Below are 72,089 nucleotides of genomic sequence, written 5' to 3' on the forward strand. Positions count from 1 at the left end.
GAAGCAGAAATAAAAGTGTGGGAGTTGTCCTGGGGAGTGCCCCAGGATTCTATTATTTCCAGTTTGGTGTAATGGTTAGGAATGTGGACTTCTAATCCGGTGAGCCGGGTTCAGTTCTGCACTCCCCCACATGCAGACAGCTGGGTGACCTTGGGCTCACCACGGCACTGATAAAACTGTTCTGACCAAGCAGTGATATCAAGGCTCTCTCAGCCTCACCCATCCCACAGACTGTAAGCTGCTTTGAGATTCCTTCGGGTAGAGAAAAGCAGCATATAAGAACCAAGATCTTCTTCTTCAGTAGTATCAGCTCTCTCAGCGTCACCTCCCTCACAGGGTGTCTGTTGTGGGGAGAGGAAAGCTGCTTTGAGCCTCCTTCGTGTAGAGAAAAAGCAGCATATAAGAACCAATTCTTCTTCTTCTTCTTCTTCTTCTTCTTCTTCTTCTTCTTCTTCTTCTTCTTCTTCTTCTTCTTCTTCTATGTCCTCCAGTATCTATATAATTGTCCAGAACTTTTGAGGTTGGATATCCTCAACATGAAGGTGACATCCAGTTTTATATTCTGTTATCTAAGCCAGGGGTAGTCAACCTGTGGTCCTCCAGATGTTCATGGACTACAATTCCCATGAGCCCCTGCCAGCATTTGCAAATGCTGGCAGGGGCTCATGGGAATTGTAGTCCATGAACATCTGGAGGACCACAGGTTGACTACGCCTGATCTAAGCCTCCTTATGTGTCCATCTCAAAACTCTGAATCAGTACTAGTAAGCCTTGGCCAGGTGGTTATGACAAGACAAACTGAATCCTGACAAGAAGGAGCTGATGCTGGCTGGGAGGCCTTGGAGGGGTTAGATCCACTGGTTTCAAACAGACTGGCATTTGTAGAGCAGATGAGAACTCTCACTGATGCAGCCTTGGGGTTTGGAAGGCCAGTTGCTGTGGCAGCCTAGAGTGCTTTTATCAGTGGAATCTATTTCACCAACGTTCTTCTTTGTTAGCTGCTCTGGCCATGTTAATCCATACTTTTGTAACCTCATGGCAGGACTGCTGTAATGTATTCTACACTGGGCTACCCTTAAATACTACCCAGAATCTGCAGAATGTGGAAAGTTGATGATTGTCGGGGACTAGCTGACTGGCTATGACTTTTGAAGATTTTTAAGGCTAAGGGCCCACAAGTATAGTCTCTTCTCAGATGCAATCGTAAGCCTACCACCTACTGTCTTTTCCAGCATTTAGGATGGCCAGCCTAGCAACAACTAGAGGCCATGCTTGTCCCATCGGGGATCACACTGTACAGAATGGGAAAGGGGGTGCTTGTTTTAAAGAGGTGTTTAGGGGCTATTGTAAGACTGTTTTATTCACTGTGGTTTCACTGAAAGCATATTGTTGAGGAGAGGGGATTTGTCACATTCCTTAGGGTCTTTGGGTTGACACTGCTTTTGGCCATTGTCTTCCAGAATGAGAAGAGGGAGGGGCCAGTTATGCCTGTCCGCCCTCTCTACGACCTCCAGACGCCTTGCCACAGCTAGCATTTCATCATCTTCCTGGGCTATAGCCCCACCTTCACCTCCTATTGGACTCTTTTAATCTTTTCCAGCCAATGACTGGCTCCCTGTCAGCTTTCTCAGCCTTCTGTCCTTCCTTCTGGGAATCCACATAAGGACCTAGGTTTTTGCTCACCCATATCTGCTGTGCTGATTTGACACAGCTTTTCCTTCTAAGGCCTGATTGTTTTATAAGCAGAGACAGTAGGTTCCTTCACTTTAAAACCAGCTACTTTAAAACCCTGTTCTAGACTCAGGGTTGTTCTAGAATCAGGGTTGTTCTAGACTACAATTCCCATGAGCTCCTGCAAACACTTGCTGTCAAGGAGATCATGGAAATTGTAGTCCATGGACATCTGGAGAGCCACAGTTCGGCCACCCCAGGCACCATTTCCTCTGTCTTCTGCTGTTTTTGGTATGCTGTTTCGCTCCTGACTGTGCTTGAATGAGCTTTGCTCTCACCAGAAGTCTGGGGTTCCAAATTTAGATGAGATTATTTGGTGAGAGGTTAGTGTATCATTTAAATTTGTGTTTGCAAGCTGCCTTGAAACCTTGAGAAAAAACAGAGCATAAATATATCATTAAAATATATAAGTAAGTGCAATCAGGCATAATAAGCTACCAAGGTGGTTTGCCAACCCACTTTGAAGCTAGGGAATATAGTTTGCTTTGACCAAAAAGCACAGATTGGAGATCCTTTCAGCTTTAGTCAATTGATTGACTTTTTCCTCAGGGGAAAAAAAGTTATTTGAGCCTCAAGGCATATATTTAGAGTCTGTTTGGGGCACTGAATTGATGTTCCCCTCCCATAAAGTTTTCATATGCTAGATTTCTGGACTCAAAACGTTTTCAAGGTGGGCTTTATAGAAAGCTACTTAAATAAAACATTACTATGATTGTTCACACTGTATTTGACACCTGTTTTCAACCCCAATATATTTTGGTGTTATTTTCAGCTTTTCTATCTTCACCACATGATTCCAGCCAATCAGGGATCACACTGACACTGTGACACTCCGTTGCTAATCTAATGCAGCAATCTAATGTTGGCAAATTAAGCTCTTATGTTTCCTTCCCTCTGAAAGAGAGGGGGAACCATACCTGGGTTGGTGGGGGCAGTATTCTATCTTTTCAATAGACGCTTAATATGTAGAGATGGGAAGTGGAAGCTGTTCATGGCATGGAGACAAATTACATTACTTGGTAAGTGGCATGTCATTAAGCAACCGTTAAAGAGGCAGGGAATTCTTTTTCTCGATGTTCTTTATTACTTCTTAATATTATTTATTTGGCTTTTATACCACCCCTCCCTGCAGGCAGGTGCAGAGTGATATACATAGTAGCAGTAAAGTGTTAAAATCAATATGTGAAATTAAAACCTTACAACATAATAAAAATTCAGTACAAACCCCATCCCCCAAATTTGTTCCAACCAGGCAGTAATATCAGGGCTCTCTCAGCCTCACCTCCCTCATAGGGTGTCTGTTGTGGGGAGAGGAAAGGGAAGCCGATTGTAAGCCGCTTTGAGACTCTTTCTGGTAAAGTGGCATATAAGAACCAACTCTCCTTCTTCATTTCCACAGCAGTACTCTTCTTGCCACCAATATATGCCCCTTTAGGAGGGGGAACATGGAGACAGGAAGCTATTTGGTATTTGGTCATCTTGGCCTCCATCACTGGTCTGATAGAAGGGTGTCATTTTACAAGCCCTGCAGAACTTTGACAGTTCCACCAGGGCCTGGATCTCAGTTGGCACCTTATTCCACTAGGCCAAGGCAAAAAGGCCCTGGCTCTAGTCAAGTCCAGACAAACATCTTTGGGGCTATGATCCTGTCTTGTTGTGCTCCATTGCTTGCCTATCCTACAAGGAAAGACCTTCATCATGGTTCACTTGTGGCTATGCATATTTATGTCATTGTTTATCCTTTATTCTTCTCCTCAGTGGGGACCTAGGATACAAAAGATCACACCATCATTCTCCCCATCTTAGAAGGAGAGGAGGTGTCTTGACCGTGATGACTCAGTGAGCTACCCTGGAAGAGTGGGGAGTCAAAACTAGGTTCTGTCTTGACACTAGAACCACTGCACTGCCTCTGAACATATGAACAATAGATAACTACTTACAGCACAAGATAGACAGAGGGGGGCAATCCACACCTACCTTGAAGGAGGTCTCATGTTATTTAATGGCGCTTACTCTGAAGAAGAAAGTAATGTTAGGATGGCAGCCAGTGGCAACCTCTATAGATGTCCCTTCATATGCAAATCTAATTGAAAGGAATCCAGTCCAGATGGGATGTCCTTCCAAATTCAGTTGTTGTTCATCTTCACTGAATCACTGCCCTTTGGGAAAGCCTTGAGAAGCTCTCATCCAGATATGTCCTTCTGTCTATTTGGTACAATGACACATGTCTGGATTGGGCTGAAGATGCACCAACCAGGCTGCCTTATGGATAGATACATATTCTCTTTCTTTCAGTTGCCCCACTGTGAACACCCTTTGGCAAATTCCTGAAAGGGGAGAGAGGTCAGGTGGTTATCCCAGAGATGAAAGAGCCCCTTGTTTCATCTGAGCATCACTCAGGGTGATTACAGCTCCCTGAATGAGAACTCTCACTAAGCAGTGAAAACAGAAGCATTTGAGCATTGAGCAAAATGCCAGGAGAGTTGCAACACTCAGGGATATTGCTAGAAGTCTGTCTCCCTCCTTATTGACTCACGTTAACTAGAACAAAGGCAAGGGCAGGTGCTGGATCCAGCTGCAAAGGAGATGGAGTTCCTTGGAGCAAACTGCCTCCTTTCCATTGATTAATTTGCACACACCTCCCACTTTCCCCAACAGTGACAACTTAGGGTGCTCCTAAGAAGTAGAAAGAAGCATGTGCCATCTGCATTCGCATGTGGACAGGGTGCCATCTACTGGCTAGTTGATAATACTATGAACAGGTCCAAGCTTTAATCAAGACTAAAAGAAACTGTAGGCCAGGCTTCTCAACAAGGATTTTATGAAACTCTAGGGTTTCTTGACAGCCCTGGAAGCATTTCAGAGTCTAAGAGAGCACTTAAAGACCTACCTCTAGAGAATGTCTGCATCATGTAGCCTTTTCATTGGATATATTCAAAGACAGTAAGCAGACCATCGCTGCTCTTTCAAAGTGAAAGAAAATGCATCATGTAGCCTTCCCAGTGGATATTAGGTAGGCAGACCATTACTACTCTTTCAAAGTGAGTCGTTGTTTACAAGCAGAACGTATGCACACCCAAAGCATGGGTTTCCCATTTCTTCAATGAGGTGACAATTTCGATTTTATTCAAATCCCTGACCACTGATGTCAAGGTTGGTAACCTCGGGGGGAAATTTTAGATTAAACTCCACGCATGAAGGAGAGTATTAATCATACCGTTGCCCTCAAACTCCTCCTATCATTTTTATTTATCCAAATGAAAGGTCATCAGGACATTCTCAGTCTGTTTAAAGCACAATTAACTAAACCTGAAAAAACTACCTGTATTCCATTTAGCCTGTGCAATTTGCCACCTGGCTTTAAACGTCTCACCTCCCCAGATGAACTTATCATGCTGCTCACATGAAACAGCCTTAGGAATTATTGCACGGATGTTTCCAAGCAAACAGCATAATTTTGGGGGAACATTCATTTTAACTGCATTCATGCAGGCCACAATAGAATGACTGAGAGATTCCTGAGTATGGATCAATAATGTCTGTAATTAATTTTCCAAATTTCAGAATTCCAAAATAATTAATTAACTTTAATTAACAATTTGATAATGCTATGTCAAAAGAGCTGAACTTAGGCAACAAATTTTCTTCATGTTAAGTTTGTACCTTGGGGAAAGTTGGAAAAAGTTGAAAATTGGTATAATGCCTAATGGTCCTCAAAGCCCCTAATTATGATACTACAAAGCTTCAAGTATCAGAGTGTCTGTGCCAATCAACATAAGAACATGCTGCAATGCATGTCTAGCAAACAATATGTTCGCCAAATGGAATGAGATGCTGAGAGATGGCACAACTGCCATCTTGAATTTCAATCCCAGACAGGCAAACAGCAACTTCAGGGGGTCTTCAACAAAGTCGTGGAAGGGATTATGTTATGTCTGTGAGCATTTGGCCACTGATGCAAATGAGGGCTTCTGCCAGTCAAGGAACTAACCAGTCAAAGGAACCTTTGCTCTGTTTAGAGCCAATCAGATTTCTCTGCTTAGAGCCAATCCGATTGCTCTGTTTAGAGCCAAGCTCTACTTAGAGACGACTGGATTGCTCTGCTTAGAGCCAATCAGAGGCAGCAATGGACTGCCTGAAAGGTGCATGACTTTGCCTGTTTTTCTCTGTTCAGTATTTGGAGTTTGTTGCTGGAGTTGCTAAATAAAAAGAGCTGTTCTAAAGAATTGGAGTCTGTGTTCACTGAACCCGCAGACTTAATAGATTAAACCTTGCCTCCCCTAGGATTGCCAGCCTCTGAGTGGTAACTGGAGCTCTCTTGAAATTACAGTTGGTTTCCAGACAACAGAGATCAGCTCCCCTGGATAAAATGACTGTTTCGGAGACTAGACAGCATTTTACCCTGCTGAAGGCCCTCCCCTCCCTGAACCGCACCCTCCCCAAGGCTCTACCCCCAAATCTTCTGGAATTTCCCAACCCTGAGTGGGCAACCCATGGCCTCAGTCCAAACCAGAGCACCTCCCCCTTCCCTCTTTCAATAAAAGAAAACTGATCAGGAGATTCCTTCCCATCTCTTGCTATTTCGTTCCAATCGTTTTGGGCACGCATGATGTTCCTCTCTGAATCCCTCCTCAGCACTCTTCATTTGGAGTTAACTTAAGAGGGAAGGTAGCTGCTCAATGCTGCCTTCACAATTTACATAGGCAAACTCTGCCCACCATAAACATTCCACTTCCTGCCAGAGTCCACTTGACAAGCAGTGGCCAAGAGGTGGCTGTTCTATATTTGTAAGCACATCTTTGCTTTTAGGACTCCTATGTTTGTATCCTTCCAAGGCAAGAAAACTGACTGCAGATGGAAATGACACAAGAATGTAAGGCCAAATATTATTAACGTTTGCTCGCATGAGTGGGGAAAGACCAGCATTCTCAAAGGGCTGGCATTAGAATATTGCTCAAAACAAACCACAAGGGCTTAAGCCATAACATCCGCCCAACAGAATCCAGATGTTGAAGTGAAAGGATGCTCCAGTTCTGCGCCTTTCTTTAAACACGGATCAAAGATTTCTGTCATTTGAGCCAGAAGGGGTGGTACAGGGGTGTGTGTAAGGAAAACATCCCCAGCCCAACCCATGTCCAAACTCTGCCACAGACTAGGAGGGATCAAAGGAGGGGACTGAGCAGTCAATTATAAACAAAACCTGAAATACATGTGTACATTGTACACACAGCAGCCTGCAAACACAGTACACTGACCACGTTTTCATCATTGGAAGAAAAATCCCGATTGTGAGTGGTTTGGGGGGAAAACTGGATACCGAGGCCAGCAATATGAATGGAGATGTGTTTCAAGTAAGTTGCAACCTAACACATTTTATTGTGTGGATGGGAGAATATAAATGTTTACAATAAATGTATCATGGTAAATAGCTTCCATAACTCTGTCTGTGTCATTGATCTATGTGCTTTTATATTTGAACAAGTCCATCATGGTTGCTTTTTTTTTTAAAGTACAGGATGTAAGTAGAACAGTTCTACTTACAGCTAAGTGGTATATTACCTGCTGCAGGTAGCTGAGGTGTGGTATAGGAGGGCTGAGGTTCCATGGCAAAACATGTTTTGCCTGCAAAAGGTCCCTTGTTCAGTCGATGGCATCTCCAGTTAAAAGGGGTCCAGTAGAAGGTGATAACATAAGACTTCTACTTGGAAACCCCAGAACCCCTCTGCTTGTCGTACTTATTTACCTCGTTTTTTCATGTGCTAGGTTTTACATTTTGTACATCTGAAAACATTTGAAAGTGTCTTGCACCCTTGCTGAGTGAACTGCTTATTCTTTGGATTGCATATTGTTTTGAACCAGCAAAACACTTTGTAACAACTCCAAAGCACATGCGTGCCCAGGCATACACACCTTCTGTTGGATAGATAATTCAAGCAAGATGGGTGTACACTTCAGTGCATCTGGTGAAGTGAGCTCTTATTCACAAAAGCTTGAGCTGGCATGAATTTTGTTCATCTTTTCAAGCTGCCACCAGACTCCTTCTTTGTTCTGCTGCTACAAGCGGACCCATCTGGAACTGTTCCTTTCTTTGGCCAGCTCAGAGCTTCTGTCTCTGTTGATTTCCAGACTCAGGCCTGTTATTGCTTTCCTCAGGGAGACTTTCTCCCTCACTCAGCTGGGGGTCTCACCTTCTCCAAACTCTGAGGAATTCTTCAACCACAGCCATTAAGAAGCCATCTCCTAACTATCATCCCACTGAGGAATGTTAACATGAATTCCCCCGTGGGCATCAGAGGTGGCCTCCATCTTAAGGGGCTTCTGCATGCATGTACCAAAATGATGTATTGCATTACAAGACTGTAACTACACTGGCCTCTCAGGGATGAACTTCTTGTCTTTTCTGAGGACTAAATGAATTGGTGTAGAAAAGAGAAAAGTCTTGTGTGGTACTCGAAGGAAGTTATTTTGTTGATTGATTCAAGTTTGTCCTGGTCAAATTGTGCAACCTCCCAGTATTTTGATGTCATGGCTGTTCTTCATTAGCAAGGTTATTCGTAGTGTATGGCTTTCATTAGCTTGACTACAGCCTAGACTTAACTACAATGTAGAGTTTTTGAAATAAAGAGTTCTTTCCAAGATTTGAGTTCTCCCTGAGCATTAAGCATATTCTCAATAATCCTTCCCTCTAGCATTGCAACCATGCAAACTGATAGGTTATTACATTGGCAGCCCTCCTCATCAAGAAACCTTCCTTGTACCGGGAAAATAGAAACTCCACCAATGAATCCAAATACAGAATCATTCACCTTTTAGAGAGGTGATTTGTCCTGATTCATTCCTGCAGCTAAGTTTCTCAGTGGAACAGGCTTCCTTGGGAGGTGGTAGGCTCTCCATCTTTAGAAATTTTTAAATGGAGGCTGGATAGCCATCTGATGGAGAGGCTGATTCTGTGAAGGTTCAAGGGGGTGGCGGGTTATACTGTCAGCGATAGGGTTGTGGGTGTCCTGCATGGTGCAGGGGGTTGGACTAGATGACCCAGGAGTTCCCTTCCAACTCTATGATTCTATGATTCTAAGTTTACAAGGTCTTGAGCCTGAGAAAGGTTGCCTTTCTGCCCTTTGTACAGAGCCCACCCCCAGCAAAGTTTATATGTGAAAACACGGGGAAGATGAGGCTTGTATTTCATCAGACATGCTTTGTGATTTTTTTCAGTTGCTTCTCATATTATTTACTCACGTTAAAACTGCTCTCGAGTCCTCTTGATGGAGGCCTTGAATCGGCTTCTCATAGAGAGGGGAGGCTATTAGCTGGTTGCCATCAGATATAAACATGATCCTGATTTTATTGCAGTGATTCCAGTGCATTGAGGGCTTACCTCAGACCTCACTGGTGGTTATTCAGCTCTGGGAAGTCACAGTGGACATCAGCCATGCTGGCCCCATCCCCTCCCTCTCAATGTTGACACCATCTGAGAGCAAGAGTAACTCCAGCAGTTCTTCAGGAGTTCACCTTTGCCCAGGCAGAGAACTAGCCTTGTGGGCAACATGCAAAATGGATGCCTGGGACTCCCTAGAGAACCCTATTCCCCTCCACTGGTCTTCTCGTGGGAAAAGAAATGTTGTGCCAGATCTGTTCCCATGATGAGATTTGGAGCTAATGTGTAGACCAAGGGTAGTCAAACTGCGGCCCTCTGGACATCTGGAGGGCCGCAGTTTGACTACCCCTGGTGTAGACTGAAAAGAACGAGGAGATGTCATTGGAGCATTAGTACAAGTCTCTCAAGTATTGATTGTCTTGTAAGGCGTTTGCTACATTGGTCATTTCCAGGCATGGAAAACTCAGCTAACTCCACTTACTGCATATTTTGTTTTTGAAGGAATCTATGTACATTGAAGAAAACATTTTCAAGAAGAATGCAATATCTTTGATCTTCTCTCTCAAGGAAGAAGTTGGCGCTTTGGCGAAAGTTCTACGCATATTTGAGGTATGTATTGTACTAGATTTATGGGGAGAGGGGATTCAGTTGTCAGAAATGCAATTCTGAGGCATTCTACTGTGCTGTCAATTGATACCTGAATTATTCCAGAGAAATGAAAACCAGATACAGCAAATGTGTATGGAAAATACAGCAATCAATATGTATTAAGCATGAATTGATCCATGCATGTGTGCATGCTCACTAGAGCATCAAGTGGCTGGCTATAGGCTGGGTGCTTCAGGCTGATCCTGCGTTGAACAGGGGGTTGGACTAGGGGGTTGTACTAGTTATGGCCCCTTCCAACTCAATGGTTCTAGGACTAGAATGTTTGAATGAACCAATGCATATCAGACACCAGTGAGCATTTCATGCCTAGTGCCACTAAAAATGGCTGATGACATCACACCATTCATATTCAAATGTAGGATGTCATCATGACATGGAAGATTCTATTAAATGTTGCGCACACAGGAACAAGATCTACAGTTGCTGCTTTCAGTGGTTAGGTGCGCCTTTAGCACCATGTCTTGTCTGACTGATAGTTCCAACCACAGCCCACAGCTTTGGAGGAATGCAGTGGTTTCAATGTGATGCATATTTTGAAGTTCAGTAGGGCACCATCAAAATTTCCTAAAATAACATTGCTGTCTTCTTTAAGAATTAGGAAGGCGACAACAGACTTCCCAGTGACCCTGCCTATCTGACTATAGACACCAATCTCATTCTGAAAGCCTATACCCTGGAGCAGGGGTAGTCAAACTGCGGCCCTCCAGATGTCCGTGGACTACAATTCCCAGGAGCCCCTGCCAGCGAATGCTGGCAGGGGCTCCTGGGAATTGTAGTCCACGGACATCTGGAGGGCCACAGTTTGACTACCCCTGCCCTGGAGTGTGCAATTATTTGTTTGCACTTAAGAGTGCTATCTGTTCTCCAAATAGCTCTTTTTGGTAAGAAAAACATTATCCACAAAAAAAGCACAATAAACTGTGACCCACAGTTTGGCAGCTAGAAATAAACAGCTCGTGAATGAAACGTGAATGGGGAGGAATGCTTATAGAAAGCCGATTACTAGACATCTTTAGCTGTTTATCCATGCAGATATTCACAGTGGACTGTACACTGTCTTTTTTTTTTTGGAAAAGAGTTTGTGCATTTAATTAAAAATGTAGAATATATATTAAGAATGAGAAGAAATGTCCTTTTGCCAGTGTCAAGGAGAGCTGTCTGAAGCACAACCCTTCAAAGACAGAGGTCCTATGGCTGGGCGGGAAAGGTCCAAGCAAGGAAGCGCGCCTCCCCAACCTGGATGTTGCAGCTAGCAGTGGCCCACTTTCCCAGGAACCTAGTGGTGATTCTCGATGCCTCCCTTTCAATGGGGGCTCAGATCACGTTGGTAGTATGGCTGGCATTCTACCACCTTCACCAAGCCAAACTACTAGCACCCTCCTTGGCCCCAGAACACCTAGCCACAGTGATCCACATAACGGTCACCTCTAGACTGGACTTCTGCAACTCATGCTATACTGGCCTGCCCTTATCCTTGACCCGGAAACTATAACTAGTCCAGAATGCAGCTGCCAGGGTCCTCACAGCAACACCTTGGAGGTCCCACATCCATCCCATCCTCCAGCAGCTGCACTGGCTTCCGGTTGAATTCCAGATCAGGCTTAAGGTTTTGGTTCTCACCTCCAACCTCCTGGTGGTCCCTGGCCCCAAGGAAGCCTGCTTGACTTCAGTCAGGGCCAGAACTTTCATCATCTTGGCCCCTACCTGGTAGAATGAGCTACCAGAGGAGATCAGGGCCCTGATGGAACTTGAATAGTTCTGCAGGGCCTGCAAAGGGAAGCTCCTTCACCAGACGTTAGTTGAGGTCAATCTGAACCACCGCTTCCCACTGGCTCCCAAAGCCTCCCTCTGACAATCATTACAGAGCTGCCCAAACCGCTGGGCCTCAGTATGAGTTAATCAATGTTCTAATATTCTACCATTCTACAATGTTTGTTATTATCTTGATGTTGTTGTTACTGTTACTGCTGTTACCACATTACTACAAACTGAGTTAATTGTTCCCATTTCATGTAAACCGCCCTGAGCCTTCAGGAAGGGCAGTACATTAAATAAAGAAATAAATAAACAAACAAATAAAATTGTTTTATATATTAAAATATTTATATTCTGGTTTTTGGATAAAGTAATGGAGCTTTTTGAAGGGGTCAGCCATGGCATCTGTTTCTATTTTCCCCTCTACTTCTGCCACTTGGACTGCCTGTCAGCCAGTACAAGCAGTGAGTGGCCTTCTGGTCCTCCTGTACAGCCTATGGACTGGCTGGCATTCCATTCCTATGTGGCTTGTCTGGCTTCCAGCAGGTAAAAACAACATCCTTTCTTTGCTTGCCTGCATTCAGTGGGAGATATGCTGAAATATCTCAATGGCTCAATCTGAGTATGTGTCTCTCTCTGCCTGCATCCTAACTATCCTGCCCTCATCCATGAGATGAACTGAGCTTGCACATGGGGAGTTATGGCTGGTAGCAGCATCTGCTGTGATAGCAAAGTCTTCTTGCCTTCATGGGGACCTGGAGCTGCCAGGAATACCTGTTTGATGTTTCTTCTCACTCACTAACACGGAGTACCCACCACCTTCTACATCTCTTTCTGCCTCTCAGGATTGGGGTACACTTAGGTCAGGCACCATATCTTGCTAACCTCTCTAAAGAGCCATTACCATTTCACCACTGAGGTTCTCTCTCTCCCCACAGAGATATCAGCAGACAGGGTAGCCCTTTCACAACAGACCCTAAACATGCCACAGGATTACTGAAGTTGGGAGCTCATTAATTGTTCCACTCACATGCTGCCACCATTTATTCATATCCTATAATCTATATGGTGGTGGGAAGTGCTGTCAAGTTGTAGCCAACTTCTGGCAACCCTGTAGGATTTTTAAGGGAAGAGACATTCAAAGGCCTTTGCAGACCCTGGTATACAGACCAGGTTGACTCTGCTTAACTTCTGAAATCTGATAAGATTGGACTAGCCTGGGCAGCACAAGTCAGAGCCTCAAATATACGCATACATATATACTAAGGTGACCAGATTGTCCCCCTTTGGGAGAGACATAATGTTAAAATCTGGTCACCTTAATATATACACACACATACAGAACAAAATACTAACATTGTGTTTCTTTCCCGAGACAGGAAGGCCTCACTTCAAGAAGGACATAGATAAAATTGAAAGGGTACAGAGGAGAGCGACGAGGATGATCTGGGGCCAAGGGACCAAGCCCTATGAAGATAGGTTGAGGGACTTGGGAATGTTCAATGGGTTTAAACTACAACGATATAGGCTAGATATCAGGAAAAACATTTTCACAGTCAGAGTAGTTCAGCAGTGGAATAGGCTGCCTAAGGAGATGGTGAGCTCCCCCTCACTGGCAGTCTTCAAGCAAAGGTTGGATACACACTTTTCTTGGATGCTTTGGGCTGATCCTGCGTTGAGCAGGGCATTGGACTAGATGGCCTGTATGGCCCCTTCCAACTCTATGAGTCTATGATTCTAGGAAACCCCCAAGGTTGAACAAGGTGTTAACTTTTTTGTTTTATTTATGGTTTGAATATAACTCTGAAGAAAATAAGACAAGGTAGAATCAACAACATTTCTTTTCCCCTTGAATGTTTGAACTGTTTCCCTAGTCCAGTATCTCGGATCTTGCATTCCAAGCTGATGCTCTTCAGTTACCTAGCTTAAGCTGATCTTCCCCTCAGCTATGCTCAGACATCTTTTCCCTCTCAGCTCCCTCGCTGCCAGCTCCCAACTGCTCTTTCCCAACTGTATCTCCCAACATCCCACCAACTCTTATTGGTCACTCTTAGGGAGTGGTGGAGCCTAAACTCTCTGTCACAATCTGTAGTGATAGATTCAAGCAACACCTGGACCACCTGACAAAGCAAGCTTTGATTTTCAAAAGTTTATATCCCCCCCTCCAAATTTTGTTGTTCTTTACTAAAGAACTACTAAACTCAAATCTAGAGGTTCCAGTACAGAGCAGTACGGCTGCCTTCCTGAAACATTTTGTGATTGTGTGGTTCATAGCTTTCTTTTATTCATGCTAATGTGTTCCCAAGGAAGTTCAGAACTGTTTGTGTGGATCGGTAGAGGGATGAGCACAGCCTCTGTTCCAGCAAGTTCTGACGTAGACTACGCCTCACATTCTGCTCCCAGCATGGGCCTCCTGTTGGGTGGAAGATCTGAGTCCACTTCAGAAATGTTTCTGCCCCAGTTGGAGCCAGGAGTTCCAGCCCAGATTTTGTATTGGGTGGAATAAGCTTCTTGGTTAATAAAAAATGGTTTGTGTGACGTGGTATTTCTCTAAAGCACTTCATACAAATGTGCATGGCTTTCTGAATCCACAAAGATGACCCAGCTTTTCTGTTAGGCAAACAGAACTTCAGAACAATTGTTATCTTTTTTTTCAGTATTTGGGGTATGCTTAGCCTGACTCTTGTTTGCTTTAGTCAGTGCAACCGTTCCTGCTATATTGAAAGAGTCCCATTTGCTAAGTCGTTTGGCAGCATTAAAGTTAACATGATTTTTAGAGGGGAGTGATGTTTGTATATCAATGCAACTGCCATAGTCATTTGCTGTAGGATATCTGTTTCTGAACAGACTGGCTTAAACATTAACCCGTTTCACTTAAATGGAAAATGCCAAAAGGTATAAAGTTCCATTCGACAAAACTAAAGAGATGACATTTGGACAGAAGGGATATTGCTGAGTATTCAGTTGCCTTATGACCTAAACAGTTCCAATTTGACAATTCTTCTTTATCCTGAAAATGCATTTATTTAGAATAATTTTCTCCTGTTCTCCTTCAAAGGAGCTCAGGGTGCTGTGCATAATTCTCCCCTTTTTATTGGCACAGCAACTCTGCTGGGTAGGACAGTCTGAAAGAGGGTAACAGGCCCAAGGTCACCCAGGAAGTAGAGTGGATAGTTGAGTCTCATGCATCCTAGTCTGAGAACCTAGCCAGTAGTCTATGCTGCCTCAGCATGAAAATTCAATATTAACTACTATCTTAAGAGAACCAGCATGGTGTAGTGGTTATGAGAGTGGACTTCTAATATGGCGATCCGGGTTTGATTCCCTGCTCCTCCTCCACATGCAGCCAGCTGGGTAACCTTGGGCTCACCACAGCACTGATAGAGCTGTTCTGACCAGGCAGTAATATCAGGACTCTCTCAGCCTCACCTGCCTCACAGGGTGTCTGTTGTGGGGAGAGGAAAGAGAAGGCAACTTCTTCTTCTTCTTCTTCTTCTTCTTCTTCTTCTTCTTCTTCTTCTTCTTCTTCTTCTTCTTCTTCTCCTTCTCCTCCTCCTCCTCCTCCTCCTCCTCCTCCTCCTCCTCCTCCTCCTCCTCCTCCTCCTCCTCATCTTCATCATTTTCCCCAGGGCAAAGCTTTCTTCTGCATATGCCAGTGACATTAATTTATTTACTGCATTTATGCCCACTCCCTCTCTGCCCAAAGTAGATTACATTGTTCTTTTCCTCATAACAACCCTGTGAGGTAAATTAGGCTGAGAATGATTGGCTCAGGATCACCCAGCAAGTTTCCATAGCAGAATGGGGACTTGAACCTGGATATCCTAGATCCCAGTGCCACACTCCTTCTCCTACATTATGCTGGCTCATTTATTGTGAGATTATCCCGATTAAGCTCCTGGACATTTTTGGCTCAGAGCGTGGCATTAAATTTGACTTTGCAGTGGGGTGACACACACACAAAAAAATCCCTATTCCTTGAAGCAATAGCGGCGAGTGTACAATGCAGAAACATCTGCAAAACTTCGTATGTAAACAAAGACCAGTTTAAAAATTGTGGGGTAAACAGCAATATCGCCTGGCTTCTCGTGTATAGCTCAATGACAGTGTGAAGTAAGGCAAGATCCTAAATGTGTTGTATTTGGGTTGTAAGAATCTTCAATAATGGCCAGAACTTGGTAACACGGGATGTCCTTAATTGTTGACACATTGCAAGATCCCTATGCCAATTCAGCGACTGCATATATTTGCAAGATGCAAATTTCAGTTTTGCTGGTTGGCTAGCCTGGAGATCAAAACAGTTAAATACTGAGCTACTTTAAAACTGAGTAGGCAGCAAATCTCATGGCAACAATGAAGAAGCAAGAGGGGTTCTGCTCAGTTTATGGGGCGGGGGGGGGGGGACGGGATGGCTGTGAGATTAGAGATGCTTTAGGGAGCCTTCAAGAGTAGCGTCTCATTTCCTGGGGAAGGATTTGGGACACCCCACCAAGGATGCTGAATCTTTCAACACCTGCCGCATAAATAAGCATAGGCTTCCAACCTCAGATAACAAATGCTAAAGGCAAGTTGAATGCGGATAGATTACATCAGTTGTAATTCTATAATTAGTCACCAGGGGGAGGATTAGTACAGAAATGTAATTATAATTTGTAAAGTGCTGTAAATATTTTTGATTAAACTCTTTCATAATAATAGCAGAAGAGGCACTTGGTCACATTCTCATAATGCAACAGTCTGTGGAAAGAAATGGATATTATTAAATTTCTGCATAGTGCAGGAAGGGTGAGCTCCAAAGTGTCCTTTTAATCTTTGACGAAGCAGCAGCAGCAAACATAAAAAGAAATTGAAGTCGTACAGCAGCTTAGTGATACTTGTTTTCTAGGGATAGGCTGTAGTCATTGCTGAAGGACTGTGCAAATAGTCAAAAGCATGTGCAGCATATGTGCATAGAGACCAGTGTGATCACTCCCACCTGACGTCTGTGGATTGAGTAAGAATGGTTACAGAGGGGTTTGAGTGTTCACATGTAGGCCTTTCCATGTTATTGGGAAGACAGGCAAAATCAAGGTCCTGATGGTACATTCAGAGCCTTATAGGCATAAACTCATACATACATAAGCCTGAATGCAGACATTTGGCTGATTACCGATTCTGGAGCTCTGGTATGACCTGGCTTTCCTTTACAGTGTTCTTTTTGAACTTATGTGCATATCTTACTTTTAGACCACAGCTCCCCAATCTTTTTTAGCCTGTGGACACCACTGGAATTCTGATACAGAGCACTGGGTGCAACCTCAAAATGGCTGCCATAGGAGGTGGAGCCAAATACAAGATGGTTGCTGTGGGAGGTGGAGCTTTTACCCAAATAAGTCTCCACATGCAATAGCTATAATATGGGAAGGCATCCCCTTTGCTTCCCCTAAAAAAAACTGGCTACCTATTGGAAAATAAAACTAAAAGAGAGAAACTTTTTTCAATCCTAGGCCCTGTACAGAAAAAGCAGGAAGAAGTAATGATAAAAATGTCGGGCATCAGAACCAATCACAAAACATTAGGAAATGAGGTTTCCCATCACCTGAATAGCCTGATCTTGTCACGTCTGGGAAGCATTAGTCAGTATTTGGATGGGAGACCATCAAAGCATCCCAGGCTCTCTGCATAGAGGCAGACTAGGGCAACCCATCTCTGAAGGTCTTATTCCTTGGTGTGACTTGTCAGCAAAATAAAAGATGTCCGCATTTCAGGTAGAAGTTCACTTTAGCAGAATGCCTTTTAAAATCTTGTCTTGCATCCACACAGCGTAGCTCATTTGGAAAGTCACATGTTGGGCCAGTTTTTATGTAACTTCCCTGGTACTGTGTCAACCTCCTTTCTGGTTGCTTCCCGCTATTCTCTGGCAGCATGGAAGTGGTGTGTGAAGATTAAATGGGATAGGGAATGGATATGTTACTTTAGGGGAAGACAGAAGCACATGGCAGATGATTATAGAGTCATCCAGGCCATCCAGTTCAAGTTCCTGCTCAATGCAGGATCAGCCTAAAGCATCCATTAATATATTTTTTAAAACCCTCCAATTGCATTCCCCAATTCTATGAGAGTGGTTTGTTATGGAACTACAGGGATTATGGCCATCATTTCATTCCTGTAGCATATTACTTACTACATTTCTTCCATCATAGAACTCTAATCTACATATGAAGTCTGATTTGTCCACACGCATAGATCTGCTTGCCTGCCCTCTTTTGCCCTATGGCTTTTTGAACAATAGCAAATACTCCTTTCAGGTCTCCATTTCCGCAGCTGTATTGACCATCTGTTCCCTTGTGGGGGGTCCCCTAATCACTCACTTGCCTCTGGAACGAGCCTATGAGTTCTTGCACAAAGAGGTCATTTAGGGTCTCACCTTCTTCTCACCCTGCCATTATTCAGTGAGGTTGCCATGGCTTTACACTGGCTCAGTGATCCCTAATTTTAGGGCTTCAGCTGAAAGGTGGGCAGGAGAGGACTGTAGCATTCATCTTTGTCATTTGGGAAGGTATGATCCAGCCTACCTCTGTTACGGATGTGGCAAATCAAGGGAATGCTTACTGGCCCTTAGAAGTCCGTCTCCTTGGCCCTGTCAGCCCTATAAATCCAAAGCCTTCATTCCAGCAATGAGACCAATGGGGCCTTAAAGCAGACGATGGCTTGCCATGTCTGGTCTCCTTCATTATCTGTCTGGCTTGGAGCAATTTCAGCTTTCCCTAATGCTGGGTCCTCTCGTGATTTGTGAGCACCTAATTAAATCACAAGCACAATGCATTGTCTGTGTGCATGACGCAGACCTTTAGGGAACTAAAACAACTAGACCTCAGGGCTCAGCTAAGTGACATGCGTTCCTGGCGTGGGGGCAAAGACATTGAGGAGGGCCATCTTGACTCAGCTACAGGATCTGAATGAGCGTCTGACCTTTTCAACTTAGTGGGCTGGTGTCTGGACAAGCGAGTGCCGTTCATCTGGAGGGCCCACTGTTGAAGATGTCGGAAAGGGGATGTTCGGAAATGCTTCATGTCTCTCTCTGACAAGAAAGGCCATTTCAGATTTCTCTTTCTCTGTGAGAGAGGGTGAGATGGTCATCGGTGTTTAAAAAGCCTGCTTTTGAATTTGTTAAAGACTGCATTTCTAAAGAGTATATTTTGATAGCATTTCCAAAGAAGAGGAAGAGGAAGAAGAAGAAGAAGAAGAAGAAGAAGAAGAAGAAGAAGAAGAAGAAGAAGAAGAAGAAGAAGAAGAAGAAGAAGAAGAAGAAGACTTGGTTTTTAGATGCTGCTTTTCTCTATCCGAAGGAGTCTCAAAGCTGCTTACAATCACCTTCACATTCCTCTCCCCACAACAGACAGTGTGTGAGGTTGGTGAGTCTGAGAGATCCTGGATATTATTGCTTGGTTGGATCAGCTCTATCAGTTCTGTGGTAAGCCCAAGGTCACCCAGCTGCCTGAATGTGGGGGAGAAGCGGGAATCAAACCTGGCTCACCAGATTAGAAGTCCACACTCCTAATCACTATACCAAGCTGGCTCTCTATGTAGGCATCTCCACATTATATGGCCCTCTTCATGAGTCTTTTACTTACCTAGCAACTGTAATTATCATCAATACAATTATATTTATCCGGTTACCCCCTCTTCATCTGTAGGCAAAGGGTTCTGTGGTTTTGATCGCATACTTAGAACCAATAATTCTTTACAATGGTCATCTATATACCAAGCTAAAGTTGGCTTCTGTAGAATAAGCACAGAGTGTTGTGAAACAGGGATGGTTGCTCCCTGAAAATGGCACCCCTGAATGCTGGGTTTCCAAACAGGGAGAGAGCCCTTCAGCTCACCTGCATGCCTATTCTATCCTCATTGTAGAATGACTTTCTGTTTATTCTCTTTGCCACCCCTGGCAACCTACCTTCTAAACGGTGGCCAAGAACAGGCTTACCTGCTCCCTGGCAGTTGTCCTGACCCATCTGTCTTTACCCTCCCAGGTCCTGCAGCTCTGCCTGGTGGTAGCTACGGGCAAAAATGTGCCCCTAGTTCAGTCACGACCGCAGGAAATGGAATTGTTCATGCAAACAAGACCAATGCTTATGAAGGATTGGAAAGCCCCTGCCCAAACTGCTGGGATAGTGCACTGATTGGCAAAAGTGGAAATTTTGTGCACAGAAATGCCTTCGGAGATGATCTTGTTTGGCTGGGACTATTCTGGTTGGTCAATGAACCTTGTCACACCCAGATTTCCCGATTCACGCTCTCCTCTTGTTGTCCTTTCCATCTAGTACTACTCATAAAACTGAAATTATTTAGAAGCAAGAGAACAATGGAAAAGTTCTTCACTGTTCGTTAATGGCATAAGTAACTCTGATCAGATATAGAATATTTCAAATATCTTAAGAGTGATTTGGGTAAGATACAAAAAGGGTGTTCTGAGCTCTTTAGAAGAAGAGCAGGGTGCGTATACAAATAATTTACAAATAAATTATCCCCTAGAATTCCCATCAAGATTTGGTGGCAGGCAGGCAGGCAGGCAGGCAGGCAGGCAAGAAGGTGGCCATAATCATTTCTCCATAGCCTTGATTCTATTATTTGTCTCTCCCCTTCTGCAAAGTTCACAAAGCAATTTCACTATTTGTGTTTCTTTCACATGGGTCTTTAAGGCTTGGTGTAGTGGTGAAGAGCAGTGGCCTCTAATCTGGAGGACTGGGTTTAATTTCCCCCTCCTCCACATTCAGCCAACTGGGTGATCTTGGGACAGTTACAGTTCTCTCAGAGTTCTCTCTGCCTCACCTACCTGGGGAGAGGAAGGGTACACAATTGTAAGCTGCTTTGAAACTCCTTCGGGTAGTGAAAAGCAAGGTACAAAACCCCAGCTCTTCTCTAAATGCAAAGGGTTTTAAATGAACAAAAACAATATTTGCTGACCTGCAGGTTTCGAAATGGTCCCAATTAATAGCTTCTAAAAACTTTGGACATTGACCTGGACTCCTTGGCAAATTCTGAGAATGATGGCATATTTCGGACAACTCAAAGAGAAATTTGGGATATTGAATGCCAGTCAATTTATGCTGGTGTGGGCAGGACGTACTCCCCCCTCCCTGCTCCCTTGACCTCACTTATTCGGATTTTATGGCCCACAATTTTTCTAACCTAACAATTCCATCGTATCACAGAGCTTTTATGCTTCCCTTGGCTATGATCACAGGCAGATATAGGTTTACAGCTGCTGTTGGAATGAATCAGATCCATTTTATCATATCATTTTAGGCTGTGCCAAATACGATCAACCTTGCCAACGTCTGATTGTATCCTTGCTGCCTTCTGTTATTGTGCCAGATGAAGTTACCTGCTTTTTGTTGGCTGATAGATCTCCTGAAATTACTGAGCAGGTCACAAAGTTTTTGTCTATGGCTATGTTGTCTAGATTTAAAAGGCAAAGGCTTCTAGATAGCTTGCTGTTATTGGCCCTGTACTTATATCATTATATCTGTTTTAATTGTAAAGTCTTCTGTTCTGAAGGACACTTCTTGTAAAAAAATTTTTAATGCCATTAAAAGTTTGTATTATGTGTGTACATCTAGCCGCTTTCTAGGGCACTGTTACAATATTGACAGAATTAGCTTCTTCCTTTTAGGAAAAAGGAATAAACCTGACCCACATTGAGTCCAGACCTTCCCGGCTCAACAAAGATGACTATGAATTCTTCATAAACCTGGACAGTCGGAATATCCCTGCTCTGGAGGACATTATCAGGTCTTTGAGAGATGATATTGGGGCAAATGTTCACGAGCTTTCGCGAGAAAAGAGGAAGGATGCTGGTAAGACTCTATTGCAGAGGCTAATGTTGGCTATGTATTATTGATTTAAATTTTGCAGTCTTGTTGGGGCTTTTTCACTTAGTAAATATTTATGGGTTCTCTTGAATAGTTGCATTGCCTCAAGTGCTAAAGATCCATCTTGGGATAGTGGTTAAGAGCAGTGGCTTCTAATCTGGTGAGCCAGATTTTATTTCCTACTGTTCCATATGCAGCCAGCTAGGTGACCTTGGGCTAGTCACAGCCGTGTTAGAAGCTGTTCTCACAGAGGTCTCTCAGCCTCACCTACCTTACAGGATGGATGTTGGAGGAAGGGGAGGCAGTTGGAACTGCTTTTAGACTCCTTAGGGCAGTGTAAAGCGGGATATAAAAACCAGCTCGTCTTCACTGTAGAAGCTAGAGCACTGGATAGTAACCAAGAGAGCAGAGTTCATACCCTGCTTAAATGTGATGTTCTCCAGGAAACTTAATACAAGTAATCGCCACAGTTCAGCTAAAGGAGTGTTGTGAGGATAAAGCAGCTAAGAATTAACACAGGAGTGCAGTGCACTTTAAAGACAAAAATATTTGTCCCCTACAAACTTTTGAGAGAGGAAACATTTTCTTCAAGCATGCACACACACACACACACTTCCTCAAACAAAAGGAAATGGGAATTACAAGTCCTCACATAAGAAGAAGAGTTGGTTCTTATTTGCTGCTTTTCTCTACCCAAAGGAGTCTCAAAGGCTGAGGCTGAGAGAGCCCTGATATTACTGTTCAGTCAGAGCAGTTTTCTCAGTGCTGTGGCTTGCCCAAGGTCACCCAGCTGGCTGCATGCATGTGGGGGAGCGTGGAATCAAACCTGGCTCACCAGATTAGAAGTCTGCCCTCCTAACCACTACGCCACAAACATGGCTACCCACCTGAATCTGACTCAACACCAGGCAGCATCTTCTGCCCCAGTGTTTAACAGCTTTTAGAGGTGGTTGGCATCCATCTACCAAGTGTTGGCAAATATTTCCTTCTCATCACACTACCGGGTGGTTTAAATACGTGCTGACCTCATACATTCCAGGAGTCCATAAGAATGTAACTAAGAGCCCAGCTGGATCAGAAATGGTCCCTCTCACCCCACATCTGTTCCCCCAAGTGGCCTACCAGTAGCCTCTACAGAAGCTGTTAATCAGGGCACATTTCTCAGCCCGCTTGTTTGTTTTTTTCCAAATCCACTTGTTATAATTTCCCTATTCATTTAAGAGACCACACAAGGGTAGGACCATCATCCAAGGGAAGCCAGTCGCTTACAGCCTGCCATTTGATTTCCAAGAACCCTCTTAAAGCTAACACTTGGTTCCACATCTGCAGGGGTACCCGCCCCGCTCTTATGAATACCCACACGACTCTTCGGATAGCAGATGTGATTCTAACAGGATTTCGGTTAAGGATGGCTTTAAGTGCTTTAGGTCTGCTGCCTCGCCGTCCTTCCCGGGAGCAACTTGAAAGGGCAATAATATCTACTTGAAATAAATCCTGATAATCTCTTTATGCTTTCCTTTGTGTCCTAGCCATGCCCTGGCATGGGGGGAAAGGGAAAATATCTGGAGGAGTTAGACCCCTCCATTCAGAAAAAGGATATGTCAGGCAAAGAATGATGGCTTAGCAGGGAACCATAGGCAACCTGAAGTGGAACATTTAATTACATTTTTTTTAGTGTGGGTGGGGGACGCCTGGATTCATCTTTCTTAGCCCCTCTTCTCTACCTCTTCCCACCACAAAGTTGCTTCTATTACCCAGATTTCAAAGTATGTCCCATTGAAATCATTGGTATTTGCTCCCACGTAAGGGGCTCTTTTTGTGCATTGTGAAGTTATCTCAAGTTGGGACAAGTTTGTCCCAAAATGTTCACACGAGGTCATGTTGGGCAACAAGCCTCACGCAAAAGAGGTTTCCCATACATTGAGTAATGCGCTTTCAGTCCGCTTCACAACTGGATTGTACTGTGTGAAGCAGCAAAATCCGTTCGCTGAATTATTATTATTTATTTAATTTATACCCCACCTTCCCATGTGGCTCAGGGCAATGTGCAACTTACAACTTCCATTCATGTCAATAAGACATGGATATTAAGAACCTCAAAACAATAAATAAAAGTCACCGTGACAAAATTGCAGCATCTCAGAACTGCCAAGCCTGATAGGGGCCAAAAAAAAGAGAGGACATTCTCTGTGGGGGGTTGTCCAGGGGGGGGCATTCAATGTGGTGAGTGTGTGTTTTAACAGAACACTGGATATATTAAAAATGACTGAAAGTATTGATTCTACAAGGGAAGGTGTAGAGAGGGGAAGGTTATGAGGAAATAGCAATATGGACCTCAAAGCCTTCACAAATGACTAATGGATGGGATATCTCAGTATTATCACCGGGCTAGCTTAATACTGCCCTGTAATACCATGCAATTATGAAAACTGGCTTAAGAAACAGGGTCAGACTGGATGATATGCGAGATGTCTGTGATCAGATTTCCCGTGGATTTTTAAAGGCCAAAGACATTTAAGTGTGGACTGTCACAGTGTGGGTTGTGCCTGGAGGCCCAATTGGGGGGGGGGGGAACCCCAGCTTGGTGGTGAAATTTAATTCGGAAAAAATGTGAAGGGAGGGAAGGTTTGGGCCATCTGAAGCACCTTGGCCATGATCCACATGGAAAAATATCTTTGGGCTCACTATTGGGAGTTCTGGGGATGCAAAACCCTACATACACACCAAGACGTTTCTCTGTCAGTAAAAGAATAGGGAACAAGAGATAAATTAGTTACTTTCAACCATTCCTCTATCCTGTTTATAGCTCTGACAGCATCCAATATTTAAAGTTTGGTTATGCAAATGCTTTTAGCCTGCAGAGAACAGGAGATGTCTATGTATGTACTTACAGTGCAGGAAGAGTTGTCCACCTCCGGCAACTCCTGAGAGTATGGAATGCTGTGACATCACTTCTGGGTACACAATGGGAAGTGATGTCATGGCATTACATGCTGGCATTCCCCTACCACCTTTTTCTCCCGCTGCTCTATTGAACAACTTAAGTCTTTCTTTCATATCTCGTTGGCAGAATAAAATCAGAGTCCAGTAGCACCTTTAAGACCAACAAAGATTTATTTAAGGCATGAGCTTTCGAGTGCAAGCACTCTTCCTCAGACTATGAACTCTCTACATGACAATGGGAATATATAGCAAAAATTAATTCTGCTACATTAGTAAATTGTGTCACACATCCAAATACAGCCATATGATAATTCTTTGCCCTGATTTTATTGTGCTACTTGAGACCAACACGGCTACCATTTGAATCTCCTTGGCAGAGTAACTTTCTTGACCTGCTTATTTATTTATTTCAATCATTAATACTCTGCTTGTCTTCCCCAAACTTACATCTTTATCGTCTCCATTTTATGCTTATAACAGCTCTGTGAGGTAGGTTAGGCGGAGAGGGTGCCTGGCCCAAGAGCACCCAGCAAGTTTTCACAGCAGAGGGGGGATTTGAACGTGGGTCTGTCAGATCTCAGCCCAGACCCTTTAACCACTACCCTACACCATCTCCCCTGCTGAAACCTCTTGGGTCTGCTGGATGAGAAAGGACCAGAAAGATCTCCTGCAAAGCTGACTGGCACCTTCTATATTCGGCACACCAGTTTCTGGAACTGAAAATTCCATCCCCCGCCAAGTTGGCAGTATTTTTTGGCAAAATCAGGATCCTTTTGATTTGCCATGAAAACACAGCCTGCTTCTTTCCTAAGGCTTGTCCATTTGAGCAAGCAATAGAGCATTAGACCCCTTGGAGCTTAGAGTAAAAGAATTAAATATGATTCTATTTCTGCAGAAGGGGTGTGTGTGTGTGTAAGGGAAATGCAGACAATTTATTGCCGTTTGGAGACAAGCCGGAGGCTGAGAGTCTGTGGAGGCCTTGTTTGCTAGGATCCAGGGGCTGACAGGAGCAGTTGGCTGTGTTTAAAAAGAGCCAAACCTGTGCCCAGAAATGACAATAAATCTAAACAATCCTTGTCTTCCACCCCTCCCCGGAATGGGGCAGAACATTCTGCAGAACCTCGGGAGCCATTCTGTTTTGTTGCCCCCCATATAAATAGCTGATTAGCATCCCATTAAGCATCTGACCCCATGTGAAATTGGTCACCACTTGGGTGTCCCCTGCAGGCCCATAAAATGCCGCTGTTCCTCTGGCCGACAAATCAATATTTATTACTGATCAGCCCACATTTGCTCTGCGGTCTCACAGAGGGTCAGTGTTGCAACAGCTTGCTCTGGCCATTCATTAACGGCAGGCTGGGGAGACAGCCAGTCTGGTTAACCCGGGCAGAAGGAAGCACAGGGAAGGCCCCAATATCTCCTGTCTCAAGCAAAGGGGTAATTAGATTGTGTGCTGGTAAGAGGGCTGGCTAGGGTGGCTTGCTGAGGTTTGTCCTTAAAGCCATGGCTGCCGGGTCTGGTCAAGGGAAAATAGTGCAAGCGGAAGTTGCCTTGGGACCATTACGGTTAATTGAGCTGGATCAGATCCATGTCCAGCTCTGTATCCAGCTGCAGCTCTCCAGAGGCTGCAAAATTGAGCTTGGATTGTCAACTGGCCTGGAAAAAAATTCCAAGGCCCTTTAACAGAGCCTTAATGTGTGCAAATGGGCAGGTGACGCTTCTCATGGCATGAAGGTAAACAGCATTCCCTGGATTAATAATATCCCACAAACCATCTATTCTACAGGCAGGACATTTTCCTCCAGGTCAGCCGATAACCCTAGATCAGCGATACCCAATTCATTTTGAGTTTGTGGGATCTGTGGAATTCTGCCACACCATAAAATGGGCCCCACCATAAAATTGCTGCCATGTAACAACTGCAGTAAGAAACAAAGACAGCTACAAAATGGGTCCCAAAGTTTACCTTCACAGTCAAAAGTTTTGTGCTGTGGTGGCAACAGCTGCCAAATCAACACAAAATCCACACGTCCAAACATCAGTAGCCAATCAGAAGAACCTGTTGGTCAGAAGTTGTACCTTATGCTCTTTTATGACTGGTCCTGGACCACAAGAGAACAAATTCTGATTCTAATTCAGAATGGGCCATGCCCATTAAAAAAAAACACTTAGCAGACACAAGGAAGGTTGTTGGCAGGTGCCTGGACACCCATGAGCACCACACAGCCCCATAGTGTAGTCTGAGCCCCGGGGACTGCTCAATTTGAACCCAGGCTGCAGCAGTGATGTGCCCATAGGTAGCTCTCATGTGGCAAAAATATACCAGAAAAATGGGTTGAACTGAACACTCAGTACCAACATATCAGTATACAGGAGTCTGCCTATAAGCACACGACTATTTAAAAAAGAAATGAAGGTCAGTCATGCTGTAAGGGTGTTGAATCATAGAGTTGGAAGGGACCTCCATGAACATCGAGTCCAACCTCTTGCAGAACGGTTGCATTGACCCAACAATGTAACCATGATTCTCCTACCATGGTAAAAATCACAGCACTGGGATTTTAATAACTGCGTATGGCAAGTTCCAAATCTTCCATTCATCTCGATAGGACGTGGCATTAGTGAATCTCTGTGTGGAAAGAATCCTTTGGGCCACCGCTTCAACCCTGAGAATACACCCTTTCTTTCAGAGGTGATGCTGGAAGGGATTAGAACATGACACACACATGCCTAAACACAAAAACATCAGAGAGCGTGTGTCCGCAGACTCCACACACTTCAACCGAGAGTCAGATGTGTAATGGTTTGCTGCTGCTGCCCTCTAGTGACAAACTGTGATAGATTTCAAGGGAAATGGGGCTTGATGGAAGTCCCATGGCTTTTTAACCCCGTGCCATATGAATGAAGTTGCCAGAGGCTCCCTGCACTGTTGGTATGTGCAGAAGAAGTGCATATGACGCATATAACCCGTGCATGAAAACTTTTCTCAAATAAACAAAAGTAAAGTAATTTGTTCACGTATTGAAAGGCTGCTGTTGCATATTATTATTACCTGCCATGGAGGCTGAGGTTGTTTCCATGTGCAGGTTTTAATCCAGTCTGGCATCCAAACTGGATTGTTTTTCATGGGGGAGGGACATTCACACAACATCATCCCCTAATCATGGACATTTGCCCTCTGCTTCACTTCAAATCTTCCAACAATCTTTTATTTGCAATCTAAGGATTGCAATCTAAGAATGGTTACACCATGTGGATGGTGGGAAGGAAAGTGAGCATTTCTTAAGATCCTGCTCACAACTGTGTAATTTCCCTTTCATTTTGCCTCCTCCTGAGCCATCGTTTCACCTCTTCACACTACTGAATAGCTTCCCCCCCCCCCATTTTAAAAATATATTGCTAAATTGTTATAGCGCAAATAGCTGGGTTTTCAGTGCAATGTTTTAATTAGCAGCTTTTAATGATGTTGTATTTTTATTATTTTAAGCCACTTTGGAGAGGTAGCAGAAACATTTTCTAGGTAAATCTCTGTTGCTGTTATATGCTGATTCCCCTGAGTTCCCTCCTTTTGTTTTTTTTTTAATGCAAGTTTCCATCCATTTTTGTTGTATCCATTTCTCCTTCTAATTCTACAACGAAAAGAACTAGTTTCATTTTAAAAAATAGAAGCCGGGAATTCAGCAGAACTAGTATATCATGCCTATCATTATAATATTACATTTTTATAGTATAATAGAAATTGTTAGGATTTTTTAAGACTTAAAAAGTACTCTGGTGATGCAGGTGACTTGGGAGAGTGCACATGAAACTCCTGTGTCAGTGCACAAGCCTCTGCATTTTCATCAGAAGGTGTAAAATTTGATCTTGTGCCTCTAGATGTGGTCGTGATCATCACAACAATCATCATTCCTACCAGGAAATGTCAAAATTAAATTGAGGCAAGAAGCTTGATCATTCCCCTTCTTTTCTGCTCCCTAGTGCCATGGTTCCCAAGGACTATTCAAGAACTGGACAGATTTGCCAACCAGATTCTCAGCTACGGAGCAGAGCTGGATGCTGATCACCCAGTAAGGAAAACATAACAACAGATTAACAACAATACTTTTTGTAATTATTTGGAACTTCCTAACAAGTATATCTTACATTTCTGGTCCTCATTGAAGAAGAAGAGTAGGTTCTTATATGCCGCTTTTCTGTACCCAAAGGAGGCTCAAAGCGGCTTCCATTCGCCTTCCCTTTCCTCTCCCCACAACAGACGCCCTGTGAGGTGGGTGAGGCTGAGAGAGCCCTGATATCACTGCTCGGTCAGAACAGCTTTATCAGCGCTGTGCCGAGCCCAAGGTCACCCAGCTGGTTGCATGTGGGGAAGTGCAGAATCGAACCCAGCATGCCAGATTAGAAGTCTGCACTCCTAACCACTACACCAAACTGACACAGAGAACAATCTGAAAATTTATCACCTGGAGATAAAGGTTCTGTCACCCAGAACCTTCAAAATGGCCCCATGCTCCATGACTGGGCTGCCAACCACAGGGGAGGAGTGGAGTTCTAAAATAACCATTTATCTCCTGACTTCAGAGACCAATTCCCCTGGGGAAATGGCACCTTCAGAGGGTAGACTGTATGGTATACCATAGAATCTAGATTAAATCTTTCCCCAAAATTTCCCCTTCACAGGCATGACCTGCAAATTTCTGGGAATTTCCCACACCAGATTTATCAACCCTATTTCATGGAGGATATGAGCCACAGAGCTTGAGTTTGGTGTAGTGGTTAGGAGTGGTGGCTTCTAATTTGGCAAGGTCTATTTGATTCCCTGCTCCTCCACACGGAGCCAGCTGGGTGACCTTGGCCAGTCCTATTCCTGATAGTGCTGCTCTCACAGAGCAGCCCTGTCAGAAGATCTCTTAGCCTCACCTCCCTCACAGAGTGTCTTTTTGGGGAAGACAAAGGGAAGGGGGCTGTAAGCCACTTTGAGAAGTGGGGTATAAATACCAACTTTTCCTCTATCCCAATCTCATCAGATCTCAGAAGCTAAGCAGGGTCAGCTCTGGTTAGTATTTGGATGGGCGACCACCAAGGAAGTCCAGGGTCACCATACAGAGCAGGCATGGCAAGCCACCTCTGAACATCTCTTGTCTTGAAAGCCCTGTGAGGTCACTGTAAGTCATCTGAGACTGGACAGCTCTTTCCACCACCACAGCCTGAACATCAGAAATGGGAACTATAAAGTTACAGGAGATAACATGGGGATGTTAATTTCATTCCCCTCTCGCAATCTGAAATGTCACAGACTCAAGGAAGCACAGTTAATGAAGCAAAAGTCTTTTGAGACCCTTAAAAGATCTCTTTACTTAGATCTGTTGACTTATGGAGGCAGTTATCGGGCAGGGAAAGCTTTTGTACAAATGAGTACGTTGGCCCCATGGGTACTCAGGGACTGACAGCAACACATCCCCTCATCAAATTAGCATTTTATTTTTACATCAGAAGATTCGCTACCGCCAGTAATTATGGCTATTAATTTAACCAGCGCTGGGAGCTTGTCAATAAATCCCATGCGGTGTGGCACAAATTTGCTGCTATTACACTAATTGAGGCAGTGATTAGCCCTTCGGTAGCTTCAGTTTAATCTCAAAGGCACCATGTTTCCTGTGCGATTATTTGTCAGCGCCCTGGAAGAAAGGAAAGGGTACGGGAGACCCAACAGCTCTAGACGAAAATCAAAGCAGCCTCTGGATGTTTCTGTCAAGTGGCTGAGCTTGAAAGCAGAAACCCCTCTCCAAAACACAACCCCTCAATACATGAAAATGGAAGATGCAGCTTAGATCCAACTCCTTGTACTAATTACATAATGATCCTTTTCCTCTGTTTTTTTTTAATGGGGGGAGTGCAATTAGGGATCCATAGAATTGACATGAAATCTTTCCCCAAATTTCCCCCTTCACGGGCATCACCCCCAAATTTCTGGGAATTTCCTACACCAGAATTGGCAATCCTATTTCATGGAAAATATGGGCTACATAGCCATAGCCAAGGCTTGGTGTAGTGGTTAGGAGCTGTGGCTTTTAATCTGGCAAGCCGGGTTTGATTCCCCGCTCTCCACATGCAGCCAGCTGGGTGATCTTGCAGCTTACTTTAGATGAAGGTTGGTTCCTACATGACACTTACTGAACACTGAAAGTGCTTACCTTGACCAGGGCCTGCTTTGGAAACATTAGAACTCCCTCAGTCCCACCTATCTCACACGGTGTTTGTTGCAGTGAGAGGAAGGGAAGACAATTGTAAACATCTTTGTGACTCCTTTGGAAAGGGAAAAGCAGGGTATAAAAACCAATTCTCCTTCTTCCCCAGCTCCTCTACTAATTGGGCCTAGATGAAGCCCGCTTTGACCTTAACCTCCAACTGGACTGTCTTCTCATGTACAGAGTATCAGACCCCGGATCACTTATATTTTTCTCTCAGAAACAGTACATCCCCCCTCCCCAAGCTTCTGACACTTTGGGGCATGCTGGTATCTTTTGCTTGGAAGTGAAGTATTCTTTCAGCCATAAGGACTAGAATCCTAAAGCAGAGTATCCCTCCAAACAAACAATTATCTTTACTTAGGTCTCAGTTAGACGTGATGAGGGGGGAACTCCTGTTCCTTCTATGCCATTTTCAAGATGCCAGCTCCCTGACATTTAGGCTGTGGAAAATAGCAGTGGGTTTAGAATGGCAGAACCACGTTGAAAGCCACTTGTGATTATATCTTAGAAGAAGAGTTGGCTTTTATACCCCGCTTTTCACTTCCTGAAGGAGTCTCAAAGTAGCTTACAACTGCCTTCCCTTCCTTTCCCCACAATAGACACCTTGTGAGGTGGGTGAGGCTGAGAGGGCTCTGATAGGACTGCTGGGTCAGAATAGGGCTGTGAGGAGCCCAGGGTCACCCAGACAGCAGCATGTGGAAAAGTGGGGAATCAAACCCAGCTTTCCAGATTAGAAGCTGCCGCTCTTAACCAATACACCACAATGGCTCCCTCTGTTAGGGGCCCCTACATCTCTGGTTCTTCTGTGGTACACAAAGCAGCCTAAATGCCCCTCTAAAAGACATAGCAGTGCTTTCGCAATGGCATATGGGTTGCCTCTAGAAGCAATTGAGCCTTGTTGTAAGTCTTGCCTGTTCCCATTAAGTCCTGAAGGGGCAGGCCTGAGAGAGAAGCTTGAAGACTTCTTGGAATATTTTCCTCTTGGTTTGTCCTGTTTGTCCAAAGCAATGCATTTTCTAATATGTTTCCAGGGTTTCAAAGATCCAGTCTACCGGGCCAGAAGAAAGGAATTTGCAGATATAGCCTACAACTATAGACAGTGAGTATGCAAAAATAATGAACAGGGAATGAAAGGTATTTCAAACCCAGCATTTTCTGCACTATGGAGCTGTTGCTGCCAGGGGATTCATTACTGGGATAATGTAGACCAGGTGGTCCCCAAACATATTGAGACTGTGGACACAATTGGAACTTTGGGAATGGGGGTGGATGGACACTCCCACAAAATGGCTGCCGTAGAAATAGGGTTGCCAGCTCTGGGTTGGGAAGTAACTTGAGATTTTGGAGGGGTGGAGACTGAGGAGGGCAGAGTATTGGGAGGGGAGGGACTTCAATGGGGTATCATAGAGTGTCAGCTTCCAGGGTCAGCTGATTTCTTCTACGCAGAGATCAGTTGTAATAGCGGCAGATCTCCAGCCATCACCTGGGGAGTAGTAACTCTACATAGAATACTAAGACCAATCACAAAATGGTGGGAGGTTGCAAGTGAATCATCCTTCTATGAAAGCAGCAGCTATATCTGAATTTGTGTTCTTGCAGACTCAACACTGATACTTCCTGGGATCTTCCAATGTGCCTCTTATGCCAATAAGGTCAATGAAAGATAGGGTTGCTACCACCAGGTGGTGCCTGGAGAGTTCCAGCTATTATAAATGATTTCAAGGAACTAGATCTGTTCATCTGGGGAAAATGGCTGTTTTGGGAGGTAGACTCTATGGCCTTATACCCCACTGAAATCCCTCCCCTCCCCAAACCCGAGTTTCCTTAGGCTCTGCCCCCCCCCCCCAAAAAAATCTCCAGGTGCTTCCCAAGCAGGAGCTGGCACCCTTCTTGAAAGCAGTTGGATATTTGCTCCATTGGGTATCAGCAATATAGACGCATGACTGGGGAGCAGAGCATAAGAACCTCAACTACCTAATGAACATACTTCTGTTTGACTAGTATTCAGTAGACTCTCAGCCCAGCTTAGAAGACACACATTGCATTTATTGAATTCACTTGCAGAGAAGTTGCACTCACAACCCCCCCTTTCTGATTTCCAAACATTCTGCTGAAACCATGAACAGAGTCTATATACAAATACTCTTCATACATAAACTTCGTTTGCCTGCTCTTAGATCCCAAATTTGTTTGTTTTGCTATTTAAAATATTCTTAGCTACTTCTTCTCCTAACATGGGGTTAAAGCCAGCTCCCCCTCCCAAAAACACATTAAAAACCCTATACATTCTCATATAACAACAGAACTTTCCATCAGCACCCCATATCAAGAGATTATCCAATGAACCATCAAAACCCAGAGGCATCAGAGTGGATGCCAAGCCTAACAGGATGTGGCCAACCAATAGGCCACAAAGGGGAGGACAAGGTAAAAATAATGAAGCTTGACACTCCAGATCACCTGAAGGTAAGATTGTCCACTCCAGGGTGGGAAATTTCTGTAGAGATGATATCAAGGAAGAAGCACTTAGAGTAGTGTACTAAAATAGTGAGGGAAGGTCTTGTGCCCTTTCCTGCAAGTCCTCCAGCAGGTTCTTGCCCAGCCCCATCCTTTAGACCAGGGGTAGTTGACCTGTGACCCTCCAGATGTTCATGGACTACAATTCCCATGAGCCCCTGCCAGCAAATGCTGGGAGGGGCTCCTGGGAATTGTAATCCATGGACATCTGAAGGACCACAGGTTGACTACCCCTGCTTCAGGCCAGTCAAAAGGGGATACCTGCGATGGAGTCTTCCTGCAGAGGACAAGGCTGACTTGAAGTGTTGAGGCCAGAAATGAAGCTGCAAGTGAGGCTGCCAGCTTCAGTTTGGTAAATTCCATGAAATTTGGAGGTAGAGCCTGGGGAGAGTGGCATTTGGGGACAGGAGGGTCCTCTGTGGGGATTAATTTGTCCACCCTCCAAAGCAGCCATTTTATCCTGGTTGGGGGGGTGGGGGGCTCATCTCTGTCATAGAGCAATTCCTCTATAGACCAGGCTTCCTTGGGAGATGGTGGGTTCTCCTTGTTTGGGAGTTTTTAAGCAGAGGCTAGATAGCCATCTGACAGAAATACTTATTCTGTGAATAAGTAGAAGGGACTGTGTTAATGCTTTGCTCTTGTAGCCCTTTCTTGCATGCCCAGGGTAATGCCAATTGCCACTTTGTTACCGGGAAGCAAATTCCTTCCAGGCCAGACTGACCAGGGATTGTTTTTTTTAGGGGGGGCACCATCTAGGTATGGAGTCACTGTGGGTGGGCAGGTAGCTGTGAAAGTTCTGCAGGGGTCGGACTCCATGACCCTGGAGATCCTTTCCAAGTCTATGATTCTATCTGGAGTGCAGCTATAATTCTGGGAGATCCCCAGGCCCCACCTGGAGTTTGGCAAGCCTACCTAGTAAGAGGGAAGAAGGCCTGTGGATGCAGGACACAAACAAGTCTGACATGGCCTTGTGTAAGAGCCCCTTTTACAGATTCTTCTCCCAAAGCATTTAGTTTCCCTTTGGCGTCTTTCTTTCCGCAGTGTGCTCAAATCCTCCTTGGACGGCCTTTATCCTAAAATTGCAGCTTAAGAGAAATAAATTGCATTCAGATGAGGGCCTCTCTGCAGTGCCCACAATGCTTTGTTGTTTAATTGCGCCGCGGTACCATAGGGGACTACAAAATCCCGAGCGCCAAGTAAAGTAGCGCCTCGTATGCTTCACATTAGACAGGAGAGGGGAAGGGGTGTGTGTGAATAATTTACATGAAAGCAGGATCTGTAAACAATATTGAAATGATTCGTCATGTCTGGTCTTGATCTAATGCTCTTGTGTGTGTCCTTTCTGGTCCAGTTGCACTGAGTGATTTCTTTTTTCCCATGGGTTGTTTTGCCATTGGTTTGCTTGAGATGGGAAGGGGGATAATGAAAGGAGCATTTGAATCTCACATGGATTTTATATGCCGTTTGGTTTGACGATCCAAATCTGCTTGGTAGAGTTATTGGAACTGTCAACAGATAACGAAATCTCCCGTTTGGTTATCTAATTCTGTAGAGGCCACCATCCTTGTCATGTTTCAGTCGGAGGAGAGAATAACATCCTTGACAGGCAGCATCGTGGCCTCCATGGCTGCTTGTTCTATGGTTATCTCACAGCTATGGGATGCTTTCCCATGAAGCCTTTCCAAATGAGAAGTTGACTCTCTCCCACAACCAATCTGAGGACCTTACTCACAGAGATGCTGCTGGGACCAGTTGGCCCCTCTCCTAGGGTTTGTTCTCAGTTGACTGAAGTTGACCCTACATGATGGTGAGGGCAAATTATGCCTCACCTCTAACCTAGGTAGTTGCCAGAGGAAGAGATATGTGTGTTCACATCTAGAAGGCCTTTGTGTTCATAAAAATGAGAAGGCTGTGACAGAGACAGCAAAAGTCACAAACAAGGGAATACTGTTGCACATAAAGCCTGATATATCTCTGGAAGGCAAAATCCCAAAACTCCGGCTCATTTACTTTGGTGTAGTGGTTAGGAGGGCAGAGTGTGGACTTCTAATCTAGCAAGCGGGGTTTGATTCTCTGCTCCTCCTCCACATGCAGCCAGCTGGGTGACCTTGGGCTCTCCATAACACTGATAAAGCTGTTCTGACCGAGCAGTAATATCAGGGCTCTCTCAGCCTCACCCACCTCACAGGGTGTCTGTTGTGGGGAGAGGAAAGGGAAGGTGAATGTAAGCCGCTTTGGGACTCCCTCAGGCAGAGAAAAGCAGCATATAAGACCCCACTCTTCTTCTTCTTCATATCATGTGATCCTACTCAATGGAGAAAGCAATGATGCTAGGACTGGTCAGTGGTAAAAGGAAACCAGGCTGACAAAGAGCACGGTGGTGAGAAACGATCAAAATGGACACTGAACGGAGCATTGTACAACTAATAGAAGCAGTGCAAGATCAGAAGACGTGGAGAAAGCTGAGTCATAGGATCACCAAGAGTCAGACATGACTGAATGGCAAACGTCATCGCCATCATCATCAATGTGCAGAAAGGAGGTCTCGTGATTTTAACTTTCTCCAGTCTGAACTGGGATTTCCTATTTTTTCCAACCGCCGTCTGCCTTGCCAGTGAAAGGAAGGCAAGAAGGACTTGATTTATGGCCTTGCTCTCAATCCTTGCAGAACTAATTCAATATAGATATAGAATTGTATATTCTACTCTTACTAACCTAAGCTTTGGAGAAGCAAGAGCTTAGCAAACTACTCTTGTTTTGGAAATGAAATGTATGAGCTTCATCAAAATCATTCTTCAGAAAAGGATGGGCAATTTTAGAGAGCGCCCTAAGAGATCAATTTTTTTTAATCAGCTGTCTTTTAAAGGAACCCTCTCCTCCCTTGGCTTCCTCTTTTCCTCTCTCTCTCTCCTCACCTGCCACCCTGAGCACTGGTCTATTGATCTCAGCTGCCTTCAAATTGGTGTCTGACAGGGCCTTAAGCCCCTGCTCTTTTCTCCAGGCCCATGAAGGTGGCCTAAGGATTAATTAGAAAAGGTCAATGCTATAGAAACCAAAGCTGTCCCAGTTCACCCCCTCCTCTCATTCAAAATCATGTTTAAAGCTCCACAGATCAAGGAGGACTGGTGCCGAGAGACAGAAAATTGCACCATTACTAGGCTGCGGCTAAAACTAGGGGGTGGGGAATGGTGGGGTATCACTCGTATTTCGACAAAGAGCCTGCCGCCTTGGAAATCCCTCGTATTATCCCAGCAGTGTCACAAACCCTATTAAATTGCTGGAAAAGGCTCTTTGATTTGGAAAAACTGAGGGGGTGTCGCTTGTCCATTTCTTATTATTTCCCCGAAGAATCGGCCTCCCTCCGTTTTAATGTCATGGCAATAAAGCAGAACAGGTCAAAGGACTCCCTTCTGGCCCAAAGTCGAGCCAGAGTGACCGTGCTATAACTGTATTTAAATAGAGGCAAGCTGGCCATTCCTGCTGAGCCATTAACATCGCTGAATCACAGGGATGCAGACTTCTGGGGCCCACAGAGATCTAAGGGGTTATCTAATCTAACCCCTTGTCCTGTGACAGGGTCCTCTGGGGTATCATGCAGGGCAGGTTCACTTTTTAAAAGGTTGCCAGTTTCCAGGTGGTATCTGGAGATCTGCTGTTACAATTGATCTCCAGGTGATGGCAGTCAGTTCCCCAGGAGAAAAATGGCCGCTTTGGAGTCTGGACTCTATGGCATTATAGCCTGGTGAGGTCCTTCCCCTCCTCAAACCCCACTGTCCCCAGGCTCCACTGCCAAGTTAGTGTGGGTAGGGTTCCTTGTCTTAAAGATGGAAGTGGATCGACCTTATAAAAACGTTAAGAATTTACTGCAGGCAGCACTCAATGGCAGGTCTTTGTTCAAAGTCACCAAATGTCAAAAATGACTTGATAGAACCTAACAACAGCAACTAACAAGGGACCCACTCTGGCTCTGGTGCGATGGGCCCCACAAATCCTTACATCAGGCCTGGTTACAATTCCAATAAAACTCCAGGCCCCAACAGGATGTTGACTACATTATTTGTAACACATTTCCCCTTAGGACAAGCAACAACCAGTCAGTTATATTGAGGGGGCGAGGGAGATGAGTTCTCCTCCTAAACTGTTGCTCTCAGTGAACTGTAACCCCTTTACTTTGTTCAATGTCAAAGATAGCCCAGTTATCCTTGGCTTTATGTTTCTTGATGAACTTCATGGCATGCACTTGCTTATTCCCCAACACACATGACAAACCACCAGTTTTTTCTCTATGTTGTTTTATCATAAAGTGTTTCAGAAGACCTCAGAAATATCTTCTGGTCAACAGGAAGCGGCCATTCAGAAATATCTGCCCCCATCATAAAATGTTCTTAGAATATCTCAACATTCTGCAAATCCCTTTCTTTTCTAGTGGACAGCCCATCCCCAGGGTGACTTACTCAGAGGAAGAGAAGAAAACATGGGGTACAGTCTTCAGGGAGCTAAAGACTCTCTATCCCACCCATGCTTGCTACGAACACAACCATGTCTTCCCTCTCTTGGAGAAATACTGTGGGTACCAAGAAGATAACATTCCCCAGCTGGAAGATGTCTCAAATTTCTTGAAAAGTAAGTAATAGTGCAGGTAGGGGAAATGTCTGCTATTATTAACAAGCATATTTTATGCCAATAAAAGGTTACTGACTGACTGACTGACTAACTGACAAACATACCATAATTATTCTGTATCTGAAGTTGTAGAAAAATTAGTATAGACAAAGATTAAATAGACAAAGAATCAATAGTAAAGCATAAATCAATTAGGACATTATTTTAATGAGATTATAAAATAGATTCTTCTTGTATTAAAAGGCTGCACTGGATTTCGCTTACGTCCTGTGGCTGGACTCCTATCATCTCGGGATTTTTTGGCTGGCTTGGCTTTTAGAGTATTTCATTCTACTCAATATATTCGCCATTCATCAAGACCAATGTACACCCCAGAACCGTAAGTATTTTGTCTTGGAAGGGATATATAGATGAATTGCTGCCAGATATTCAGAAAATTGTACATGGTCAGTATAGAGAGCCCCAGACACTTTGGTGTCTGGGGGAGAAAATCAAAATGGTACCTTCCGTGGTGGGAAAATGTAATAATAGATTAATTTATAATGTGGTGGCATATTGCGACATCTTGCAATTTGTGGTTCATAGTGAGATTTAATAATAGGACTATCCCTGTTGGCGTGGTGTAGTGGTTAAGAATGGCAGCTTCTAATCTGGTGAGCCGGGTTTGATTCCTTGCTCCTCCACATGCAGCCAGCTAGGTGACCTTGGGCTCATCACAGTCCTGATAGTTCTGTTCTGACCAAGCACTCTTAACCTCATCTTCCTTATGGGGTGGGGAGGAGAAGGGAAGGCAATTATGGGGAGAGGAAGGGAAGACAATTGTAAACCACTTTGAGACTCCATAGGGCAGTGAAAAGCAGGGTATAAAGCCCAACTCTTCTTCTTCTTCTACTACTATATAATCGTTACTACTTTTTAAATAGTTCTTCTTTTTGTTCTCCCTTAGGTCCCATAGGAAATACAGTTTTGGTTTGGTTTTAGATTTCCCCTTCTCTTTCTAGAATAAGAGTTTAATATATGGAGCCAGAAGGGTGGGCAGTATAAATATTCAATAGGCAGTCTAGATCTTATTTATTTTATTCTATCTCTTATAATATATGCACTTACCTTTAAAAAAGAATGTTTTTCACGCAAAAAAAAATCATTTATACTCCTTGTCTTACAGAGACATTTGCCATGAGCTCCTAGGACATGTCCCTTTGTTTGCTGATCCCAGTTTTGCTCAGTTTTCCCAAGTAAGTAAATAATTATGACAAATAATATCGGAAGATCACTTATAAAATAAGACAAAGAGTAACTACAGATGGCTAAATAAGATCTAAAATCTCCAGATATTATAAAAAAATACTTTTGGAGATGTAACTTATTTTCAATGCACCCAGTGACTTCTTATGAAATGAATTTATGTTGGAATGTTATCTTACACCAGACAAATAAGCTGATCAAGTTAAACTCTACTGTCTGTTCACAACCACCTTTACAAATAGTGTCAAGAAGATACATAGAATCATAGAATCATAGAACCATAGAGTTGGAAGGGGCCATGCAGGCCATCTAGTCCAACCCCCTGCTCAACGCAGGATCAGTAATGAAGCCAAAATGCAGTTATATTTCAGAATGTTATAATCTAAATCTTTTAATTTATGTCTTAAATATTTCTTTTACATTTTCAAATCTTAAATATGTATTTGACAGGTTTCCCCCCCAAAAAATCACATTTAATATCATAGATACTCAGAAATGTTGGGCAAAATAATACACTACAAGATAAATGTAAATATTTGTAAAAACAAACAAAAAATTAGTGAGAAGGAAATTTGGTTGGCCTGTTCCCCTGGAATTCATTTTAGTGCTAGGGCCAAAGTAAACATGAACTTTTGAAAGGAAACTGAATGGTATCTGATTGTTTGTTTTTTCAAACAGGAAATTGGGTTGGCTTCTCTGGGAGCACCAGATGAATTCATCGAGAAACTTGCTACGGTATCTTTGGGTTTTTATTGGTGTTTTCAATATGGCCCCAGATTGATGGACTTAAGGGTGTAACTCTTAGGGAAGCTTGTAGGGTACATCAATAACCCTGGCAGATGGACGATTTCTCTTCTTCTTCTTCATCATATGTATTTCTCGCTCAGCATAAGACTACTAGGACTTTATGCACAGATACAGCTAACGTTTGTACTTTATCTTTCACCAGGTTTACTGGTTTACAGTGGAATTTGGACTGTGTAAAGAAGGCAGTGACATAAAGGCCTATGGGGCTGGGCTACTATCATCGTTTGGTGAACTACAGGTAGGGATCAATTGTTGTTATACTTAATTCTGCAAAGTGTCAGTATATGGCAGTCAAGTATTGATCATACAGTCACTGCTATAAAGCTATGTCAATGCATTGGATTCCAGGGGCATGTCTAGGCATGTAAGGGCATGTAAGGGCTTGTCTCTAGTTGTCAGCCTGAGTCTCCATAGGAATGCATTAGGATGATGCAATAAGGTGTTGCACCTGTGGCTAATTACCTGAGTGAGTCAGCACTGTTGTGATTGGCTGTTAAACTGTATATATGAAATGTGCATTGTGTTATTCTGTCTGCCTTCTTCAATGAGAGCTAAGCAGGACATTCTGAAACTCCGCTGAATGTATTGCTGGATGCTGGATGTAAATAAATCACTGTAAATAATTTGCAACAACTTGGCTGTGTTGGTGAGTGATCTCTTCTCTGCTGGTGGTTGGACCTCTGTCCAAGTAAACAACGCAAACTCGCAACAGGGTTATGGGCCCAGCACGCTGCGCTAGCGGCCGGAGGCACCACCACTGAGGCTGGAAGAGAAAGAGAACTCAGTTGCCTGGGGTTGGATGAAGGTCTGTGGCTACCGAGAGTGACTTGGAGGACGTGCAGAACGCAGGGAAGTCCAGTGAGTCTGAGGATAGCACAGCGGACCAGGCAAGCAGCAGCGGCTCTCAGGAAAAGGCCGAGGAGGTGAGCAAAGAGGGAGTCCAGGCGTCTTGGCTAGACGACAGCATGGCATGCGTGGTGAATGCTCAGCTGGTGGATAAGCTCACCTCAACAAACTATAGTGTGTGGGCACTCCGGATGGAGCACTATCTCACACGAGAGGCTCTGTGGGAGTGTGTGTCAGCTCCTCCAGCAGCCCCCACACCAGAAGACGTCAACAAGGACCGGAAAGCCCTGGCGAATATCGTTTTGAGTGTTGCAGATGACCAGCTGATATTCGTGACTGGCTGTACGACGGCGAAGGCAGCGTGGGACAGCTTGCAGTCGGTATATGTGAGGAGAACGGCAGGGTCCAAGATAGCAACAACAAGGAGGATGTACCGTCTCCGGTTATCTAAGGGAGAGTCGGTGAGAAATCACATCAACACATTGACAGCCTGTTTTCAGCAGCTAGAGAAACAAGGCAAGACGCTCCCAGATGAGGATAAAGTTTACATTCTTCTCTCCTCGTTAAGCGATGATTACAACGTGCTTATCACTTCCTTGGAAAGTCTCGACGCAGACAAGCTGACTCTTGTTTATGTGACGGGTCGTTTGCTCGAGGAACAGGCACGGCAGGACGAGTTAAGAACGGTTTCCCCTGGCGCCGGAGGTGTTAAAAGCGAGCAGCAGAGAATCAGTGGCTGCGACAGCGTTCCAGAGTTTAGCTCTGGGAGAAAACAACGGCAGAGCCAGGAACAATGTGTTTACAAGGTCCGACGTTGTTATGGTTGTGGCTCTAAGGAACATTTAAAAGCGAATTGCCCAAACAATAGCAAAAAGGCTAAGGGTAAGGATTGTTTGAAGAGGCAGGGAGCATCTTTGGTGGTAACTGGGGGTGGTGGTGTTGCTGGGATTTGGTTACTAGATTCAGGAGCCAGCCAGCATTTCTGTGCAGACAAAAAGCTCTTGAAGTCTGTACAGCCTTCCACTCTCAAACATGTAAACTTAGCGGACGGCAGCAGTTCTATAGTCAGCTGCCAGGGTAGTGTAGAATTTTCTGCCCTGGGGTGTGTGTTTGATCACGTTATGCATGTACCCTCGCTTGAAAATAACCTTCTTAGTGTATCCTCATTGGCTAAGCAGGGTTTCACTGTTCAGTTCTTTGGGGACAGGTGTACCATAAGCAAGGGTGATAAAACTCTGGTGCAAGGAGAGATGCATAATGATGTTTACAGGATTGTAAATGAGTCTGCTAAAGCACAAGCGGTCCTGAACAAAAATCCCCATGAGAAATGTATCCACCTTCTTCATAGGCGCCTAGGCCACGCCAGTTTCAATGTCATAAACAAAACACTGGCTATGTTAGGCAGGGATGAAGTGCAAAAGTGTGATGCGTTTTTAGACTGTGACATCTGTAAACAAACCAAATCTAAAGCTTTCCCCGTAGCCAAAAAGAGCTCTAGAGTGACTGTAAGAGCCTTGGAACTGGTGCACTGTGACGTTATCGGCCCTTATCAGCCTAGTTTAGCAAAAAACCGTTTCGCGGTCATTTACACAGATGACTATAGCAGATTCAGCTGGGTGTATATATTGAAACATAAATCCGAGGTGTTTCAGACCACCAAATATTGGCTTAAAAGGGTTGAAAAGCAACTGGGTTTGGAAATGGCTGCATTCCAAACAGACATGGGAGGCGAATTTATGTCATTAGAGTTCACAAAGTGGCTTAAGGTCAAAGGCATAGAGCATAGGGTGGCTAATGTGGCAACCCCACAAGAAAACGGGCTGGCTGAAAGACGTGGGGCAGTCCTACAAACCATGATGTTATCAATGATAAAAGACTCAGGGTTAAACATGGGGTATTGGGCTGAAGCATTAAAAAATGCATGCTATGTGGTAAACCGTCTATGGACGAGTAGTATACAAAATATACCGTACAGGGTTTTATACTCCAAAAACCCAGACCTAGACCATCTGCGGGTGTTTGGCACAAAAGCCTGGGTAAATGTACCACTAACAAAACGTAGAAAAGGGAAGGACAGAGCTCAGAAGCTAACCTTTCTGGGTTATCAAAACAGTATGAAAAGCTATCGGTTTCTAAACCAAAATAATTCCTTGAGCTTCAGTCGCTCAGCTGGTTTTTGTGAGAGTGAGGGCTGGCCAAGGATTCATGCAAATGATTTCCCTGGTAAGGTATCTCTCCCACTAACAGATGGCTCTGAAGGCCAAACTGAAAGCAAGCAAGAGGCTACTCCCTCGTCTCCTGCTGACAGGCAAGATTCTGCTCAAGCAGAAGGAGGTGAAAGAGTGATTCCTAGGGTGTCAGAGCGTACCACAAAAGGAAAACCACCTCAGAGGTACGGTTATATCAATAACGTCTATGCTGAACCAGAGAATTATGAAGCAGTCATGTCTCTGGACAAGTGTGAGAGAGAGGCCTGGGTTCAGGCAATGGAGACTGAGTACAAATCTTTAATTGAAAATGAAGTGTTTACTTCTATGTGTTTGCCAGCAGGGGAAAAGGTGATATCTTGTAGATGGATTTACAAGCTCAAACGGTTAGCAGACGGCACAATCTTAAGAAAAGCCCGTCTGGTCGCTCGTGGTTTTAGTCAATGTAAACACTTAGACTATGACCAGACATTTGCAAGCACATTACGGGCAGAAACGCTAAGAGTGGCATTGCTAAAGGCAAGCCAAAATCGAATGAGAATACATCATGCAGATTTTGTTACTGCTTACTTGAATGCAAGGGTAACAGAAAACTTATTTATGACCCAGATCCCTGGTTTTGAAGGGGAAGACAAACACAAGGTCTTAAAAATAAACAAGGCATTGTATGGACTTCATCAATCAGCATTTTTATGGAGAAAATGTCTTGATGAGGCACTACTCAGTGTGGGTTTCAAACAATGTATAGGTGACGTATGCATGTATAAAATACAATTGTTTGGGTCTAATTGCTATTTGCTGTGTTTCGTGGATGATTTAGCATTTCTGTACAACACAGAGCAACAAGTTAATTGGTTTGTGAAAACAACAGAACAACTGTTTAAGGTCAAGCATCTGGGCGATGTGGAGCATTACCTAGGTGTTGATATATCCCAGGATAGCCAGGGTGGCTATGAAATGTTCCAAGGGAAGAAAATACTAAAGTTACTGGAGAAGTTTAACATGTTGGAAGCGAAGGCTGTAAATTCTCCAATAACTACTAGCTATCTAAAAGACCCAGAGGGTGAGATGTTGGAAGATGTGACAACCTTCCAATCGCTTGTGGGATCTTTGCTATATATAGCTACTTGGTGTAGGCCAGATATATACTATGCCACTCATTTGTTGTGTCAGCGATGTTCCTGTCCAACAATGAGAGACTGGGTGGCAGCAAAACGCATACTTAGATATCTTAAAGGTACGGTGCACCTTAAGCTATCTCTAAGTGTGGATAATAATCCAAAGGTGTGGGCATTTAGTGATGCAAGTTGGGGTGACCTCAATGGAAAATCCACATCAGGGATTGCAATTTATGTGTCTGGTGCTCTAATAATTTGGAAAGCATTGAAACAATCACATGTGGCCACAAGTACATGTGAGGCTGAGTTTTCTGCTTTAAGTGAATTGTGCTTACAGGTTGAATGGTTAAATCAAGTCTTAATAGATTTTGACATTAATGCACCATTGCCAATAAAGGTGTATTGTGACAGTACGGCAGCAACCCAGCTGGCTGTTGACAAAGGGATAAAATCCCGCAGTAAACATATAACCATTCGTTACCAGAATGTAAGAGAAGCTGTAAAGAAGAACTTAGTAACATTGGAACATTGCAAATCAGAAAACAATGTAGCAGATATCTTTACAAAGGCGCTAAGTGTGGATAGATTTATCCAACTGTGCAAAGCCTTGCGCATGGTGGCTGAAGGGGAAAGTGACACATCCAGGAATGATCAATACATGCCTGAGGAGGTGTGTCAGTATATGGCAGTCAAGTATTGATCATACAGTCACTGCTATAAAGCTATGTCAATGCATTGGATTCCAGGGGCATGTCTAGGCATGTAAGGGCATGTAAGGGCTTGTCTCTAGTTGTCAGCCTGAGTCTCCATAGGAATGCATTAGGATGATGCAATAAGGTGTTGCACCTGTGGCTAATTACCTGAGTGAGTCAGCACTGTTGTGATTGGCTGTTAAACTGTATATATGAAATGTGCATTGTGTTATTCTGTCTGCCTTCTTCAATGAGAGCTAAGCAGGACATTCTGAAACTCCGCTGAATGTATTGCTGGATGCTGGATGTAAATAAATCACTGTAAATAATTTGCAACAACTTGGCTGTGTTGGTGAGTGATCTCTTCTCTGCTGGTGGTTGGACCTCTGTCCAAGTAAACAACGCAAACTCGCAACACAAAGCAGGTGTGTTGTTTTTGAAATCATATGTGTCAATTACATTGGCATCTTGTAGGGATGAGCCGGTGTTTGTCTCTTGTGGCCCTTCCTTGCATACCCAGGAACTCCTTTGGGTAGTGAAAAGCAGGGTATAAACAACCAGCTCTTCATCTTCTTTTTTCCTTCTGTGGACAGAAATGGAAAAGGAGACTAGGCTCTAAGCTTATGCCTCTGCTTTGTCACTCCAATCTAGCAAGGAGAGATCCTTGTGTGGAAACAGCCTTTGGCACACACAGCCATCAAAGTCATTCCTCTGGGCATGTGACTCCATCCTCGTGTCACTCTGGGCCCTGTTGAACTAGATGAATGCATCTTTTCATCAAAGCCTCTTGTCTGTCCCCCTTCAGTATTGTTTGTCTGATAAACCCAACATCGAGCCTCTCACCCTGGAGAAGACAGCAGTCCAGAAATATCCCGTGACCGAATTCCAGCCTATTTACTACGTTGCTGAAAGTTTTAAAGACGCAAAGCAAAAGTTAAGGTATCCAATCCTTCCCTATTAGGGTCTAGTTCAATTACTGGGGGTCCTCTCAGGTAAATGCTGTTGGAAGGGATGCAGAGTAGTTTATCCAAGCTGAAATTAAATACAAGGAACTGCCTGGGAAAATGTGTGTGGAAAAAAGTCTTGGAACCCCCCCCCCATACACCTCCCCTCCCAAATCAATGAAGGAACTCTAGCTCTCAGTATGGGTAGATTCACCCTTGGTTCTCATTATTTGTGAAGCTTCAATGGCTGTGATGGGGAGGTGATTTTATTACAAATAAATACAGTTATGGAACATGGGTGCCATTTTTAAACTGCAGTGTAATTGCTCTGCAAATCTCTCTGCTTTAATGTGGTGTCTCCACAGTAATATACAGGAAACAGTATTCAACTGGATAGAAATACAAATATATATATATATTGATGTAAAATTTATGGCTTCTTGAATCCATATGGGGCATCCTGCTATAACCTATGGCAATCTGAAATGGCATTTGAAATGGTCAGGAGGATTCTGATCTTTCCCCAAGGCCTGTAGCTCAGTGGAATGGCCTTGACTTGGCATGGAGAAGGTCCCAGATTCAATCCCTGTTATCTCCAATTAAAAGGACCAGACAGTAGGTGATATGAATGGCACACTAATGACCTCTGATTCAGCATAAGATGGATTCATGCATTCATGTACCTTGAAACCCTACATTGTTGTTGTTGGCCACCAGGGTCCTTGAGACATCTGCACCTGCCCATGTGGGCTGGGAAACTCATGAGCTGCAATGCATGTGCTGTATTGCAATCCGTTCATGCAAGGGAGAACCATGAGCATGTCTGGAGGAACCTCTGAAAATTCTGCGTTAGCCACTTGCATGACCAGATGAGCGATCCACTCTTCAGTGTGATTGGATCTTCCCAAACAAATAAAATTCATGCAAAGATGAGGCACAGATTAACAGCGCAGCCCTAAAAATATGCCTGGTAGTAAATCCTGTTGAATGAACTTGGATTCTGTGTAGTCCCACTTAACATTGCTGTTTAAGGCCTTCTAGACCAGTCTCAAAGGTATCCCAAGACTGTTTTAGCAGTCTAGTCAGTGTCTCATTTATTTTCCTAGGCTGTTAGTCTTTTACATTTTACACAGTTTGTGACAGGTGCCATCTTTAAAGGACAACATAGCTTAAAAACAACCATTTGGATGTCTTTGAAGTTTCTGCTTTCTCTTTCAGGAAATACGCTTCCACGATTCCACGTCCATTCTCAGTCCGCTACAACCCATATACCCAGAGGATTGAGGTCCTGGACAATGCAAAGCAGCTGAAGAATTTAGCTGATTCCATCAGCAGTAAGTAGCTGTATTTGCCAGTCTTTTATTCATCCTTCAAATCAGTGCCCAAATCTAGATGCACTTTAATGTTCAACCACTGCATTCATTCCAGTGGAGTCAAATGAATGTTCTTTTGCTTTCTGTGCACTTTGGAGCTTCTGCCATCATGGGAATTCTGTGGTGCAGGATACAAAACTGACAACAGAGCTAAAGAAAATCCAGGGTCTTTAAAATCTGTCAAGGGATGCAGAATGTTTTTATTTTTCATTTTATGTGTAGAAGATATAGCAGTCCTGATCATGTTCTCCTTAACCCCCTCTGTAAAATGTAGGGTCACTAGTCCACTGGACTGGGTGGAGATCCTCCACCTTCTGGATGCATCTCCCCCCCCCCGTAACTGCCCCCCAGAAGAACACTGCATTTTAACATGACATGCAGACATTACCCAGAACTGATATGGGCACATTGGGGCCATCGAGGGCAAAACTTTATGGTTAGAAGCAATCTCTACCATAGAGTTTTACCCCAAAGCCAGAATGTCACCCACCTGACATCTCTGACATGCTGACGTCACTTCCGGGTGGTGTCAGCCAGGGCCGGATTTTCCTATAGGCTAACTAGGCTTTAGCCTAGGGCCTCAAGATCAAGAGGAGCCTATATTCAAATTGTTAGCAAAATTAAAATTACACTATTACACCAATCACAACATGTTTCATTTAACATATTGTAATTTACAAACTTAAAAATGGGAGGTGAAAGGGCCACATGAGTGGAATAGCCTAGGGCCTCTTTTCATGTAAATCCGGCCTTGGTGTCAGCATGTCATATCACTCCTGGAAAGCCTCCCCCATACCTCGCTGGCAGCACCAATGGATCGGGTAGCCCTGGAGAAATGGAATATTTAGTGTTGCATGCCCACTGCCATCTATTATGACTGCCCTCCAAATGCAGCACTTGTTTCACTGGCCCAAATTATGGTGTGGACCAACTGCCTTGCAGATTTGTCCTCTGAAATAAGATCACCTGCTCAGATTCCTCCCCTCTGAATATATCTCGAGAAGAATATCGCAGCTATGGAAGCTGATCTCATTCCTTGCAAGATACGGAGCCGCCATGGATGATATAGTTTAAGATTTCTTGGGTGGCACCCATGGCAGGGCAGCTGTGCAGTTTGCCTCTTTTTGTTAATTAAAGACAGGCTTAAAAAGAAATGGAAGCCAGGGTGGTGTAACAGATGGAGTACTGGAGTCCTGCTAGGAAGACCAGGCTTCTAATACCTTCATAACCTTTTCTTTGACCCCAGCCTACCTAATCTTGTGAAGATAGTGGGAACAGTGCTTGAGTGCTTGGTATGGGGGGGGGGCTTTACGTATCCCAGGGGAAGGACAGGAGGCCATAGGGAGACTGACATTTTTTATTTCTTTGTAGATGAAATGGGACTTCTCTGCAATGCTCTCCAGAAGATATAATGAAGATGCTGTCAATCTCTAACAACACTTCCAGTGGCTCTAAGACCATTTCCACACTGAGGGGTAAAATGCAAATGCAGGATGGTAAATCTCAGGGCCATTCCTCACCCATTAAATGTAGTAAAATGCTTACCTACATTTTTGGTGTTTTGCATGACACCGCCAACATTCAGAATCTAAGCACCAAACCTGTAGCTACATCCTCCATTTTAAAGTGCTAGCTGGGGAATTGCATAAATTGGATTCCCCCAACTAAAAAGTACAAGCTAGAGGAGAGCAACCAGCAGACCACACACTAAAGAAATGTGCAGAGGCGAAGAATCGCTATCTCCACCTCCAATGTCCAGCCCTCTCATCCACCTCCCTTTACCTTCTCCCCGGGATGTTTTTTTAAGCAAACTGCCTGGAGCATTGAATATGCGTTCATTCATGCAGGCAAAGCAAAAAAAAAAAAAAAATTCCCCCACAATTTAAACACAAAGCATGCCTCTTTAAAGTTTTCTCCCCAACCAATCAGGAATGATTCCTCCCCCCCCCCATCAAAGGACTCGAATCACTAGGGGCCCAATCGGGCCACCTGGATTTCGGAGCCCATGAAAGTCTATGGTGTCATAAACTATAATGGGAATTTCAGTATTCCCACCTTTCCCTGAGACCAGGGGGGATGGGGATTGAGGTAGAGCCTCTAAACATTCAGGGTAGCTCCAGGAGGCTCTTCCCTGATGTCCCTCCAAATTTCAGAATGATTGGTTCAAGGGGTCCACTTCTAGGGGCTCCCAAAGAGAGTGCCACCATCCCACCATTATATCCAAAGGAGAGTCTGTCCCATAGCATATAATGGAGGGATGGGGCACCCTCTTCGGGAGCCCCTAGATGTGGACCCCTTGGACCAATCATTCTGAAATTTGGAGGAGAGTCAGGGAAGACCCTCTACCTCAAGCCCGAACCCCCCCAGGCCCCGGGAAAGGCATGCTGAAATTCCCATGATAGAATATGGAGGATGGGAATTGGCTGCCTGGATTGATTGACAGGTGGAAGAGATTCACATATAAGGCACATGGCTCTCTTCCACCATTTCCAGCAGCACATGCAAGGGTAAGGAGCATGAAATGGCATCAGACAAGGTGAGACTGCAGAAAAGGTGAGGAATGTTGTGAGTTAAAAATGGCCAAATCTCAACCCAGCTATTGGACAGCCTCGGGATGCAGGTGACGGCAGGTAGAGGGGGCTCTCAAAGCTGCCAGTATTCAAAAGCTGTACAGGAACATATTCCTCATGTGGAAATGGTCTGAGAGTTCAGTAGCAAAATGATGTTTTGAAACAAATATCAGACATTTAGGAAAAAACTAGGACACCGATCATTATAATTTATGCAGTTAATACTTCATGTATTTTTACTATAATCTTTCTTTGCAATTAATTATAAAAAGACACATAGTATACTAAAAGTCTGTAGACAAATAAAGCTTTGCAGTCTGATACATGATTACCAATAATACAAGTGTAAGAAAATCATTGCCATAAACATGACAATTCCTGACTTCTTAGCATATGCCACAGGTGATGTACAAGGAACTCAGTCTTCTTCAGAAAAGAATTTATTATAGGTTTGGTAGTCCAGATGCAAGACTTTGAAGGAAAGGAATATCAAGTTCCTTGAAATATTTCATATTTGATCAAATGTCCTGTTTCAAGGCAACCAAATCACTTTATCTCTGTACTAGCAAGAAAGCCAATTACAAGCAGGATTGAAATAGGAGCTAGGACCCAGGGGACACTAGGGGACACCAGGAGGTGCAGATCTCTCTCTGCGTGTCTCTCTCCTCCACTTGCTGCATTGGTGTGTCTGGCAGCAGGAGGCATAACAGGTAATCAAGGGGTTGTTCTGTAGGAGGGAAGCAGGGCTGGTGTGCAGCTTGGGGCAGCTCTCTCTGTATCTGTCTCTGCCTCCCTCACAGCAGGAGCAATAGGAGGGAATGAGGGCTCGTGTTCGGTCTGGCAGGGCTCTGTCTGTCTCTCTTTGTCTCTGGCACGTCTGAGAGGAACGTGGCTAGCATCCAGGGAGGGAGGGCAGGAGCTGTAGGGGCAGGGCCAATCAGGGTGCAGCCAGCAACCCTGATTGGCCCTATTCCAACTTAGACAGCCAGACACATTCCACCCCCCCACCCCCCAGGCTGTTTCACAAATATATAGAGGAACAATGGATAAGGATGACTGAAGAAAATAGATTCTTATGGTTATGTTCTCATTCATTCAAAGATTACCAAGGGTATTCTGACCCTCTCCCCCCCCCAAAAAAAATCTTCCCTTCTGCATCCCTTCAGCATCAGATGAGAAACTGGAGATTTTCCTGAAGATGTACTTTCATCTGCTATACACATTCTCATTGATATAATTTAATTAACCTCTTAAATTTCTTGATTTTTAGTGATTCACCTTCAGCATGCAATTTTCTAATTTATGTAGTGAAGTTTCCAGGTCTTTCCATAGCTACTGCCCTCTCTAGCACACAATGTTGCTATTCTCTGGTGCATTTCATATTGTATTTTTGCATTGATTGTATAACATGGCTTATACCACACATAATACATGTAATACACAAGGCTATTTTGAGGATAAAATGGGGGGGGGGAAAGGGACCATGTTGGTCACTCTGAACTGTTTGGAGGAAGTTTGGTATTGGAATAAATGGTACTAGAAATGGGCAATGATCCCACAAAATGGCTCCCAAAACCGTGAAAATTTCTGTGGAAGGCAGAACCTCCTGTGCCAACAGAACTCTACCAGGACCAGTAATGATGACTCTTGCTGTACCAGTTGCTGGATGATCTGTTCTCTCCTGAGCAAAAACGCAACAAACTTGTGGCATTTTCAACAGCTTTGTTAGGCTTTAAGGCAGGGGTAGTCAAACTGCGGCCCTCCAGATGTCCATGGACTACAATTCCCATGAGCCCCTGCCAGCGAATGCGAATGCTGGCAGGGGCTCCTGGGAATTGTAGTCCATGGACATCTGGAGGGCCGCAGTTTGACTACCCCTGCTTTAAGGTGACACAATATTTTTTTAGTTTCTTGCATTAATAAGTAATGCCGCAGCCTCTTAACAAAGATTATTGCATGATTACTTGATAGGTGACACACTATGCTGTATTGATACAGGGTTTTAAAATTGGTGTTTTGTTTTGCCTTTTGTGATATTTCTTCTGCTCCTGTGCTCCAGAGCACACGAACTTAGAAGCAAGAACCCTTCAATCAAGAAAACTCTTACTCGCATAAAGCAAAAGGTTTTGAGCATATTAAATGTAGACAGACTTAAACGTTTCATTAAAATACAGGTTAATTTACAGAACTGTATTTTCTTTAAAACAAAATGAACAAGCTATAATATGTTATGTAAATAAAGTGCATTGATTTAAGCACCTGTTTATTTTATTAAAATAAATACCACAGAGTGAGTTGCGTGACCTGGGTAGCATGAGCAAGCCCAATTGGAAGTGAAGCAGGGCTGGCCTTGGCTAGTATTTGAATGGCCAACCAAGGGACACCAGCGTCATGGCACAGACAGGCAATGACAAGCCACCTCTGCCTTGAAAACCTGACAGGATTGCCACAAATCAGCTGTGACAGAAGGGCACTTTCCACCCTCAAGCCCCAAATCCATGGCATTTTGAAACCTGCTTCTAACGTCCCTCCCAGGGCGGGCTTTCTGACCAAGGCTCTTTCTCATGTATAGACCAGAAGTTGCTTTATGGTCTCTTGGGATTTGAAAAAGGGACTCCTTGATCTTCTGTGGCAGTTCAGAGTCAGCACTTTGAAGTGGCAAGACCAGTTTGATGTTTTTGAAACTGTTGTTTTCTTCTTTGTGCTCCCTAAATTTGAAAGGAATTATTCTAACTATAGAAGTGAGTCACACAAAGTCTTAAAGGACCTGTGCTCCAAATTTGTTTGTAAATGTCTGATGCTCTAGCCTTAGGAAATGTGTAAAGGTAAAGGTAAAGGTATCCCCTGTGCAAGCATCAAGTCATGTCTGACCCTTGAGGTGACGCCCTCCAGCGTTTTCATGGCAGACTCAATACGGGGTGGTTTGCCAGTGCCTTCCCCAGTCATTACCATTTTACCCCCCCCCCCCCGGCAAGCTGGGTACTCATTTTACCGACCTCGGAAGGATGGAAGGCTGAGTCAACCTTGAGCCGGCTGCTGGGAACGAGCTCCCAACCTCATGGGCAGACAGCTTCAGACAGCACTTCTGCCGCTTACCACTCTGAGCCACAAGAGGCTCTAGGAAATGTGTAGAAGATCTATACAGATAAGGAGACCCTTTTGTATGTCATTTAGAGATAAGTGTATTACCACCATCCTTTCAAAGTATACCTGCTCAGAAATGAGCTATTCAATTGGATGGGACACTTTCTAGTCAACGTGAAGGGAAAGATTAAATTCAGTTTCTAGATGCAAGTTATTAGCAATCTGTTCCCATAGTCTAATAAAATAAAATCAGAGTCTAATAGCACCTTTAAGACCAACAACTATTTATTCAAGGTGTGAGCTTTCGAGTGCAAGCACTCTTCCTCAATCATGAAGGCAGTTCATAGTCTGAGGAAGAGTGTTTGCCCTTGAAAGCTCACGCCTTGAATAAATCTTTGTTGGTCTTAAAGGTACCACTGGACTCTGATTTTATTGTGCTACTTCAGACCAACATGGCTATCCATTTGAATGTTTCCATATTCTATGATTACTGTATGATTTTCATTATTTTCAAGCTTCCGTGTTGACATGCATTGGAAGGGCACAATCCACCCCAATTTAAGTATTTCCCCTGCTTAATTTCCATGGAAGGGATGTGAGCATGCCCCTAAATCAATGGGTACATATGGGTCTTTAACTTGTTTTACCACCATGGGCAACGTGATAGAAAGCGCCAGGACCAAATTAAGGGAGGAAGGCATTCTTAATAAGAGCATTTGTTTAAAGTGGAGCCGCCCGAAAACACCCGATAATATAGCCTTCTATTGGAGGGTTTAGTTTAGACACATGAACGGGGCCATATGTACTGAGATTATTATATAGAATGGAGGCCCGAGGGACCAAAGAACTTTCGCTGGAAGGGCGTAGTAGGCGAGACTTTAGTTTTACTGTATTTCTCTCTTTTCGAATTGACCACCTGCGGGAAATTCCCAGTCCGTGGCAGGCAGCTCGGTCTCCAGCATCACGTTGCTTTGTGTGTGAGAGGAGGAACTTAAAAGTGAGCGTGTCTGTTACCGCCCTCCGTTCTTTCGACCTCCTGGATGCGTGTCGATTTCATCAGGTCAGTTTCGCTCATGGTTCCGCAACTGGAGCGGGACGCGCCTCTGTCTGTCTGTGGCCGAGATTGCCACCGCCTTGATAACGGCATTAAACCTCCCAAGCGGAATTGGGCGCACCACCCAGCCCGATCTACTGGCACGATTCGAATGCCCGTAAGTCCGTCCGTGTATTGCCCTCCTTTGTAATGATACCAAGAAAGAAGCGCGTATTCAGAGACGCGCCTTGCGCGCTCTCCCACTCGCTGTCTCTGCCTCATTTTTCTAAATGAAACCGACTTCCCCTTGAAAACGGCAAAATGTCCCGCGGCTCTCCCCACAACGTCTGGTCTTCCTCTGTGACCAAACGTCGCGATCGGTTCAAGAGTTTGCTAAAAACCCAACCCTTGATTTCTCTTGTCTCCAGGCTCAAAGGGACTGGCAGAAAATTGTGGGCTGGCGAATCTGTTGAGCAGCTTTTTGTGTGCCCAGGACGCCCAGCCGCTGTCATCCAGCCCCCGCCCGTTCACTGCAGATGTATTTTGGCCTCTGTGTTTCCCCGTTCTTACGACTGATGGGAAAGGAGAGCAGGCTCAAAAGCAGAAGGCAATGGAACTCAGATAACGTGTTGTTAAATTGGGGATGGGGGGTGTCCAAAAACATCTACTCAGCCCTGCTTGATGTTAACAGACAGCTACCATAAATCTGGGGAAGGCACTGGCAAACCACCCCGTATTGAGTCTGCCATGAAAACGCTAGAGGGCGTCACCCCAAGGGTCAGACATGACTCGGTGCTTGCACAGGGGATACCTTTACCTTTACCTTACCATAAATCAATCTTTCTGCTTATCTAGATCGCATCCCTCCAGGAAAATTTACGCCTCCTCCTGCGGGGAAGTCGTCGAACAAGTTCCAAAACAACCGTCATGGGCCAAGTGAAGCATCACGAAGGATTAAAGCGATTTGGTCCGGAGATGGAATCCGGAATGGCGACCAGGGGCAGCCGGGGTTTCAGCACATCGGACAGCCGCCGCCCAGGGGGACCGAGAGGGAAAGGGCGCCCACGCCTCCTGCCCTTGAGCGAGATCCCTGATGGACTCTGGAGAGGACGGTCGTGGCTCTTTATTGTAGCCAGCGTGTCCACACACACACACACACGGAATGGCAAGAATAACAATGCGCTCTCTGACCTCCCACAGCTGCAGGCCAAAGGAAAAGCTCGGGCTAAAGATGACACACACACACACACCGCCTTTTACGATTTGGTTCCAGGACAGGCCGTAGAGTTATAAGAAATGTTGAGTCCAATTCGTTCCTTTAGGATAGCAGTCTGTGACACAGGAAGTCCAACAGTGCTATTATAAGGAAACTGAGTGGACCAAAAAAATGGACATATTGGGAAATGTCAACAGGCTCGTGCTAATCACAAGAGGCAAATCGCGGGAAGTTGGCTAAAACTGGAGAGCGGCTCTTACTGGATCCTGTAATCGTGGTCATCCTTAAAGAAAAGGGAATCTCCTTCCTTCCTTCCTTCCTTCTCCTCCCCTCCCCTCCGCTCCCCTTTTCTGTTTTGGTCTTGAACTTTGTTCTTGCTTCCTCTCTGTAGATTTGCGCTCTTATTTGGTTCCCCCTTGTCAGGAGATTTCAGGTAGTGCCGCCGATCATGCTTGGTCCTTTCCCCAATGAGAGAGCTCTGGCAGAAATTACTGGGGCATCCACCCCCCTGGAGGTCTGTTCAGAAGGAACACCCGGCTTTATTCAACGGGGTTTCTTGAGGGCTCCGGAAGGGTTAAATGAATGGGCAGGAGTTAACTATTTTTGTGTGTGTTTTAAAAATTTGTTAAACATTTATCAGGTGATATGACCACACGTGGCCACGTAGACCTGTCCCCCGCCCAAATGGCCACTGGTAAAAATGTTGGGAAAGGCTACTCTATTGCACTAATGCATGACTGGGATGGTTGGTGAGTTAGATCTTCGTTTGCGCAACGTTATTGTGGTAAATTGCTTTTTAAAAAAGAGCCCAGTTCCGGGCATATTTGGAGGGGCAGACATTTGACACGGGCGTGCCTCCCCCCCCCTCCCCCCGGTAACAAGCATTTCAAGCGGCCACTGTACTAGAAGCTAGATGCTATTATTCTCATATTTGGGACCAGGAGTAAGGAACTGAGTACGAAGAGCAGGCTTCCCGTTAGGGAACCGCGCCATTACATCGCTCTCATCCACCCCGGGTCTGCTTCCGTAGGTTTAATATCAGGATGCAAAGCAGAGATGGCCAAGAGGCTACAGGACACATTAATCGTATCTGTTTATTCGTTTCTTTATAGCCCGCCTTTCTTGCGGAGGCTCAAGGCGAAAGACACGAGACGAAGCAATACATAAGGCATCCGGGTCCCGTTGCAATAGGGCGAGGGTCCCGTCAACCGAAAACAACGTAATCACAAAGCAGGCCAACATCCGACCCCCTGGAGACAATGCAAACGGGAGAAAGCTTTTAATTCAACCGAAAGCGCTGTACAGTTTTGGCTAAAAAGATTGCCACCTCGGCCCAATGCGGTTAAACCGAACCCCATTCGTTTTATTTTAGCCATCTCGCAATTTCGCGCCCCTTTGAAGTTGACTTTCAAGTCAAAGACTTTCAGAAGATGTCCCGCCGACTTCCAGACCCCTCCATCGGATGCTTCAACGGGAAGGGGGAAGGAAGGCTTCAGGTAACCGCTGTGAAGTTCCTGAGCCTGCCTTAAATTGGGAACACCCGCGAACAAAGGGGAGAGTGCGCAAGGGGACGCTACTTGCCCTGTACTGGGAGTGCAACAGGTGTGTGGGGGGAAATATTTTCTTGAAATGACTGGGGGTAGGAAGGCTTTTCGCCGACAGGGCCTATAGCCCCTTCCTCCCGGACTTCCCGGCCCTGCATCGGAGTCGGGACTCGGCCTGGTTAGAGATTTGTACAGCCGGGAGTTCCCGGCGCGTCCAGGAGCCGGGGAAGGGACGCCTCTCGAGGCAGGCTGCCTTCTTCTCCCGCGGCGGCGGGCGAGCCACGTGTCTCGTCTTGGCGCGCCTCGGCGGGAACGCAAGGCCCGGGCATGGAAGGCCGTGCAATTGACAAGACAGCCGCTGCTCCGAAGGGAGAGGCGATTGGCTGGGCCTCAGTCTGCTCCCCGAGGGCGCCGAGCCCACCGTGTGCCGCGTCCAGCCAGGGGGAGCCTCTGGGCGACCAGGCGAGCCGCAGCCGAAAGCCCGGCTGGCCACGGAGACGTCGAGCGAGCCGCAGGAGCCTCCCGCGGGCGGAGTCCCGCTGGTCCTGACCTTCGCCGTCGGCAGCGGGAGGGAGCCCGGCGGCACCTCCAGGGCGGCCCAGGTGTTCGAGGTACCGGCTGCAAACCCGGCTTGGCCATCGACGGCAGGCTGGCTCGGAAAGGAGGCTTTGCTCTTCCCTCTGGGAGCCCGGGGGAAGCGCCAGGGGCCGTCCACGTTGGTGCCTCTCCGTGACAATGCTCACTTCCTGGGCCGAATCTTCATCCTCGCAGTCCGCTGAGTTTCCAGAGAGTTGGTTTTTATGCTCAGCTTTTCACTACCCGAAGGAGTCTCAAAGCGCCAACAATCCCTTCTTTTCCTGTGAGGGAGGTGGGGCTGAGGGAGCTCTAGGGGAGCTTCTCTTTGAGAACTGTGACTAGCCTAAGGTCCCCCAGCTTGGCTGCATGTGGAGGAGTGGGGAATCAGACCTGGCTCTCCAAATTAGAAGTCATTGTTCCTAACCACTGCATCAAGCTTGCGCTTGTGTTGATCCAGGTCCTGAAGGTTGAATAAATAGGACTTTCCCCCATTTTAATTATGAATTTTTGAATCTGTTTTAAGACCTATTTAATAATTGTTATATATTTTAATTTTTTATAAGCTCTAGGGAAGGGCGGGGCATAAATGTAGGAAGGAAGGTTTCCTAGGTACCTTCTCTGCTACATCTGTAATGTGCGTTATAACACGCAAATGCTGGCAGGGGCTCATGGGAATTGTAGTCCATGGACATCTGGAGGACCACAGGTTGACTACCCCTGCTCTAGGCAGCTGGGAGCATGAGGGGACAACAGGCATGAGTGGGAGTCAGCAGCAGTGGGCCCCACCAGAAGTTCTGAGCTCTGGCAGCTGCCCCACCTCAAGGTTTGGGGATGTAGGTCCTGTCACATCCCAAGGCCAGGAGCTAGCAAGCCCCTCGGTTGTATCATTGCACCACCCTCAGCAGTCACATGTGTGGCTTCAGTAGAGAACTGGGTCTTCTGCCACTGCTGGGAGGACTCTTCAGATGCCAAATACTCTCTAGAGGAATAGGGCCTTTGCCAGGGATCTGCAGGACGAGCGTAAGTTGTAAGCAGGAAGAGCCTTCTGAACTCATGTCTTGCTGTATGGGTGGAGGGGAGAACATACAAATGACCCACCCAGCAATGGTATAATGCTTCAGTAACCCCACAAAGCCCACACCACTATCCCTACACACATCTCAGCAGCCAAACTAGACAGCAGGCAGCCTCTGCTGTTCATAACAATGGTCTGTAGCTGCAGCTGCAATCCAGAATATAACATTTATAATCAAGACCAGACATGGCCAGCTCAGTTTGGCTGATCTGCATGTTTTTTATAGACAATATGATAGATGAGTGGCTTAAAGTATCGTTTATCTACCAGGAGGGCTGTGCTGGGGGTATTGTTTTCATCTGTTTCTTCATCCTAACTCATAAAGGTCTCTGCTTTTCCAGCACTGACTGTTTGCCTCTACAGTCCACTTGTTGTTTGAAGTTCTATTATGTGCTAGTAACATAACACTTAGAATCATTTTCAAGAATAACCTGAATATGTGACGAATGAATGAATGGATGGATGGATGGATGGATGGATGGATGGATGGATGGATGGATGGATGGATGGATGGATGGATGGATGGATGGATGGGTGGATGGATGGATGGATGGATGGATGGATGGATGGATGCTGATGACCACTTATACCAAAGTGAGAAATTATTGACTAGACTTGAAATTTTGACGTGTTAAGCCTTTGCATGAATGGTCTACTAGCCCTTGCAGTGATCCAAATCAGCAACAGCTCCTTCTTCTGTGCAGACCTCACTGAACATGCATGTGTCATGTACTCATGGTCTGTTCTCATACAGCCTCGTGGTTTCCAAAAAAGATACGGGACCTTGATTACAGCCATTACCTGATCAGGAAATATGACCCTGATTTGGATCATGAGCATCCAGTGAGCTATGAAGGCACTTTCCAAACTGTTTTGGTCTGAAGGTAATTCAGCAAGCATCAAGTACCAGGCAAACAATCATCTCTAGCTGAGCCTTTTTAATTTTGCGAAGCCAACTGTGTTCTCTTCTGTCCTCTGGTATTATCAGATCATTTGGTGGGCCAGGGGGCACAGTAGCATGATGGGGGCTAGCTGGTCTTATAAAATGTCTGACTCTGGCCTGATGCATTATGGGCGTGATGTGGAAAAAAACCCCACTTAATTGCTTGCTAGCTCACATCCTCCACCCTTCTGCTTGCCTACCCAATGTTAATTTCATCTCCAGGCTACCAGTAGCCGAAAGAACTCTTCCTAGACCCTTCGTTAGCATGTCATCTGTGCCGTCTGAATGTATTTCAATGCTGTATACTTTTTATTCTCCTACAGGGGTGATCCTTTACCAAAAGTTTACACTGCCCAAGAAACAGCTACCTGGTGAGTGTTGGGAGTGCATGACCTCATGATACCGCATCAGCTCTTGAAGCACTTAGGGAAGCTCCACACCTGTATCCATCTAGCCCTTCTCTGAAATCATATGGGTCTCCCTCTCATCCTTGCCTCCTCCTCTGCCTATATTATCCAATATGGTCAGCTGGTGGCTGAGATCAAAGGAGGCAGGAGGAGGGGATAGGTTTTTACAATGTTTTACTACTTACTATGTTTTAATGCTTACTATTGTAAACTCCTCTGAGTTCACTTGCTGGGGGGGGGGGAAGGAGTAGAAAAAATCAAATAATAAATAAATAAATAATGCACATCTATTTTGAAAATAACATGTGATATACACCACTTGGGTTGGGTGTGCAATGAACACATTCAGTGTAACACCAGCCTATTGTTATAGCGTACAAGAGATGGATGTTAAAAGCAGAGAATCCTTGGCTTAAAGGGTTTGTGTGGCTGATGAAAATTATCTCTGTAGCCTGGAGATGAACTGTCATTCCAGGGGATCCCCAGGTCCCACATGGAGGCTGGCATCCCTCGCGAGGCCTGATCCTTCAGAATGAGGTGACAGAATCTTGAGACTGTAGAAAGACCGGACTGTCTCATATTAGACTGTGGGTGGGAGTCCCCATTTAAACAACTCTTGCAAGTAGGAATCTAGCAAAGCAAGGGGAGGGAGGGATTAGAATATTTTGCCCTAGTGTGTGTGTTTACCTTCAGGGACTTTTCCAAGTAGGTGAACATTAAAAAGGCACCACCACCCCCCACTCCCTGAATTGGTACAGTCTATCTACCACCAGAATTCCATTGTCTATTTCTGTTGTATATGTCGTCCATAATGGAATCCCCTCACTTCAGTCTTTCCTTTCACGCCATCTTTCTCAAAGGCCAGCCAGCCTATGCCCAAGGTCCAACACTCCATTATGTGTCAAACAATGTTACTTCCTTATTCCTTCTTTGCTAGTCACAAACAAGAATTGTCCACCATTCCACCCAGTTTAGAGTTCCAAATCACTAAAGCAAGCATTTGAAAATGCATATAAGAAAAACAATTAAAACCAACAGTTAGCCAAACACATGAACAATTAAACACACCGCCCATCCCACTACCCAACTGTCTCTCTGGTGGAGGGGGTTTCAGGCATGATATTATTCTAGGGATGTCAACATCCATGCTGTGGCCACTGTCAGGATGCTTTGTCTTGTGACGCTAACTCTAGGTACACACACTCAAATCCAGGAAAGTCCTGGAGAGGGCACCAGTCTTAAAAGAATGAGTCCAGATAGGGACAGAAATGTTGGTCTAGTATGCAGTCAAGGCTTCACTTGTCCACCACCCTTCAAGCATTTGCAATATAAACCAAGGGATAAAAATTAAAAGGTGTTCTGCCTTACTGGAAAAGATCTCAGTTCCTAACCCTCTGCTTTCCAGCTGCTCAGACCATGAACCTTCAGGCACAAGTCTACAGAGTTTTAAAACTGTAAAATGCCCAGTTGACATGCAAATATAAGTGCCACTGTTGAGTCCCAGCTGACTTAAGGTGGTCTTATCAAGGGGCTTTCAAGGCAAGTGAGAAGCAGAGGTGGCTTGCTGATTTCAATAAGGCTTTTGTCAAGGTTCCCCATGATGTTCTGATGGGTAAACTGGAGGAATGTAGACTGGATTTTCGGATGGTTAGGTGGCTAGGGAACTGGCTAGAAAACTATATCCAAAGAGTGGTTGTCGGCTGTATTTCATCAGACTGGAGAAGGGTGAGCAGTGTGGTGCTGCAAGGCTTGGTACTGGGTCTGGTACTTTTCAACATTTTGATCAAAGATCTGGATGTGGATGTGGAGGGACTCCTCATTGAATTTGCAGATGACACCAAATTGTCGAAGAATAGTGAACACCCCAGAAGATAGAGATCAATGAGATCTGTACATGCTAGAAAAGTGGGCAAAAGAGAACAAGATGCAGTTCAATAAGGAAAAGTTCAGAGTTCTATATCTGGGTCTTAAAATTGAGGAGCATACACTTTGGGTAGCAGTGGGCATGAATGAGATCTTGGGGTACTTGTGGACTGCAAGCTAAATATGAGCAGTGTGATGTGGTGGTAAAGAAGGCAAATACAGTCTTGGGCTGTATCAACAGAGGCATCACATCAAAATCACAAGACAGCATAATCTCGCTGTGTACCACATTGGTCAGACCCCACCTGGAGTACCCTGTGCAGTTCTGGAGGCCTCACGTCAACATAGATGTGGACAAAACTGAGAGGGTTCAGCATAGAGCAATGAGGATGATCTGGGGACCAAGTCCTAGCAGGAAAGGCTGAGGGGCTTGGAAATGTTCAGCCTGGAGAAGAGGAGGTGGAGAGAGGACATGATTGCTCTCTTCAAATATCTGAAAGGAGGCCAGGGAAAGGTTCTTGTAGGAAGCATAGGATAGGATCCATCGTAATGGGTTTAAACTACATGTAGAATAGTACCAGCTTGATATCAGAGGGGGGAAAACAGAGTAGTTCAGCAGAGGATTCAGCTGCCTAAGGAGGTGGTGAGCTTCCCCTCACTGACAGCCTTCAAACAGCGGCTGAACAAATATTTATCAATGATGTTCTAGGCTGACACTGCATTGAGCAGAGGGTTGGACTAGATGGCCTGTATGGCCCCTTCCAACTCTATGATTCTATACCATAAACTCTGCCAAAGGGACAGACCTGTGGACCAAATGTTTTGTACTTTTTACATCATTGTTAAATCCTACACATTGCAGAAGATGCTCCCACTCCAGCCATGCAAGGGTCTGCTGCTGTCTTGTCCTCTTGACCATTTGCTGACTGCTTGGGTGGAAGGGGTCCGCAGCCTGTCCAATTTAGATATCACTTGCAACAGCCACTGTTGGAAGCCTTTGAAAGCTACGCTGGAGCTTGCTAAACCTCGATGTTTATCTAAAACAGAGAGGGCCATCATGGGATGCTGGCTACCAGCCTTCCTAGCAACACTTCAGCAGCAAAAGAAATAAGAAACACAATACCCCAAACAGGAAAAGGTCATTTGCCTTGCTCAGCATTTCCAAGAGTGAGCTCAATTTTCATCAAACAATGTTTACAAATGTGTTAGAACCTCAGAGCTGAAGATTTTTTTTTTCAAAAACCCAACAACCCAAAAACATAACCACTTTCCATAAGGCTCTCTGCCATTGCAGAATTACTTGTTTCCTTTCCAAGGGCTCAAGTAAGTGGATCTTTTTTTCCTTTTCTTTTTTTAAGAGAGAGAATGAAATTCTCTTTCAAACACAAAAAAATGGAAAATGTAAAACAGAGAGCAGACACAATATTCATGTTTTATGTCTGGATAAGACTGTTTCAAATGATTGTTTTTAAGGAATAAGCCCTTTCAGGGAACGTTCTAAAGCATAAAGGTAAAGGTATCCCCTGTGCAAGCACCAGGTCATGTCTGACCCTTGGGGTGATGCCCTCTAGCATTTTCATGGCAAACTCAATATGGGGTGGTTTGCCAGTGCCTTCCCCAGTCATTACCGTTTACTGCAAGCTGGGTACTCATTTTACCGACCTCGGAAGGATGGAAGGCTGAGTCAACCTTGAGCCGGCTGCTGGGATTGAACTCCCAGCCTCATGGGCAAAGTTTTCAGACGGCTGCCTTACCACTGTGCGCCACAAGAGACTCTTTCTAAAGCATATTTTACACTATAAATTGAGAACACAGTTCCGGTGTATGGATTTTTAAAAATTTGCTTCTGAGATCTGACAAGATCGGGCTAGCCTGGGCTAGGTTACATATTACTCCTACTTATCCCCTAACTGCAGTTAAATCATTCAAACTTCCTCTTCCTTTTTTTCTTTTCCAGTGTTTCATATTTCCAAAACATTTGCCACTTATAAAAGGCTTGCACTTGACTACGGGCAGGTTTGTATCCCCCTTAAAAAACCCCCACTAAATCTGCTCCCCCCCCAAAAAAAATAAATAAAATACATGTTACAGGAAGAGGAAGGACATCTCTGTGATGTGTCATTTCAACTTCTCTGTGCTCTGGGATGAGCCAGGATTTAGTTAGGGACTGTGGACTGTGGCCTAGCAAAGGAATGTTGAGGTAAAAAGTTCAAGGTGGAAATGAATTTATGCTTTCTACAGTTACCAAACAGGCAGGAAAATAATATGTAGTGAAGGGTTTCCCATTATGGCAAGTCCATGTTGGAGAATGGTTCGTCTTTTGGTTCTTTCTCTTGTCAAGGCTGGGAATTTCGCTTCCCCAGTTCTCAAGTGGGTGCACAAATTTGGGGCAGATGAGGTAAACCTGGACAAATGCTCCCCTGTGTGGGAGCAGGAAGAGACCGGGCAACCTGCCTCAGCTCAAACTCCAGTCTGCAGCCCGCCATGAAGCCTCTGGTGCAGAAATGGTGAAACAGCATAACCAGTCTCTGGCCTGAGTCGGTTCCAATTGCTCCCCAGTCACTCTCACAAAATGAAGCATGTAGACCTTTCACGTCCAGTTATAAAAAATGCCTAAGCTAGCTTGTAACAGCATAAAGTCACAACATCCAGTAGCGACAGTATACAATGAAATGGTCTTTGTCACACAGAATGGCCAGCCATCGAGAAGAAGGGATATGGACAGGGCCAGCTTACCCATGGAGCATGTGCTATGGACCCCATGCTTCCAGGGGCCCCACATAATGGCCTCCCCCCCCCATAGATCAGGGCTGTAGCCTCTCTCCTCCCCCCTTCTCCCTCTTTAAGGACACTCAGAGTGACACCCCTTTCAACTGTGTGGGGACCCTCCACATCCAGTCTGGCTGTTCCTGCAGCAATTGTACTCTGCTGGGGCCCTAAAAATCCTTAAACTGGCTCTGGTGCTACAAGCCCCGTAAATCCTTAAATCAGATAGTTCTAATGATTATTACAACAGTCATGTAAGGTAGAGCAATATTATTATTCTCTAGAGCAACTGTGGTGGCTAGGTGGAAGACTTGGACCACTCAGCGAATTCATGGCCAAAATAAGAGTTGAAGTAGAGACTTCCTAAGAGATAAAGCAGATAATTCACTCACTCAATGAGTATATTCCTGGCTTCATCATCCTGGGTCATACTGTTTTGAGGACGTCACTGTGGGAGTCCTCTTACTCAGTCAGGGTACCTTCCTAACTTTGTTCTAAGTGTTAATGGTGGTCACTAATGGTGCAAGATAGCCCATGGCATAATGAACAGAATCTGCACAGTGAGCTTATTGTGTTGAAAACTAACATAGTCTAGAAGCTACAGAGTCGGACTAAGAGCAGAGAGACCCAGGTTCGAATCCATATTATCCATGTAGCTCAATAGTTGATCATGGGTCTTTCAGTCTAATCTATCCTAAAAGATTATTGCACAAATAAAACGGAGCATGAAAGAACCTGATCACAGGGCAAGACAATACAGCTGAAAGTAATGTGGTCTTTAACATTTATTGTTGTTATAACTGAAATACATTGACCACTTTTGACAGGAAAAGTTGCAGCAAAAGTGCAAAAATATTGTGTGTTTTCCCCAAAAATATTAAATAGGGAAAAAGAGAGAATTGTACTGGGATGGGTGTGTTTGTATACCTAAGTGAGTTCTAGGCGAAAGCAGGAATAATTATAGCCAGAGTATGAGCAATTGAAGCCAAGAGCAGAATGGACATTTGTTTCTATAGGTTCCTTAGGGCAATTAGTCATGACTTCTCTTTCAACTCTCTCTGAGCTTCCAGAAGTAATGGAACAGTCATCCAACAAGCCCTGTCTCACCTCCAGTTCTTTATTGCAGTTCTGTTTTTATTGGAGAGCCATAAATCACAAGTACTTTTTTTTTTTACACAAGTTACTTCTTTACAAAGGACTCTGCAGCTCCCTTCCCCCATCCCAGAAAACTCTCAGAGTGTCCAGACTTAAGAATCAGAGGGCTTTTAAAAGCCATACATATTGTACAATTTTATTTCTTGCTATTTAAAGAACTATTAAACTGCGAAGATTACAAAGTCATTTCATGAAAGGAGCAAATGGGGGTAATTAAGTATTAGACAGAAGGCAGAATTCATGGAGTTGTCACATTTCTGTCTGTTATGTACGGCATGTACCACGACCAGCGTCTTGATTACATCTTAGACTAGAGGGAGGGCAAGGCTATAGGACATTGTCGGGCTGATTCTTACAGATCATTCTGTTTCCAGATTTTACTGCTCTATTTATTTCTCTTCCAGAAAGAACAGGCTTTCAGCTGAGACCAGCTGCAGCGCTTCTCTCGGCTCCAGACTTCCTTGCTGGCCTGGCATTTTGTGTCTTTCAGAGCACACAGTACATACGGCATTCACCTTCCCCAATGCATTCCCCAGAACTGTGAGTAGGAGTGGGGTGATAAGGCAAGAGACATTCAGAGGTGGCTGGCCATGCGTAGTGATCCAGGGCTTCCTTGGTGGTCTCTTATCCAAGTATTAACCAGGGCCAGCTCTGCTTAGCTTCTGAGATCTGATAAGATCTGATGGGATCAGGCTACCTTGGGGTATTCATTGCTGAACAGCATATAGAAATACAAATACACAATGATGAAGTACACATTAACACAGGGAAGCCACAATACCAAAAATGGCAGGGGGAAACAGAGTTACTCTTCTCTGCGTTTCCTTAGCATTTCATACTAAAATACATTTACCCACTATATTCAGGAGAGGGCGGCATAGAGCCTCCTATGCATGCAGTTTCAAAGACTGTTTCTGCTTAAGAGCAAAAGGCCCCAAGTCATCAAGCTGTAATAAAATAATAGGTCAGGATACTTGAAAACACTGCAGATTGTTGCTCATGTTTACCCTGGTCACAGTCACCGGGCTCCGAATGTTTGTTTGGATTAGAAAGAATATATCCTCAGTCCCTAACCTCAGAGAACCTCTTAAACAGCCAGTTTGGACAGAGTACAAAATCCCTTGGATTGAATCCTGGGGGATATACAGCTGCTGGTCATTGTGGGATGCTATGCCACCTGTGCCCCTCACCTGTGATGAAGCTTCTCCCTGACTAAATTCAGCAGGAAATGGCACAATAATTTGACTAGAAGCTCTGCTTGAATGTTTCTATCTGTTCTGTGATTTCTGGTCCTTTAGGATCATAGAATCATAGAATCAGAGTTGGAAGGGGCCATGCAGGCCATCTAGTCCAACCCCTTGCTCAACACAGGATCATTTTCCAGGATCATTTTACTTACATTTTCCAGTTAAAGGATGAAAGAATTGAGATGTTGGGTGAAGCCACTGCTCCACCCTAGTGCTCCCATTTGATGTTATTGAAATCACTGGCTCCCAACCAAATGCTTGGCGGAAGAGCTCCATCTTGCAGGCCCTGCGGAACTGAACTCTAAATCTCCAGGCATTTCCCAACCTGGATCTGGTGACCCTACAGTGCCAAGGCAAAGACCCCTCACACTTCCAGTTTCCAGATGGGCTGGAGTAAGCTCACTTTTCCCTGTCAAAAAACAGTCCCTTGTTTATGTTTTAACATGGGCTCAGGCTTCTGGTCTTTTAAAGTGGCTTGGTAAAGAGGCCTTGCAAAAGAAAGATCTCTTCCTCCGAAACAAAGCAAGCTGATAGAAGCTTCATTGACATAGATAAGAGAGACGGGAGGTAACCTAGCTACAGGTCATTCAATAGGCTGGGTAACTCCAAGGACATGCAATTCCTCCTTGTTAGCATGTGAGATCATGATTGGGAGAAAGGTGCTTGTTCAGTGAATCTGGTGCAGCTGTAGAATCTGGTTGATTGACAAGCCCCTCTGATTAGTTAGAGCACCTCCTTAGCAACAGATCTGGTGGTGAGGTTACAACATGTGCTCTACACCTGACCAGCTAAGTAGAATCAGGCCAGCAGCAGGCCTGAGGCATAAAGTAGAATCATGAAATGGATCTTAAGGGTCATCTACTCCAACCCCCTGCACAATGCAGGAAACTCACAACTACCTGCCCACCCCAATTCCATGCCCAGATGAGACCCACCCCCTAAGAAAACCCCTGTCCTCCAAACAGTCCTGCAAATTAGGTTAGACTACCAAGGGAATAACAGGCCCAAGGCTCCCAAGTGGGTTTCAGAGCTGAAAGGGGAATGGGATCCTGGTCTCCATGGCGACTGGCCCAACCCTCAGTTCACTCCCCCACTTGGTCTCTATCAAAAGGGAACCCAAACTGAGCCACCTATAATTGTGGGTTTGTCTTTAAAGATCAATAAATAAATATCAATACTGAATATGCAGTATTTTGTTCCGAGTTTGGTGGGGGAGGGTGTTGTCCTGGCATCTTGAGGGCAGACTTCAGTATTCTTTCTCAACAGCCATCAGACCTAGAATTCTTACAAGCAGGAGACAAGATCTATATGAGAGGGTCAGAATCCATAATGACAGTTTGCCTGTTGGCCAACCTCATGTTTTCTGAGCTATAGGAATTCACCCAAGGCACTTAGTGTTGCACTGTAAATTTTACTGTAATGTCAGCTGTTCTACATTATGTAAAATGAATTTTATGTTCACACCCAGGCTGGAGTCTAGCCTGTGTACAGTAAAATGTAATGGTCCATACTTGGCTGTTGGCAGACACCACTGGATTGTAAGCTTATTTTGCAGAAAAACAAGGGTTCCCTGAACTGTGTTGGGCTAAATCAGGTCATCTGTCCATTTCGGAGCCTCCTTTTCCCCAACCAAGAATGAAGGTTTCTGCTTGAAAACTGCATCTGAGACCTCCCAACCTTTCCAACCGCTTGAAACACAATATTGCTACATATTTCTAATACATCTGGTTGAGATTTCAAAAGTATTCTCGGAGGAATATCTTGTATTCTATACACTGCTAACTAAGAAGCCAGAATTCAAATTACTTACATTTGACATCGTTTTCTCTGTTTCTTTCTTTTTTTTTACGCATTGAAGCAGGAGTCCTCTTGTAGGTTTTCCTTCTCCTGTAGTTATTTTGTTTATTTTTGTACTTATATACCACCCTTCCCCAGAGGCTCAGGACAGCTCACACAATTTAAAACATAATACAATTATATATAAATCTAGAATTTAACAATTTATAACATCCCTGAGAGGAATGACGTGGTTAGCAATGCAAGTTTGGGGGTAAAATATGGGGAAGCCAATAAAACCTGACCTTGGACACAGCTGAAATGATGCTGGTTATCAGTTCATTTTATTTATTTATTTATTTATTTATATACCACCCCACCCATCTTTAGTGGGGGGGGGGGTTCAAGCCTCATTGGTGACTGCATGGCCAGAGCTCTGCTACTTTCCAACTATGGATGCTGCCTACCTGCTGTAAGAAAAATCTCAATGCAAGTCAATGGTTGTGTGTAGTTGACATCTCTGCCCATAAATTCTGTCACTCTTGTTGTTCTTCACTAGTATGCTTTATCAACAAAGCCAGAACATAAAGCTTTCAATCCAGAAGTGATGGCAGTCCGGCCATACCAGGACCAGACTTTCCAGCCTGTCTACTTCGTAGCAGAACATTTCGAAGAGGCAAAGTCTAAGCTATAGTGTGTGCAAAAGTGAAAATCTATTCAGAGAGATTTACAGTGCAATCTCCAAGCAGTATTGTATCCTTTAAAGTCCACTAAAGTCACCTGCTTAGAGCCTCTTGTGGCACAGAGTGGTAAGGCAGCAACATGCTTTCTGAAGCTGTCTGCCCATGAGGCTGGGAGTTCAATCCCAGCAGCCAGCTCAAGGTTGACTCAGCCTTCCACCCTTCCGAGGTCGGTAAAATGAGTACCCAGCTTGCTGGGGGGTAAACGGTAATGACTGGGGAAGGCACTGGCAAACCACCCTGTATTGAGTCCATCCACGAGCCAGTTTGTATCCATCCCTAATATCCCCTTATTTAACTATCACTGGGTAAATTGTAAGGCCTGCTCTATCATGCAGCAGCGTGCTTTTGAAAAAAATATGTTAAACGTTAGTAATCTGAGGGGGAATTCTTTCTCTTCAAGCCTTATAGATTGCTTACAGTCTTAAAAAAAGAAAGAAAGAAATTGCACATCTTTTATTTTTCCCCTCAACAGAAAATATGCTCTTCAGATCAAAAAAACCTTTCTCTCTTCATTATGATCCCTTCACGTCCAGCATAGAAGTTCTTCATTCGCCACAAAAGATAAAGATCACCTCTTACTTGAAAGATGAATTGAAAAGTATCTGCCAGGCCTTTGAAAGATTTTCTTAAAATAGTTGGCCGAAACCAGCCCTAAGTAAAGATGAAGTATTGAGTCTTTTATTTATAATATAGCATTAAATACAAAATAATGTTCTAGGTAAGCTAATAGATAGATACTGTAAGGAGAGAGGAATTACAGAAATGTTATTTATGAAATGAATTGATAATCTGTAGAATTAACCAAAAAGTTTGGAAAATATATTTTTTCCTGGTGTCTAAGACTGTTGATTTGTCTGTACAAAAGAGCATGCTGTATATCTGTGGACCACCTACTTTATCTCCAGCAGTAGGGGGCACACACTGCAGGGCCTTTGAGGTTCATCTTAATGGGTAAAAGCAGATTTGTGCTCTAAAGCAGTGGTCCCCAACCTTTTTATCACTGGGGACCACTCAACGCTTGACAATTTTCCTGAGGCCCGGTGGGGGGGGGGGAGTTTACTTCTCTACTCTCAACAACTGCCCTAACGCTCTCTGATCGCTATGGTAATGTTTAAACCTCCCTTCAAAATAAGATACAGACACGCCACAACAATGAACATAAGGAACATTTTATTTTCATGGAAATTTTAACTCATGACAATGACAGATCAATGGGAACCCTGAGCTAGTTTCTCTGCAACGAGATAGTCCCATCTGGGAGTGATGGGAGACAATGACACGCAAAGTGTGTTGTAAAGGGCCGGGGGGGATGAAGTAAAGGGTCGGGGGGGGGGGAAGAAGGCGTCCTTTGCAGCCCACCTCCAATTAGTCGATGGACCACATGTGGTCCGCAGCCCACAGGTTGGGGATCGCTACTCTAAGGCATGAGAATATACAGTCTGAATACGGAAATATTTGGAAGTACTAAATAATGCTCTATTCAGAATAATTGCAAATAATGTAAAATCCAAATTGTATAGTTCCAGATATTCATAATAATTCTTAATATTTATAGAGCCTGATTTACTCCTTTAGAAATGTGGCTAGATGACATGCCAAATCTGTATAACGAATTGTTATTTTTGTGCTGGTGCACTTCCCTAGATAGTAATCCAAAATATATGGGGGGGGGGGGTTATAGTGAGTTATCCTCCAGGGGTGCTAATTACAGGTATGTCTTACCTTTCTTGCTCCACATATATATTTTTTCACCTAACAGCTGGGAAGATTTCTTGTCTTCTCAATACAGTCAAAAGGATTTAACGTGGTTCTCCAATGGTTCTTGCGGCTGGATGTCTACCAGTATATACATTTCAGTTGAAAACTGAGCCACAAATTGACTTTGTATATATATGCTGGATTCCAGGGTTCAAAGATATGTCAGATATGTCAGAATTCTTACCTTCATGCAGTGGTTAAGATAATCACATCTTTCTTTTCTCCCTGATTTTTTTTTTAAACATGTTTCCCCCTGTATTTCTGGAGAGGGTGTTAAAACAAAAAGACAACCAGATTTTCTCCTTTTAAAATTTTGATTTGGCTTTTGTAACTTGGAAATCAAAGGAAGTGATATTAGCTGATCAATCTGACAGTCGTTTCCATTGATCCCAATAGCAAGCAGATTTCCAGGTGTAACTTTCTCCACCATATACACACTGGGATGAAAACTGTCTTCATCTCTCAGAGGATCTTCCTTTGCCTGACTACAAGCAGCTGTCTCAGCGGAAGGGTGACAAGCAAAGGTAGTATGTGAAGATCTCAATCCTAGCACAAATTGGAAATGTCCAGTTTCCTGGTTTCAGTTTGTTGTTTAAAAAGTATTCTTAAAAATTATTCTTTAAAAGTATTCTTTAAAAATTCTTCGTCAAGCAAAGGTCTGTGCTTGACCACAACCTTGAATTACTCAAAGAGGCCAAGGAGGGAGATAAGCCAATAAAACAGTTTTTCAGCACATTCATTTGGCTTGGCTTCTCTTTGTTTTGTCTCACCCTGAACTGTTCTGCATCCTCCCATCTTGTAATAATTTGGGTCTATTTCCTTCCCATCAGAAGGCTAACAACTGCCTATTATCTAATCATTCAAGGTGCAAAAGAATATTTTGTTTGTTCTGCATTTTTAACTGTGTTAACCGAGAACAGTTATCAGGAAAAAAGACAGTGCCGGAGAGGAAGAGCTATTGACATATTTTCTCTAGATGGATGTTTTTGGTCTCAGGGTAACTGCTGTGCATGTCCACGGGGAGGAAAACAAGTTTGGCGAATGTTCAGATTAGTCCTTTATTTGGAAGAAAGGAAAAGAGCTGATAGATTCATTTGGCTGAGTTCTCTTGGATTTCCGGGGGAAGGGGGGAGCTCCACACGATTGCGTTTTCCTGTCAGTGCTGCAGTGAAAGAGAGAAATAACTCACTTCCCAAACCAAAGGGGTGATTGCATTTGTGTATGCATTTGCTTCGTCCTAGACAGAATCTAGCCTGTGCTCTAAGTCAGTGGTCCCCAACCCCCAGTCTGGGGACCGGTACTGGCCCGTGGATCAGTCGGCACCAGGCCACGGCTCCTCCTCATCCTCCTCCCCGGCTGCTGCCTCAGGGCTACTCAGCCGCCAGC

At 44.5% G+C, this 72,089-nt stretch overlaps 1 protein-coding gene across 1 annotated transcript; it reads left to right on the forward strand.

Moving 5' to 3' along the window:
- The first annotated feature begins 6,931 nt into the window (after nt 1-6,931).
- On the forward strand, nt 6,932-51,772 carry PAH (phenylalanine hydroxylase). The gene is made up of 14 exons (XM_077339752.1): nt 6,932-7,082; nt 9,608-9,715; nt 21,186-21,369; nt 28,306-28,394; nt 31,607-31,674; nt 37,519-37,715; nt 37,959-38,094; nt 38,881-38,950; nt 39,639-39,695; nt 39,910-40,005; nt 45,436-45,569; nt 46,793-46,908; nt 48,319-51,254; nt 51,405-51,772. Exons 1-13 carry the CDS (start codon nt 7,062-7,064, stop codon nt 48,357-48,359), a joined length of 1,317 nt encoding a protein of 438 aa, XP_077195867.1. The 5' UTR covers nt 6,932-7,061; the 3' UTR covers nt 48,360-51,254; nt 51,405-51,772.
- The last annotated feature ends 20,317 nt before the right edge of the window (nt 51,773-72,089 follow it).

Source organism: Paroedura picta, chromosome 5, assembly GCF_049243985.1.
Source record: "Paroedura picta isolate Pp20150507F chromosome 5, Ppicta_v3.0, whole genome shotgun sequence".
In the NCBI taxonomy this organism is placed as follows: Eukaryota; Metazoa; Chordata; class Lepidosauria; order Squamata; family Gekkonidae; genus Paroedura; species Paroedura picta.

Coding starts and splice junctions, on each gene's coding strand:
- PAH (XM_077339752.1), top strand. CDS start 7,062: ATGAATGGAGATGTGTTTCAA. Junction 21,370..28,305: donor AGAAAAGAGGAAGGATGCTG/GTAAGACTCTAT, acceptor TCTGCTCCCTAG/TGCCATGGTTCCCAAGGACT. Junction 39,696..39,909: donor TCATCGAGAAACTTGCTACG/GTATCTTTGGGT, acceptor ATCTTTCACCAG/GTTTACTGGTTTACAGTGGA.